Genomic DNA, 72,089 nt, shown 5'->3' on the forward strand with positions numbered 1-72,089 from the left:
TCTGAGGTTTATAACGCTTGGCTCTGATACCATTTCTGTAACACCCCCAGATCCGGGGTCGGGGATCCGGGTCGTCACGAGTTCCATTTCCCTTAATAACACCCAATCTTAATAATTACTCAACTACTCTGTACTGTGACCCCACAATAAACACACACACCACATGTTATAGTCTCAGAGATGAACATCCAAAAATAACCACAAGTCATTTTATTCCACAATTATCTGCCAATACACCTTAAAAGGTTTTCTGAATAAATTTACATTTCTTTGCCATTATTACAATTCATAAATATAAATAAATCTGGTACATCAAAAGTTGAAAGCCTAGCCTATTGGTAGTTCCTACCTCAGCTACGGCGGCATCAATGCTTCTAGAAAACTGCGGAACGTCTCCTAATCGCTCGTGAATCGGGAGCTTGGTTCTGTTCATCTTTTCTATCTGTTGTTGTGTGATGAAAGAAGAAAGCAAGGGTGAGCAGCAAGCCCACCAAAATAATATGTATAATGATTAATAGTATATGAGCCTACTCATAATACTCATGAAAGTCTTGGTCAAAAGAAATGAACCAAGTTTGATATCTTAATACGATGAAGTCGCAAAATATTCAGTATATATACATATATACTTTTCAAAATATTGGAAGTCCTCTTCCAGGCATAATATACACAAAGTCCCAGTGTATAACTGTATATAAAAAAATATCGTTGCAAGGTGATCTCATATATCTAACCTTGTCTCAACGTTTTTCTGAAAATCTTTGTCATACATAAGACAATTATTAATTAGATATAAGTTTAAAAGATGAGGTTACAAAATACCCCAATATACTTATATCTTTCCCAATACTACTTGAACTACCACCGTTCAAGTTATAATCAGTTTCAAAAGTTCATCACATAGATGAGACTACAAGACAAGATTTGAATAGATTCAATCTTTGAAATATTATTGAATGAAAAAGTTATGAGATACTTTATTTAGTCCCGATATACATATATCCACATATATATATCTCTTTAAACATTTCCTGGAACCTCTGTTATGTAAAGTATGAACAGAGTTTGAAACATCCAATGAATTTTGGAAAGGAAAAGAATTTTGGCATAAACCAGATATCTTGCTGATCAGGCAAAGATACCAATAAGTAACCTTTTCTACTGTAGATGGATGAATTCCTCACCGGTCATCACCCTGGCCGCATTAGGACCTCGCGCTAGACCGTTACCCGGCCCCTCACGCGTTGATGGACTGCCACCCAGCCACTTACACAATAATAGACCGTACCCCGGCCTGTCGCTTATGCCGACTCAATTAGATGGGCTTACTTCCCGAACGTTGGGCAAGTAATCAATTCATTTACCAAAACTGCAACCTCGTTGCGAATATAAAATACACCACAGAGCCGGATTCCCCAGGTTTTGAGCGAGTATTTAAATCCCCTTAAAAGGAAGATCTTAAATATAAAAAAAGAGTTTTGGGATCCACTCTGACTTTTAAAAATTATTTTGAAGACTCGAAAACACTTTAAAGAGTGTTTGGAGTAAAGCTGATTTAATGAAGTAAATCAGTCCCCAGAATATTTAGAAAATGACCGAATATTATTATTTAAATAATATTCCCATAAAGAATAGTCTTTATAAAAATAATTGAAGTAGAAGTATTAAAATTTATACTTGAAACGAGTATTAAATTACCAAAGATATACTTATATGAAAGTATTATCTTTATTTGAATAATCAAAAATAAGTTTGATTATTAACACCTTATTCTTTAATAAAATAAAGAATATATTTCAGTAAATAATCGGAGTCATAGATCCTCAAATGAATATTCAAATAATATTCAATAAATAATATAAAAGAGTCATAAGCCCTCGAATGAATATTCAAATAATATTCAGATAAATAAATAAAAGGAGTCATAAGTCCCCGAATGAATATTCAAAATAATATTCATTAATAAAATAAAGTGAATCATACATCCTCAATTGAATATTCATATAATATTCATTTAATATAAAGGAGTCATACGCCTTCGAATAATATTCGAAATAATATTCAATAATAAAATAAAGTTAAAGTTATCGAATAAACCTTATTCGATTTATAGTTTTGAAAACTATGACCATATATATATATAAATATATATATATATACCCATATCCATATATATACAAAATCTACTCGGGATCCTCGACTCCCGGTTTTAGAAAATATTTTCACCTTTGGGTCCCTATACTAAGGGTATATGCAAGTTACCGCTATCCTCTAGCATAGGTATTATCAACTGAACCAACAGATATATATTTCAAGAATATGAAACAGGCATGCATATATACCATATCACCTGCTACAATATATCGTAAGAATTTGCTAAATAACCAACATGCATCTATCGCAAGATAATGCATATACAAGTGTATACATCACAACAACAGTATAACGGATAGAATACTTGCCTGAGCGACTGGGGGTTACGAATGGCTCGGGATGAGTCTGGTAACCTATAAGCAACAAGTAAGTTGGAATTAAACCAAAGTCACTTGTAAATCTATACTTTAACTAACTTAGACTCTAACGCTTGTTTTGCGCTCACCGATTCGCTTAAGTCACTCGGGTACCCTCGGCTCCACCATTTTTAATAATTTAATCTTTACGAGTTTTAAAGCGATTCCTTCGCGAATGTCTTACCAACTGCCTAACACACTTACCATAAATGTTTCATACATTAATTAACCCTTTTTGGTCTTTAACCTACATTTCAAAGTAAGGCGAGGGAAAAAGTTTCGTTCGCGAAACACTGTTACTTGAAACGGTCGTTTCTCCTAAACCGTGCATCGGAATCGAACGAACTACATATCAAAACGAAGCTCGTAACATGAGCTATCTAATCATGGCAGTGGTCATAATCTATCAGGGGGTTCTCGGGTCCTAATGCTATGCACAAAAACAGTCCAAAGAAAATCGGACGTTACGACGGCTATGTTTACGCGATTTCCAAATTTTAAACCATACAAAACCAACCACAAACCAACCTCAAATCCAACATACAACCAACATCCATCCTTATCACATCATAACAACCCCAACCAATTCAATTTAATCATTCATACTTATGCTTAAACTTAACTTTAATCATACTTAAGTTCCTTTAAATCAAAACCACAACAATTACCATTCCATTTCACTACCATTCCAAATCCCAAACTCTAAATCATAACAACAAGCTACAATATCAACCCACTAATCAAAATCATCTTATAATATATAGGAATCTAGGGTTTGGAGATGGTATACCTTCCTTGAAGTGGTGGGTGGAGCTAGGAAGCCTTAAGAAGCTTTGAGAAGTCTTAAGAATGCTTGGATCTTCAAGAAAAACAAGAAAAAGTTCAAGTTAAAAACTTGAAAACACTATTCATTGTCTTCTTCTTTGATTAAATGAAGAAGATTGAGAAAGAATTAATGGCTTAAACTCATGATATAGTCCTAACTAAGCATGAAGATGATTAGGGAATTATCTTACCAATCTAGGAAGCTTGGATCTTGAGTTTTGAATTGTTCTTGCCTTATGAATAGTAAAAAGCCGAGAGCTTCAAGAACAAAGCCTTGGTTGCTTTTTGATTTTTGATGAAAATGATTTTTGTTTGGCTTGGTTGCTTGGTTTTTGTGCTTGCTTTAGTCAATTACCTTCTTGCCCTTGAATTTGTGTGGTTACAAAGCCACCATACCTCCTTCCTTCCCATGTCATGCTTATGTCACCTTGCACATGTCATAATGCTCCCACTTGTCCATACCTTGTGGTTTGATGATGTCACAATCCCTGGCTTCTTGTACAAGCTTGTCTCTTGGTCACTTATTTGTTTTACGGTTTGCTTATCTTTCGTTCTCGTTTATCGTTTGAGGGATCATACCCGGGATCTTATTACTTAGGTTCCCTTAACCTTTCTCAATATATTGTATTCCTTCTATGATCCCCTCCTATAATCCTTTAATTTAAATCCTTTTTATCCTGTTACCTTATACTCAATTCTCTCCGTATCTTGTGAATTTCCGGGAAAAATCAAAGTGTTCGGAATTGGATTCTGACGATCTTTACATACACTTATATACCACATAGAGTACTAATAATATCCCATAAGATCAATAACAGAACCCCTACATAGCGTGGCATGAAAAGTTTTCTCGTTCAGCAAAAACACTATTCATAAGGGTTTCAAAATTTCTCAAAAATTGGGGTTATTACAGTCTCCCCTCCTTAAAAGGATTCCGTCCCGGAATCAGATAGAAAGTGAATAGGGATACTCTCTTAGCATTTCACTTTCTAACTCTTGAGTAAATTTTCCCACATTGTGGTTCTACCATCAAACTCTTACTAGTTTGATAACCCTTCTCCTAAGCACTCGTTCCTTTTTACTCTATACCCTTCCTGGTTGCTCCATATAGGTTACGTCTGGTTGCATGTCTATGCGCTCATATGCCCCTATTTGTCTGGCATCCGAATTACACTTCCTTAACATTGATACGTGGAACACGTTATGAACTTGCTACAGGTTCGGGGGTAGGGCTAGCTCCTATGCTAACTTCCCAAACGTCTTAATATATCCAAGGGTCCAACAAATTGTAGACTTAGCTTTCCTTTCTTTCCGAACCTCATCAATCATTTCCAAGGGATACCTATATCATTACTAGGTCCCCTATTTCATACTCTTTATCCTTTCGTGTCAAATCAACATACTTATCATGTCCATCTTGGGCTACTACCAGCCGTCCTCTGATTAGATCTATCATATCCTTGGTCCTTTGGACTACTGCGGGTCCGAGCATCTTGCGCTCTACAACTTCATCCTAACATAAGGGAGATCGACATTGTCTTCCCTCAAGGATCTCATAAGGCGACATCTCGATAATGACATATGATCTATTGTCGTAAGATAACTCAATCCGAATTAAGTGATCATTCAAAATTCTTTCAAGTCTATTGCACCGGCTCTCATCATAGCTTCTAGCATTATATCTTTTGCTTCTCACTACCCATCCTTTTCCAGTTCGTAGTCGCTACTGCCTTCCGTTCCTAATATTATACTGGTTATACTTTTGCTCGTTAGCGTTCTATAACCTTTTAATAACCACGTCAACCTTAGTATCACGAATGTGTTCCCATTCCGCATACTACCACCACTTTATTACTCCTTTTTTACTAAGGGCATCAGCCACCACATTGGCTTTCCCCGAATGATAAAGAATCTCATAATCGTAATCCTTGATTATCTCTAACCACCTCATTTGGCGCATGTTGAGCTCTTTCTGCGTGAAAATGCACTAGAGCACTTATGGCTTGTGTAAATCTCGTACTTCTCTCCATACAATTAGTGCCTCCAATATTTAGGGCAAAACTATTGCCACGAGCCCAAGCTCATGGGTGGGGATATCAAATTTTATATTCCCTTAATTGTCTTGATGCGTACGCGATTACCTTGTTGTGATGTATAAGAAGCACCCTAATTCCTTATGCGAAGCGTCACTACACATCACAAAATCTCCTTTTCCATCCGGCAACGCCAGCATAAGGGCCATTACCAACCTCTGCTTCAGTTCTTGAAAGCTGTTCTCGCATTTCTCTGTCCATTCGAACTTCTCAGTCTTACGAGTAAGCCGCGTTAAAGGGGCTACTATCTTTACAACTTGAACGAACCTCCGGTAGTGACCGGCCAATCCTACCTCTGGTAGTCGACCAAACCATGGTCATCAATTCATCAGTGGTCCTTTGTCCAATCCTGTCAGGATCCTCCATGGGATCCTCCTCAACAACTATCCCTTCTAGGACAACATCCTCAACCGCTAAATCCTCAATATCAACATCATCCGGTCCTGCATTTGGACACTCTATCGGATCCACAATCCGATCTCCAATTAGTAATAAAATATCATCGCGATGTTGCTCCTCAACCTCAGGGTTCGGAGTCCCGCTACCATATACGATAACGAACTACGCTCCTATCACGATATTTATAAGGGTTCCCATAAGGGTTTAACTGTCAGTACTACGTTAGGTAGCCCGACTATGAACTTGGCAAGAGTTCTTATTATCTTAGTGAACTTATTATCTTAACGTCACATCATCTCTGAGGTTTATAACGCTTGGCTCTGATACCATTTCTGTAACACCCCCAGATCCGGGGTCGGGGATCCGGGTCGTCACGAGTTCCATTTCCCTTAATAACACCCAATCTTAATAATTACTCAACTACTCTGTACTGTGACCCCACAATAAACACACACACCACATGTTATAGTCTCAGAGATGAACATCCAAAAATAACCACAAGTCATTTTATTCCACAATTATCTGCCAATACACCTTAAAAGGTTTTCTGAATAAATTTATATTTCTTTGCCATTATTACAATTCATAAATATAAATAAATCTGGTACATCAAAAGTTGAAAGCCTAGCCTATTGGTAGTTCCTACCTCAGCTACGGCGGCATCAATGCTTCTAGAAAACTGCCGAACGTCTCCTAATCGCTCGTGAATCGGGAGCTTGGTTCTGTTCATCTTTTCTATCTGTTGTTGTGTGATGAAAGAAGAAAGCAAGGGTGAGCAGCAAGCCCACCAAAATAATATGTATAATGATTAATAGTATATGAGCCTACTCATAATACTCATGAAAGTCTTGGTCAAAAGAAATGAACCAAGTTTGATATCTTAATGCGATGAAGTCGCAAAATATTCAGTATATATACATATATACTTTTCAAAATATTGGAAGTCCTCTTCCAGGCATAATATACACAAAGTCCCAGTGTATAACTGTATATAAAAAAAATATCGTTGCAAGGTGATCTCATATATCTAACCTTGTCTCAACGTTTTTCTGAAAATCTTTGTCATACATAAGACAATTATTAATTAGATATAAGTTTAAAAGATGAGGTTACCAAATACCCCAATATACTTATATCTTTCCCAATACTACTTGAACTACCACCGTTCAAGTTATAATCAGTTTCAAAAGTTCATCACATAGATGAGACTACAAGACAAGATTTGAATAGATTCAATCTTTGAAATATTATTGAATGAAAAAGTTATGAGATACTTTATTTAGTCCTGATATACATATATCCACATATATATATCTCTTTAAACATTTCCTGGAACCTCTGTTATGTAAAGTATGAACAGAGTTTGAAACATCCAATGAATTTTGGAAAGGAAAAGAATTTTGGCATAAACCAGATATCTTGCTGATCAGGCAAAGATACCAATAAGTAACCTTTTCTACTGTAGATGGATGAATTCCTCACCGGTCATCACCCTGGCCGCATTAGGACCTCGCGCTAGACCGTTACCCGGCCCCTCACGCGTTGATGGACTGCCACCCAGCCACTTACACAATAATAGGCCGTACCCCGGCCTGTCGCTTATGCCGACTCAATTAGATGGGCTTACTTCCCGAACGTTGGGCAAGTAATCAATTCATTTACCAAAACTGCAACCTCGTTGCGAATATAAAATACACCACAGAGCCGGATTCCCCAGGTTTTGAGCGAGTATTTAAATCCCCTTAAAAGGAAGATCTTAAATATAAAAAAAGAGTTTTGGGATCCACTCTGACTTTTAAAAATCATTTTGAAGACTCGAAAACACTTTAAAGAGTGTTTGGAGTAAAGCTGATTTAATGAAGTAAATCAGTCCCCAGAATATTTAGAAAATGACCGAATATTATTATTTAAATAATATTCCCATAAAGAATAGTCTTTATAAAAATAATTGAAGTAGAAGTATTAAAATTTATACTTGAAACGAGTATTAAATAACCAAAGATATACTTATATGAAAGTATTATCTTTATTTGAATAATCAAAAATAAGTTTGATTATTAACACCTTATTCTTTAATAAAATAAAGAATATATTTCAGCAAATAATCGGAGTCATAGATCCTCAAATGAATATTCAAATAATATTCAATAAATAATATAAAAGAGTCATAAGCCCTCGAATGAATATTCAAATAATATTCAGATAAATAAATAAAAGGAGTCATAAGTCCCCGAATGAATATTCAAAATAATATTCATTAATAAAATAAAGTGAGTCATACATCCTCAATTGAATATTCATATAATATTCATTTAATATAAAGGAGTCATACGCCTTCGAATAATATTCCAAATAATATTCAATAATAAAATAAAGTTAAAGTTATCGAATAAACCTTATTCGATTTATAGTTTTGAAAACTATGACCATATATATATATAAATATATATATATACCCATATCCATATATATACAAAATCTACTCGGGATCCTCGACTCCCGGTTTTAGAAATTATTTTCACCTTTGGGTCCCTATACTAAGGGTATATGCAAGTTACCGCTATCCTCTAGCATAGGTATTATCAACTAAACCAACAGATATATATTTCAAGAATATGAAACAGGCATGCATATATACCATATCACCTGCTACAATATATCGCAAGAATTTGCTAAATAACCAACATGCATCTATCGCAAGATAATGCATATACAAGTGTATACATCACAACAACAGTATAACGGATAGAATACTTGCCTGAGCGACTGGGGTTACGAATGGCTCGGGATGAGTCTGGTAACCTATAAGCAACAAGTAAGTTGGAATTAAACCAAAGTCACTTGTAAATCTATACTTTAACTAACTTAGACTCTAACGCTTGTTTTGCGCTCACCGATTCGCTTAAGTCACTCGGGTACCCTCGGCTCCACCATTTTTAATAATTTAACCTTTACGAGTTTTAAAGCGATTCCTTCGCGAATGTCTTACGAACTGCCTAACACACTTACCATAAATGTTTCATACATTAATTAACCCTTTTTGGTCTTTAACCTACATTTCAAAGTAAGGCGAGGGAAAAAGTTTCGTTCGCGAAACGCCGTTACTTGAAACGGTCGTTTCTCCTAAACCGTGCATCGGAATCGAACGAACTACATATCAAAACGAAGCTCGTAACATGAGCTATCTAATCATGGCAGTGGTCATAATCTAGCAGGGGGTTCTCGGGTACTAATGCTATGCACAAAAACAGTCCAAAGAAAATCGGACGTTACGACGGCTATGTTTACGCGATTTCCAAATTTTAAACCATACAAAACCAACCACAAACCAACCTCAAATCCAACATACAACCAACATCCATCCTTATCACATCATAACAACCCCAACCAATTCAATTTAATCATTCATACTTATGCTTAAACTTAACTTTAATCATACTTAAGTTCCTTTAAATCAAAACCACAACAATTACCATTCCATTTCACTACCATTCCAAATCCCAAACTCTAAATCATAACAACAAGCTACAATATCAACCCACTAATCAAAATCATCTTATAATATATAGGAATCTAGGGTTTGGAGATGGTATACCTTCCTTGAAGTGGTGGGTGGAGCTAGGAAGCCTTAAGAAGCTTTGAGAAGTCTTAAGAATGCTTGGATCTTCAAGAAAAACAAGAAAAAGTTCAAGTTAAAAACTTGAAAACACTATTCATTGTCTTCTTCTTTGATTAAATGAAGAAGATTGAGAAAGAATTAATGGCTTAAACTCATGATATAGTCCTAACTAAGCATGAAGATGATTAGGGAATTATCTTACCAATCTAGGAAGCTTGGATCTTGAGTTTTGAATTGTTCTTGCCTTATGAATAGTAAAAAGCCGAGAGCTTCAAGAACAAAGCCTTGGTTGCTTTTTGATTTTTGATGAAAATGATTTTTGTTTGGCTTGGTTGCTTGGTTTTTGTGCTTGCTTTAGTCAATTACCTTCTTGCCCTTGAATTTGTGTGGTTACAAAGCCACCACACCTCCTTCCTTCCCATGTCATGCTTATGTCACCTTGCACATGTCATAATGCTCCCACTTGTCCATACCTTGTGGTTTGATGATGTCACAATCCCTGGCTTCTTGTACAAGCTTGTCTCTTGGTCACTTATTTGTTTTACGGTTTGCTTATCTTTCGTTCTCGTTTATCGTTTGAGGGATCATACCCGGGATCTTATTACTTAGGTTCCCTTAACCTTTCTCAATATATTGTATTCCTTCTATGATCCCCTCCTATAATCCTTTAATTTAAATCCTTTTTATCCTGTTACCTTATACTCAATTCTCTCCGTATCTTGTGAATTTCCGGGAAAAATCAAAGTGTTCGGAATTGGATTCTGACGATCTTTACATACACTTATATACCACATAGAGTACTAATAATATCCCATAAGATCAATAACAGAACCCCTACATAGCGTGGCATGAAAAGTTTTCTCGTTCAGCAAAAACACTATTCATAAGGGTTTCAAAATTTCTCAAAAATTGGGGTTATTACAGTGCATACAAGAAAAGAAAATTAAGATAAATGTCTATATAGTAGCTTTCTATCTCAGGAAGAACCTAAAAAGGTAGAAGAAGCTCTGTTGGATCCTAATTGGGTTTTAGCTATGCAGGAGAAGCTAAACCAATTTGAAAGGAATAGAGTTTGGAAGCTGGTACCCAAGCCTAAAGGAAAGTATTCTATTGACACAAAGTGGGTATTCAGAATTAAGATGGATGAAAATGGCATAGTAGTCAGAAATAAAGCTAGATTGCTTGCTAAGGGTTATTGTCAACAAGAAGGAATTGATTTAGATGAAACTTTTGCTCCTGTTGCAAGACTTGAAGCCATCAGAATTTTCTTAGCCTATGCAACCCATGCCAATTTCAAAGTCTATCAAATGGATGTCAAAAATGCCTTTATGAATGGAGATTTGGAGGAGGAAGTCTATGTCAGTCAGCCTCCTAGTTTTGAAGACTCAAATTTTCCAGAGTATGTCTACTATCTTTTGAAAGCACTTTATGGATTGAAGCAAGCATCTAGAGCCTGGTATGATACTTTGTCAAAGTTTCTCTTATAAAATCACTTCATTAGAGGTACTGTTGACAAAACCTTATTCTTTAGAAATGTGAATGGCTCTAGTATACTTGTTCAAATATATGTAGATGATATTATATTTGGCTCCATAGATGAAAAAAATTGCAAAAAAAATTCCAAATTGATGCAAAATAAATATAAATGAGCATGATGGGAGAATTAACTTACTTTCTTGGTTTACAAGTTAAGCAAGTTAGTGATGAAATATTCATTAGTCAAACCAAATATATTTATGATCTTTTGAAGAAGTTTGACCTAATGGATTGTACATCTGTAAAAACTCCCATGGCTACTACAACTAAACTTGAATTAAACACTATTGAAATGTCTTTGGATATTTCAAGCTATAGACGCATAGTTTGCTCACTTTTATATTTAGCAGCCAGTAGGCCAAATATAATGTTTGCTACCTGTATTTGTGCTAGATTTCAAGCTGATCCTAGAGAATCTCATTTAGTTGCTATTAAGAGAATTTCCAGATATCTCAAAGGAACACCAAAACTTGGCATTTGGTATCCTAGAGATTCTGGTTTTGATCTAACTAGTTATTAGATGCAGATTATGCATGTCATAAAATTGATAGAAAAAACACAAAACGAACCTGTCAATTTCTAGGAAACAAGCTAGTATCCTGGTTTAGTAAAAGCAAAATTCAGTTTCCACTTCTACAGCTGAAGCTGAATATATTGCTGTTGGTAGTCATTATGCATATATTTTATGGATGAAAAATCAATTGTTGGACTATGGTCTACAGGTGAATAAGATTCCTATTTTCTGTGATAACACAAGTTCCATTGCCATCACTGAGAATCCAGTACAACATTCAAGGACCAAGCACATAAACATCAAGTACCATTTCATTAGAGAGCATGTTATGAATAATACTATGGAAATTCATTTTGTTCCAAGTGAAAAACAACTTGCAGATATCTTTACCAAGCCACTTGATGAATCCACCTTCACTATGTTGGTAAGTGAGTTAGGTATGCTTAATTACTCTTAATCTATTTTGATGTCTAAGAAAATTGAAATGCATCCAGAGTAAAAGTTGATAAGATAAAATTTTGACTAAGTTAGAATTTGTATCTTGATGGATGTTCATTATCCGTTAAAAATGAATATTCGTTGAATTATATCATCCGTCGAAGTATCAATTATTACTCTGGATACTTTTACTATTATCCATCGAATTACACTCAATCATAGCCGTTGATCTTGAGCATTATCCGTCGAATTTACTTACATCCTGTATGTATATTTCAACGGATAATTTTAGAATTTTGACAGTTTTGTTTATTTTTAAACGGCTATTTTGGGCTAATTTGGTTGGTTACTTTATTTCACTTTTTAATTTTTGACAGTTTATTTATGAGATAGTATAAAAGCCAATTTTATTTATACTCTTTTCTTTTATTATTCTAGCTAATTTTGTCTCTGAGAATCTCTCAATTGAGAACCCAACAAACAAGTTAGCTTGTTGATAAGTGGCATTTTATACCACTTAGAACGTCTTATAATAGCTTAAATTGGTGTCTTGAAATCAAGTATTTTGTGTATTTGATGTGTTTTTCTAGTGTTTGTGCATTTCAGGGTATTAGTTGCATTTCGGGAGAGGATTCATCAATAATAAGCCTTGGCATGTGTTTAGCATTGCAAGTGGGAAGATAGGAGCAGATTCTAGCGAAGAAACGGAGCGAAACAGAGCATTTTCCAGTAGGGAGCTGAGCGCCCGCTCAGGAAGCTGAGCGCCCGCTCAGGAAGCTGAGCGCCCGCTCAGGAAGCTGAGCGCCCGCTCAGGAATGCTGAGCGGCCGCGCAGGGTCGTATTTTCAGATTAATTATTTTAGACTCCTATTTCTGTTTGGCTTCCAACTTCTGAGTTATCTAGGTTTTATGGGACTCCTATATAAGTAGATTTCAGAGACGTTTCACAAAGGTTGGATCGTTGTATTAATCAAGGAGCGAAGGAGATAAGGAAGAAGACCATTTTAGCACACCACAACGAAGAGGAAGCATATTTTCTTGTGATTATTTATTTCATTGTAACGTTGGATGCTAGTTTTCTTTACTTTGAACTTATTTACTCTTGTGACGTACTCTGGTTTAATACAAATAGTTTTAGTTATTATTCTCGTGTGTTATTATTATATTTTCTTATGAACCCATGATGACGATGAGTGCTATCATGGGCTAATCGTGATCATGGGGTCGTAACGGATTTACTATGGAGTTCTTTAGTTAGTTATTTAATACCTTACTGTGTGATGATTGTATGATATCTAGTATTGGTTGTGCGTATTCGTCTTATGTGCGTCGCGAACATATAAGATAGGGTGTTAATCTCTTGTGAAGCGACGGTGGATCATGAGATTTAGAACTTGCCATGCTAGCATAGGTTCATGTACGAGTATGCATGATTAGTGGGTAACTCTAACCGTTTTATTCGCCTTGTGTAATCAAAAGGAATAACTTGTGCTCAAATCGTTATGTTGTCAATATCTGTAGACATATAGGGACTCAACATAATTGATGCCTATTCAACTTCTATCTTAATTGTGGATGTTTGGTAGAATGGTATTAGTACAATGAAAGTTGGCTTTTATCAGTTTGGTGTTATTCGATTAATATCATCACTGTTGCATGCTAAGGGTAATAAAAATAGCTATTGAAGGAAGTAGTAATGAAGTTGGGATCTCATGAGTGTTTTAATATTGTTAATTTAAGTGTTAATTAAGTGCGTAATTCTAGTAGTTAATTGTTGTTAATAATTAGTTAATCAAACTAAGTGTTATTGTTTTAACATTGAGAAGTAATCGTACATTGGTGAGTGAGTTTAATTGAACATAATTAGTCTGAGTCTCTGTGGGAACGAACTAGAAAGTATTCTATATTACTTGCGAACGCGTATACTTGCGTGTGTTATTAGCACGTGTTTTCGCCCTAACAATTTTTGGCGCCGCTGCTGGGGACTCGGCGTATTTGTTTAGTTTATGTACTTACTATCATTGGTCATTAAGACTCAGTGATTAAGACGTGTTACTTATTGTTTCCGGTTGTGTTTCAGGTACTTTAGCGAGCATTTATGCAAACTCGTTCTCGTACTCGCAAGAGGACTTTAGATACAGCTGAGGAGACAGACGAAGTTCTTGATATTCCGGAGAAGATAGATTTTGAAGATTCGGATTCAGGAAGTGAGCAAAAAGAACCATTAATCATGGGTGATTGTATTGTTCCGGCAGATCCAGCTCTTATGGACTTTTCTCGGCCTAAAATTGATGACATTCAGTCAAGCATTCTTCATCCGGCTATTCAGGCTAACACCTTTGAAATCAAGCCGGGTACTATTCAGATGGTGCAGAATTCTGTTTCTTTAGGAGGTGTTACGACTGAAGACCCCAACATGCACATAAGGAATTTTGTCGAGATCTGCAGTACTTTCAAATATAATGGTGTGACTGATGAGGCTATCAAGCTGAGGCTTTTCCCATTCTCTCTGAGGGATAAAGCTAAGGACTGGTTACATTCTGAACCAGCTGGGTCCATCACTACTTGGCAAGATCTTGCGCAAAAGTTTCTGGTGAAGTTTTATCCAATGGCGAAGACCGCAGCTATGAGGAGTGCTCTTACTCAGTTTGCGCAGTAACCTACAGAATCTATGTGTGAAGCTTGGGAGCGCTACAAGGAGATGTTGAGAAAGTGTCCACATCATGGAATGCCTAATTGGATGGTAATCACTGGTTTCTATAATGGTTTGGGGGCCCAATCTTGGCCCATGCTCGATGCAGCAGCTGGAGGCGCCTTGTGGGCCAAAAGCTATACTGAGGCTTATAATCTTATTGAGACTATGGCTGTAAATGAGCATCAAAACCCAACTCAAAGGATGATGCCTGGAAAGGTAGCAGGTATTCTGGAAGTCGATGCAGCTACAGCTATTGCAGCGCAGCTCCAAGCGCTGTCTATGAAGGTCAATTCTCTAGCTACCTATGGAGTCAATCAGATAGCTATGGTCTGTGAGCTTTGTGCAGGTTCGCATGCTACGGATCAGTGTTCTCTTGTTAACGAATCTGTTCAGTATGTGAACAATTATCCACGACAACAGCAGCCTGTGCCAGCTACTTATCATCCTAACAACAGACATCATCCAAATTTCAGCTGGAGTAATAATCAAAATGCTATTCAAAAACCATATCAGCAAGGTGTAAGTAAGCAGTTCAATCCACCTGGATTCCAGCAACCACAGCATTATGCTCAAAGGCAATCTTATCCTCAACAAGGAGGTGCAGCTCCACCCTCTAGTGCTGATTTTGAGGAACTTAAGCTGTTATGCAAAAGTCAGGCGGTTTCTATCAAGACCTTGGAAAATCAAATCGGTCAAATAGCCAATGCAATGCTCAATCGTCAACCTGGCACACTTCCCAGTGACACTGAAGTACCAGGCAGGAAGGAAGCTAAAGAGCAAATTAAGGCTATTACCTTAAAGTCTGGAAAAGTTGCTGATGCTGAAAAAGCATAATAAGGAGAAGCTGAAGTTGGTGACGAAGAAGCAAAGAAAAAGGAGAAAGCGGGAAAACCAAGGAAGACTACTGTTGAATACACTCTACCTGAGGGTAATACAGGGGAGAAACAGCTCTATCCTCCACCACCTTTCTCTAAGAGATTGCAGCAACAAAAGCTGGATAAGCAGTTCGGTAAGTTTCTGGAGTTGTTCAAGAAACTTCACATCAATATAGCTTTCGCTGAGGCTCTGGAGCAAATGCCTAGTTATGTGAGATTCATGAAGAGTATTCTTTCAAGGAAGGTGAAACTGGATGACCTTGAGACCATTTCTCTAACGGAAGAATGCACTGCAGTGTTGCAACAAAAGTTACCTCCAAAGCCTAAAGATGCAGGTAGCTTCACCATTCCTTGCACCATTGGCAAGTTGTCTTTTGACAAGTGCCTTTATGATTTGGGAGCAAGCATCAATCTGATGTCATTGTCGATCTTTAAAAAGTTGAATTTGCCTGATCCAAAGCCCACCTACATGTCTCTACAATTGGCTGATCGTTCTATTACTTACCCAAGAGGCATAGTGGAGGATGTGCTAGTAAAGGTGGACAAGCTCTTCTTTCCTGCAGACTTTGTTATTCTGGATTTTGAGGAAGATAAGAAGATTCCCATAATCTTGGGGAGACCTTTCTTGGCTACCGGCCGTACATTGATAGATGTGCAGAAAGGTGAACTTACTATGCGAGTGCAGGATCAGGATGTGACATTCAATGTATTCAAAGCAACGAAATTCCCTACAGAAGATGAGGAGTGCTTAAAAGTGGATTTGAATTATTCTGCGGTTACTTCAGAACTTGATCATATGCTAATGACTGATGCATTAGAGAAGGCCTTAGTGGGGGATTTTGACAATGATGATGAAGATGGCAATGAGCAACTACAATATCTTAATGCTTCTCCCTGGAGGCGAAAACTAGACATGCCGTTTGAATCTCTTGGTACTTCTGACCTCAAAAATGCTGAAGGAAAGCTCAAACCATCGATTGAGGAAGCACCTACCTTGGAGCTTAAGCCATTACCTGAACACTTGAGGTATGCTTTTTTAGGTGATGCATCTACTTTACCTGTTATTATTGTATCTGACCTTTCAGGTAGTGAGGAGGACAAGCTCTTAAAGATTTTGAGAGAATTCAAATCGGCTATCGGATGGACTATAGCAGACATCAAAGGGATCAGCCCTTCATATTGCATGCATAAGATTCTGCTAGAAGAGGGTAGTAAGCCGACTGTTGAGCAACAGCGTAGACTTAATCCTATCATGAAAGAAGTGGTGAAGAAAGAAATTCTGAAGTGGCTGGATGCATGAATCATTTATCCTATTTCTGATAGTTCTTATGTGAGCCCCGTGCAATGTGTACCTAAGAAAGGAGGTATCACTGTGGTAGCAAATGAGAAGAACGAGCTCATCCCCACTCGAACAGTCACATGATGGAGAGTATGCATGGATTATAGAAAGTTGAACAAGACCACAAGGAAGGATCACTTCCCGCTTCCATTTATTGATCAGATGCTTGATAGGTTAGCCGGTCATGAGTATTATTATCTTCTGGTTGGCTATTCAGGGTATAATCAGATTTGTATTGCACCAGAGGATCAAGAAAAGACTACCTTCACTTGTCCATTTGGCACGTTTGCTTTTCGCAGAGTTTTGTTTAGATTATGTGGTGCACCGGCCACTTTTCAGAGATGTATGATTGCTATATTCTCTGACATGATTGGAAATAATATCGAGGTGTTCATGGACGACTTCTCCATCTTTGGACATTCGTATGATGAATGTTTGAATAATCTTCGTGCAGTACTCAAAAGGTGTATGGAAACTAATTTGGTGCTAAATTGGGAAAAGTGTCATTTTATGGTGCGTGAAGGCATTATTCTTGGGCATAAGGTCTCTAGAAAGGGTCTTGAGGTGGACAAAGCCAAGGTGGGAGTCATTGAAAATCTTCCACCACCTATTTCTGTGAAAGGAATCCGTAGTTTTCTTGGTCATGCGGGTTTTTATCGGCGTTTTATCAAGGACTTTTCGAAGATATCTAAGCCGTTGTGTAACTTGCTTGAGAAGGATGTGCCCTTTAAATTTGATGATGACTGTTTAACGGCATTCGAGACTCTTAAGAAGAGTTTGATAACTGCACCAGTTATTACAGCACCTGATTGGACAGAGCCTTTTGAGATGATGTGTGATGTAAGTGATTATGCGGTGGGTGCAGTTCTTGGCCAGCGCAAGAATAATCTCTTTCATTTGGTCTACTATGCTAGCAAGACTTTAAACGGGGCCCAAATGAACTACACCACTATTGAGAAAGAGCTTTTAGCTATAGTTTTTGGTTTTGAAAAATTTCGATCTTATTTGCTTGGGACAAAGGTGACACTATTCACTGATCATGCGGCTATTCGTTATTTGGTTCCCAAGAAGGATTCGAAGCTGAGACTCATTCATTGGGTGCTCTTACTACAGGAATTTGAGTTAGAGATCAAGGATCGAAAAGGTACTGAGAATCAAGTAGCTGACCATCTCTCTAGATTGGAGAATCCCGAGTCTACTTCACATGATAAGACATTGATCAACGAATCTTTTCCGGATGAGCAGTTGTTCGCAGTTCAGGAGGAAAAGCCATGGTTCGCAGATATTGTGAATTATCTTGTCAGCAATATAATGCCTCCTAATTTGACCACAGCTCAAAAGAAGAAGTTTCTGCATGAGGTGAAGTGGTATATGTGGGATGAACCATATTTGTTTAGACAGGGAGCTGACCAGATCATCAGGAGATGTATCCCATTCTGTGAGACGGAGGGGATATTACGAGACTGCCACTCCACAATTTATGGTGGACACTATGGTGGTGAAAAGACGGCAGCTCGTATTCTGCAAGCAGGTTTTTTCTGGCCTACTTTGTTTAAGGATGCTCATCAGTTCGTTTTAAGGTGTGATCGTTGCCAAAGAGTGGGAAATCTTACGAGAAAGGATGAGATGCCATTAAATGTGATGCTTGAAGTCGAGGTCTTTGATGTTTGGGGAATCGATTTCATGGGGCCTTTTGTCTCATCCTGCAATAATCAGTACATCTTGCTAGCAGTGGATTATGTCTCAAAATGGGTAGAAGTCAAAGCTCTACCGACAAATGATGCAAAGGCAGTGTTGAATTTTCTTCATAAGCAGATTTTCACAAGGTTTGGAACACCATGAGTAATCATAAGTGATGAAGGGTCGTATTTCTGCAACCGTAAGTTTACTTCTATGATGCAGCGCTACAATGTGAATCATCGAGTTGCTACTTCCTATCATCCTTAAATAAATGGTCAAGTGGAAGTGTCTAACAGAGAGATAAAGCGCATTTTAGAGAAGGTTGGTTGTCCGTCAAGGAAGGATTGGTCTTCAAAGCTCGATGAAGCTGATTGGGCTTACAGAACAGCATATAAGACTCCACTTGGGATGTCCCCGTTTCAACTTGTGTATGGTAAGGGATGTCATTTACCTGCGGAGCTTGAGCATAAGGCCTATTGGGCATTGAAAAACTTGAACCTGGATCTAGATGCAGCTGGAAAGAAGCGAATGCTTCAGCTTAATGAACTTGATGAATTTCGACTCCAAGCGTACGAAAACAACAAAATGTACAAGGAAAAGGTGAAAAAGTGGCATGACAGGAAGCTACATCCTAAGTTATTCGTGTCGGGGCAGCAAGTTCTTTTATTCAACTCTCGTCTCTGACTTTTTCCTGGGAAGTTGAAATGAAGGTGGTCGGGACCTTTTATTGTCAAAACTGTGTTTCCACATGGAGTGGTAGAGATTTTTGAGAATAATCCGGACCAAGCATTCAAGGTTAATGGTCAGCGTTTGAAGCACTACTATGGGGACACGGCAAACCGGGAAGTGGTTAGTGCCGTTTTATTGTCAACTTAAGTAAGGTACGCAACGTCAAGCTAATGACGAGAAAGAAGCGCTTCGTGGGAGGCAACCCATGGTTTGTTGTTACAGGAACCCTTAGAAGTTATTAACCTATCCAAAACCACAAAAAAATCAGAAAAATAGGGCAAGGAAAAAAAAATCCAGAAGACCCCTGAGCGCCCGCTCAGCTTTGTTGAGCGACCACTCAGGGCCCGATTGGAAGAAATTTTTTTTAAGTCCTATAAAAATCCAAAAATAATCTGAAAAATAAAAAAACAAAATAACAGCCCATTACCCACGATTTATTTTCCCATTATCCCATGTTTTTTACCCTCAAACCCACTCCTAATCAAATTTTACCCTAATCCCTATCCTATATATACATACACTTATTCCATATACTCCCCATACACTTTTAAACCTTAAACTCTCTCCCAAACACAAACACACAAATCTTAAACACTGTTACTCAATTTCGATGGCACCCAAGAGATCCAGGACTATCGATAGCAGCAGCACTGTCCCTACTGCTGATTCTTCGAGGGGTACTGCTGCGAGGCCTTGTTTGAATGATAGTGCTGCTGAGGAGGAGTATACTAGGCTTCTGGGTAAGCTGATTTTGAAGGAGAGGGGGTTCTTACCATCGGGGAGGGATGGTGAGTTGTCGCCTATGATTGCTGAGAAGGGTTGGATTGCTTTTTGCGAATCTTCTGAAGCAGTGCCGATGAGCGTGGTTCGCGAGTTCTATGCGAATGTGAAGGCTGAGAAGAATTGGTATTCTGTGGTCCGGGGGACGACGGTTGATTATCACCCTGCGGTGATTCGCCATGTGATTGGGCAGCGATAGAGGAAGCCCATGGAGGAGAATTGGAATGAGAAGACTGCTGAGGATTTTGACTTGGATTTGATTTGTGCCACTCTCTATAGGTCGGGCACAGTTTGGACCTTCAAGACAGGGACTAACGAGTATCGTCACTTTCCGGCGATTGCGATGAACAGGTATGCCCGTGCATGGAATGCTTTTATTTGTGCTAATATTTTGCCTACTTCGCAAGCACATGATGTCACAGTTGAGAGAGCACAGTTGTTATGAGGAATTTTGAATGAGGAGTACTATATAAACCTTTGTGAGTTCATCTACCAAGGAATTCTGAAGTTTCTGAGGGGAGCTAAGCAGATGAACATCCCTTATGCATCCACGGTTAACAAGCTTTGCCGAGCGGTGAGAGTTCAGTGGTCGTGTCATGAGCAGTTGCAGTTGCCGGCCGCTTCTATTGATTCCGGGACTCTGCATGCGATGCAGGAGTGGACTGGTGGTGAGCCCGAGGAGCATGGGCTGGGTTATCGTCTTCCAGGAGGACGTCCAGCACGAGGTGCTACCATGACGAGGCCAAGGCGAGATGAGGTTGGTTCTTCTAGAGCTCAGGAGGGTGCTGGGATGGCTGATGCCTAGTATAGGAGGCTGTTGAGGAGGATGGACGCTATGTACGAGACGCAGAGCAGGTTTGCTCAGGAGCTCTCCCTTGCACTTGGGACTTCTTTTCGAGGCCTTGGAGCTGACATCCAGTGGCCAGTTTTTGGTGAGGACTCTGCATATCCGCCTCCTGATACACCACCCTCTGAGGGTGATGATGATGATGATCTCTACGAGTAGGTATACATGTGTTCCTTTCTACTACCTTCACTGGGGACAGTGATGATTTTAAGTTTTGGGGTCGTAGTTAAGGAATATTTTATGTATGTGTCATATAGTTGCATATTCATGATAGTTTAGTTCATATAATTGCATATTTTTTGTCATATAGTTTGTTTTTTTATATAGCTTTATTTATCATGTCATGTAGCTCATGCATATACCATGATCCCTTTTGCGCTGATTTACCAATTGATTTGTGATGTTGATGCGAGTGTAGTGATAGCGTTAAAGTGATGTTGAGTCGTGTAGGTTGATATGCATGCTAGAAACACTTGTAATTTCACTAAGTCTTAGAGAATGCTTAAGGACTAGGTTGTTGTTATGGTTCGATGGTTTTCGAGGTTAATCTATTGATTATGCATAGAATTTAATAATAGGTTCTTAGTGATAAAAGGCATGAAAAGAAAAAAAAATGGAGTGAAAAATGGAATTCATTGCTATTTGTGGTTAGGCGTCAAATGGCTAGTAGCCGGCTCGTATTTTTATGCGAGTAGTCTAGGGTTGAGCAAGAGGGAGCGAAATGCACTTGCTCGGAAAATTAGAATAAAATATATAGAAAAAAAATAGAAAAAAAAGAAAAAAAGAAAAGAATAAAAAATAAAGAGTTGATGCATAATTGATCACGAGTGGGCTCTTTAGTATTCGAGTTATTAAGTTCTTAGGGGACTTTGTGCCTAGTGACCTAAGGCTTTTATAGTCTGGGATCCGCCGCTCGCTACATGGATGCCATTGTATAAGTCTTTTATGGACCTCACTCAATGCACGGTCAAATAAGCATTTGTTGTTATAAATAAAAGCATGATTCCATAATAAGCTCCAAGATTCTTGAAGTATTATAAGTCACTTTGTCACTTTGAGTTATGATAATTGATCTAGTTTCGAAGCATATCTGTTAAGCATCTGCACACACCACATTTCTGGTTGTATGTTAGTTTGTATGATTCGATTGATCTTTATTCGCCTAATTGCATTTGTTGAGATGTCATAAGTTGGTTGGTTTGGTCGTAGTAAGGGGGATCGCTGTATTTCATATAGATTGCATTCATGCATGTTTTTATTTTGTTTTTGAGTCTGTGACGCTTGAGGACAAGCATCGATTTAAGTTTGGGAGTGTGATAAGTGGCATTTTATACCACTTAGAACGTCTTATAATAGCTTAAATTGGTGTCTTGAAATCAAGTATTTTGTGTATTTGATGCGTTTTTCTAGTGTTTGTGCATTTCAGGGTATTAGTTGCATTTCGGGAGAGGATTCATCAATAATAAGCCTTGGCATGTGTTTAGCATTGCAAGTGGGAAGATAGGAGCAGATTGCAGCGAAGAAACAGAGCGAAACAGAGCATTTTCCAGTAGGGAGCTGAGCGCCCGCTCAGCTCTGCTGAGCGACCGCTCAGGAAGCTGAGCGCCCGCTCAGGAATGCTGAGCGGCCGCGCAAGGTCATATTTTCAGATTAATTATTTTAGACTCCTATTTCTGTTTAGCTTCCAACTTCTGAGTTATCTGGGTTTTATGGGACTCCTATATAAGTAGATTTCAGAGTCGTTTCACAAAGGTTGGATCGTTGTATTAATCAAGGAGCGAAGAAGATAAGGAAGAAGACCGTTTTCGCACACCATAACGAAGAGGAAGCATATTTTCTTGTGATTCTTTATTTCGTTGTAATGTTGGATGCTAGTTTTCTTTACTTTGAACCTATTTACTCTTGTGACGTACTCTGGTTTAATATAAGTAGTTTTAGTTATTATTCTCGTGTGTTATAATCATGTTTTCTTATGAACCCATGATGACGATGAGTGCTATCATGGGCTAATCATGATCATGGGGTCATAACGGATTTACTATGGAGTTCTTTAGTTAGTTGTTTAATACCTTATTGTGTGATGATTGTATGATATCTAGTATTGGTTGTGCGTATTCGTCTTATTGGTTGTATGATATGCATGATTAGTAGGTAACTCTAATTGTTTTATTGACCCTGTGTAATCAAAAGGAATAACTTGTGCTTAAATCGTTATGTTGTCAATTTCTGTAGACATATAGGGACTCAACATAATTGATGCCTATTCAACTTTTATCTTAATTGTGGATGTTTGGTAGAATGGTATTAGTACAATGAAAGTTGGCTTTTATCAGTTTTGTGTTATTCGATTAATATCATCATTGTTGCATGCTAAGGGTAATAAAAATAGCTATTGAAGGAAGTAGTAATGAAGTTGGGATCTCATGAGTGTTTTAATATTGTTAATTTAAGTGTTAATTAAGTGTGTAATTCTAGTAGTTAATTGTAGTTAATAATTAGTTAATCAAACCTAAGTGTTATTGTTTTAACATTGAGAAGTAATCATACATTGGTGAGTGAGTTTAATTGAATATAATCAGTCTGAGTCTCTGTGGGAACAAACTAGAAAGTATTCTATATTACTTGCGAACGCGTATACTTGCGTGTGTTATTAGCGCGTGTTTTTGCCCTAACACTTGTTGGGTCCAAGAGAGGAATATTATTGATGATTTAAACAGGGCAAATCATCACAAGGATGTTACTCTTGTGTACATGCCAATCATGGAACTGCCACAAGTAAGTGAGGTAACCATTTTTGTCCCTACTACTTCCCATCCTATTACTTCTTTGTAAATAACTATGGTCATGGCACTTTTGACAGTGACCAAATAGGTGCCTACCCAAGCCACAAAAACAAAGGTTTCCAAATCCAAGTCAAAGAAAGACCCCTCTAGTATCTCTCAAAAGAAACTAGTTGTAAAATCCACACAAATCCCAGAGGGGAGTGTGAAGGGAAGTGAGGCTGGTGAGGGACATGCTGAACATCAAAGAAGCCCTAAGAATAAGGATGGAGAAGTGAGTGTATCCCAGCCTAGCCACACTGCAGTTTCCCAACAAACTGCAGTACTTAAAAGGATATTAGCTCATTGCTAGTTGCATCCTCCCAAAGGGATGTGACTATTGAACATAGCTCTCAGCCAAGAGCACAGGCCAAGAGGGTTAGGGACACAATCTCACTCAGACTTATATTAGAAAGAAGAAATCAAAAACCCTTGGGGATACACAGGGTGCACACACTGTGCCAACTACAGTCAAAAACTCAGTTCAGGCACCATCTCAAAGTCAGGTTGATGTGGCTCTAATAAATTTGGAGTCACAACCAAAATCTTTAATTATAGAAGCACCTAACACACCAAACTCACCCACAAATTCTCTGGATGTTGATATGATTCATATATCAATTCCTGATTCTCCATCTCTAACCCTCATGGAGAAGCCAAAATCTACAGCAAGTGAGCATCATCTTTTAGATGATTTGTTGGCTCACTTGCCATTTTTTCTGATTCTACCGAGAATACTGTGCAAAATCTCAAATCAATCACCACAGATTCTACAATAGTTTATACTCCAAACTCTGTCATTTTTACTATTTCGATAAATATTGTTCATCCGTCAACTAGTAATTGTATCTCGACGGATGTGCTTAACAGCAGTTATCCATTGCCACTTCCAACTACTACTTCGACGGATGTTCCTCATCCATTGAGTATCACTGCACAACCTCAAATTTCAACTAATGTTATAAGTGCAGATGATTTAGTGGTTGCACAATCACTCTTAGGATTGAGGGAAGGGAGTGAACAGAGTGAGAGGCTGAGTTTCTCTCAGGAAAAAAGAGAGGAAAAAAGTGAAAATTTCCAAGTTATTTCTTCCAGCTTGGCAATAGTGAGTGAGTGGAGTCCCGCCTTAGTAGGTAAAGGTGAGGGTATGAGGGTGGGAAGCCAAGGGGAGCCCTTGATGCAAAAACAGAGAGAAAATGAGAGAAACACAGGTACATGAGATATAAGGATGGAAACCATTGCTAGTGAGTCAATGAATGTCAGTGATGTAGAAAAGGAGAGACTGTTTCAGCAATAATATCAAGCTGTAATAGATTCTATCTCTTTGGATGTTGAGACATTTACTCATCCTGATCCAACATATCAAATTATGGCTGGACAAGGTAATGAGGAGGCTGAGATGACATTGAACTTGGTGCACACTATTGCTTCAATGCAAAGGGAAAAGGATGCTATAACTTCCATGCCCTCCACATATGGTAATGACTTTGAATTTGCTGAAGACTCATTTGGGGATGATAGTGAGGATGATGAGGATGAAGGCATGAGCATAGGGGGAGATGCAGAAACTCCATCATGAATGCTGCACAAGGAATTCTCTTATCCACATCTCTAATCCACAATATTCAAGCTTATCCATAACACCCAAACAACAAATCAAGCATCCACTAGTGCTAGCACCAAACGACTACTTTCAGCTCACCTGGAATCTCTCAAATTGCATAAAATTCAGGCTCTTCAACAAAGTCAAAATGTAGATGCCATCAACCAGGAAATTGGTGAGATTAAACAAGACTTTGTAGCAAGGTTGGATGATAGGCTTCTAGGCACCACAATGACAGAAATAGCTCAAAATCAGAAAAGGAAGCTGATCTGAACAGGAAAGTTGAGGTCATGGATTCAAGACTAACAAATATGGAGCAATTAGTGGCCAAGATACTTGCACATTATGGAAACTCAAACTAGCCTGCTACAACAGTTGGTGGTTGCACAAACCTCAACTTCCACTCAACTTGATGCTAAGAAAAAGGGAGAGAAAGACTCTTTCATTCCAGTTAGCCAGGGGGAGTCAACAAGTGAGGGGGAGAAAGTGCTCAACATTTAAGTTAGCAAAGTGAGTGTGCCAACAATTGTTTTCACTAAACCACCAACTCTTGACAACATTGATGTAATTAATCTAGCAGCAGCTAAGTTAGAGTCAAATGACAAGTTGAAAAAGCTTGATATAGCAGCAGTAGAGCAAGAGCTAGATGCAACATGGAGGAAGTTTGATGAAAACATCAAGAAGAAGTTTGGTCCAATTGCGAAGAAAGACAAGGTCTTCTCTCACTTCTCTAAATTGAGATAAATTTCATCTAATGAAATGAGCCTAGGGAACATGCAAAGGGGTCAACCCTCATCAATCAAGCCTCTAAAGGCCATCATGAAATTTCAGCTAAAAAGGAATTATCCAAAGAATTCAGACAAAAATCCACTGGACCTATCCTATGAAACCCCTAGGCCAGATGAAAAGAAGCTGCTTGCAAGGTCTATTGCTTTATCTAAAGATCCCAGAGATACAGTGTCAAAGAACAAAATTGCTAAAATCTACAGGAATGGTGAATTAATCTGTGTGGTGGCTGGACATTCACATTTTACAGAAGCTAAGAAAGAAGAAAATGTGAGGCTTAAACAACAAAAAAAACAAGATGCTTTAGAAGCCAAGAACCTAGCCAAGAAGCCTGCAACCACAGAAGTTACATTGCCTGTTGTGATAACTGAAAATATAAATGAAGGAAAGAAAGAAGAACCAAAGTAGACAATGAGGAAATTTTGATACAAATTCCACTCAAACAGGAAGCTATACTTTGACGAATATAAGGAAGACTACATGTCAACCCCATCTACAACTCCAATCCAGTCAGCCATACCTACTGTGAAGGAGGATGAATTCAAGGTTGATCCTAACATCACCTTTCATGGTGAACCTGTTGTTCCTAAGGATGAACCTATAGATTGGGACAGCTTGCCTCTTCCTAATCTAAACATTCTAATCTTTTCCAAACCAAGAAAAACAAAGAAAAGAGCAGTCAAAATAGTCAAGCCTGTTAAACTTTAATCCAAGTCTTTGACCAAACCCAAACCTACTGTCAACAAGGGAGATCAATTCTTCAGATGTGACATCAAAGAATTTTCAGACATAAATCTCTATCTGGATGAACTAGAAGAAGTTAGAGCTATTGATGTATACAAGCACCTTCCAGAGAGATTAGTCTTCAGGTATAAGGGTGGAAAAGAGATAACATGGCCCCTTCACAAAATTCTCAATGAAGGTTATTCAACTTTGGTGACTGTCTTCTCCTCAATCAAGAAAAACTTTGGATTCAACATAGTTGCCAAGAAAATGGTACTAAACGAGATTGTGGAGATAAGAAATAGCTGGAGAGGACCAAATGCACTCCCAAGAGTATTGTCAATCCCTTTTACTGGAGATAGGGTGCATTTGAGGCCATACTGGATTATGGAGTTCAAGGATAAAAAATTCATTAGAAGATTCTTCAAATTGGAAGATCAGCTAAAGATTGCAAGCAATGAAACTCTAAAGGAGATGCAAGAAAAGCTAGATCAGACAAATGAGGATGAATCAGAATTTTACAGAAAACTCCAATATCAGATTGAAGAGAATGATGAGAAGCTGGGAACGAAGTCAAGGCAATCAATGAAATGATCTAAATTTGCTCAGTCTAAAGGAGCACCTTGAAAATGATCTATAAGACACTCTATAAATTTTTCTTAGTGAGAATTTTCAATAAACTACAACACTTGTAAATTTTATCTACTTTATTTCATTCTGTATTCATAGAGTATTTTGTTATCATCAAGTTTTTCTTAATTTATGGCTACAATTCCATTAGACATAAATTGAGGGAGATTGTTAGGAATATGTTGTGTACTTGATGATAACTTGAACAAAACACTAAGTAGATTTTATTTTAGTGAAATTATAGCTTTCAACAGATGATCATTTCGACATCCGTTGAAAGAGTAGCTTTTATAACAATAAGATTAGTAGCACATTTATGCATACTTAAATGGCTTAGTGAACTAGATGTTGTAGAATGTTTAAGTCATGTTGACTACTAGATTGATATGCAAGATAGGTTGGTTAATTGAAAATATTAGATGCCTTGTAATCTTGTATAAATGAAATGGAGTTAACTGCCAAGAAGAAAGTTTCAACGGATGATTCACAAAGCCTCAACGGATGATCAACTTAAGTCTCGACGGATGATTAAACAAAGTTTCAACAGATGATGAAACAAAGTTTCAACGGATGATCAATCTGAGTATCAACGGATGATCAATCTGAGTATCAACGGATGATCAAATTCAAAAGAGCAGTTGATAGTGACTTGACAGTCACATGCGTTGATTGTATGCAAATGGAATGTGGCATCCTGTTTGTAGGGTTTGGAGAACAAAGAAGCATTTCCATTTCCATGCTAAATTGAAGATATTCAAAGATGCTGGAAAGATAAGTGAAGCAACATGAAATTAGACTAGAAATATTTTGTCTTTTTATCATGTATCTTGGTGATATATAAACCAAGAGCAGCAAGTTGAATAGTATCCAAGTTAGTAAGCAATTATCAGAGAAATAGATAAGGCAAAATCTGTAAAGAATTTATCTGTTCTTGTAGTTCAACTTGTAAGCAGTTGTGTACATTTTGTAACACAGAATTCTGTACTTAATATATATCTCTAGAGGAAAAGTTCAATCCACCAGAAAGTTTTTAAATACTTGTATTTAAATGCTTTATGTTTTGATTTCTATTTTACTTTCATTTTGCACAATTGCAAAATCAAACACAGTTATTTATTTGTAGAATAACTATTTTTGAAATCTAAAAAGAATCCAGAATTCCATTCAACCCCCCTTCTGTAATTCTTGTTTAGATTGTTTGGGAATAACAAGGATGCCTTGCCAAATTTAATCAGTGCGAGTGTCCCCCTAGAAAAAAATTCTAGATCCTCCCATGGCCTTAACGTGTTTCCATATGAGACTTTGCCCAAACAGTATTCTCAAATTTGAATATGATGCATGGTCCGAAAGCCGGTGATCTTCCCAGATGTCTTTTACCATCACAATAACTAGAAAAACCAGGCTTGCTAACCAGTGGTTTCTCATCAAATTAACCAACCGTTCTTAGTAATGGGACTGTAATCCGCCTTTCTTACTATTACATTTGCGGAGGAGAATTTTGACTGTTATGTCATAGCATGATGAGCTCGAGCTTTTTAATAGTGTAGAAACATTTAGAACTTTGCGATATATAATTTTTTTTCATAAAAATTGTGAAAAAAGAAATAATTTAAAAGCCAAGGAAGATATTGCCTCATTTGAGAATCCCTGGAAGTGGAAGTACAGGAAACGTGTTGATTGCAACCAGTAAGATAATGTAAATCATCTGTTATGCCCGCTTTTGGTCATGGGCCCTAAACATGTCCCCATGGGTGCATTGAAGAACTGGGCTCACACATGCGAGCTGGGCTCGTGACGTGCGAGCTGGGCTCACACATGAAAGGTGGGCTCTCACATGTGAGCTGGGCTCTCACATGTGAGCTGGGTTCTCACATGTGAGTTGGGCTCTCACATGTGAGCTGGGCTCACACATGTGAGCGGGGCTCACACATGTGAGCTGGGCTCGCAACGTACGAACGGGGCTTAGGTGCCCATATGCGAGCTGGGCCCATGGGCCCACATCTTGTGGAAAATAAAGGAAAAATCTTATTTATTGATTGAGAGGAAGGGGGTGCGGGCCGAGGCGATCAGGTTGGCCCGCATTTGAGGACTTTATTTGTAATATGGAAAGTGACTCATAGATGACTGAGTTGCTCATAAATTTCAGGGCCGACACGGGGTATTCCTGCAATCACAGGAAGAAATACGGAGATACCGCGAGATTGTAGGAAGCGTGTGAAGTCAGTCGAGATTTACGTGACTAATTGGCTGAAGGCCTGACTTTATCATGGGCTTGGGCTGCACGGGTCGAAGAACCCTAACCCTAGCCTATGTGACTTGTTCCCCAAGAACTACCTGGGATTGATCCCTATAAAAAGGGTACGTAGGCACTGGTATGAGACATGAGTCGACACTTGATATAGAATAATAAAAACCATATTCTTTCTTGAGGAGTCAATATACAATCTCAACCACCACCATATACAACCTTCTTCCGCCTTCAAACACCATCCTTGATCCTTATTCCAACCATCAACCTCCACAACACTATTATAAGAAATTCTCCCTATAACATCATTGTTGGTGAGACTGCGTAACTGTATTGACAGCTACGTGATAACTCAACACAAGAACAACACTAGAACATGACATGTTAATAATACTACGTCAATACAAGAAATCAGGAAGAAATGAAGACAAGGAAAATACAAAGACTCAAATGATTAGAAGAAAGCTTGAAGTCTGTTTACAGGTCACTGAAAGAAGCTCATTAATATGTTCATGCCTCAGTGAAGAATAAAAGTTAAAGACTTTCAAGGTTTCATAAATGATGAAGATTCAATGTATAAGTGATATCAGAAGATTTCAGTGTATTTGCATTGATTTAAGATAGACAGTGTTCGAAACATATAAATATGAAGAATTGAAGACAGGGTATAGAAAGAGGTTAAAGAAGACAGCTGCAGACTTGAAGTTATACTCACTGACAGGAGTTCATTTATATGTTCAAGCGTCGGTGAAGAACAGTGAATGAAGTATTCAATATTATAATAGCAATGAAGACGTTGTCTAAAGTACCAGAAAGGATTCCAGTGAAAGTACACTTGTTTATTGACAGTCAGTGTTCGAAGCGATAAAGTTGTTGCAAGTTTAACAATGTAATCAAGGCCATAACACGAAGACCTGAATCGGAGTTAGTCGTCTGTGAACCAGACCAGATGCACTAGGCGTCAACAGCTCGTGAAAGGAATCTGGATATTATTTTTAGAAGAATTGTTAAGTTGAGGAATGTACTTGAATTGAACGTTTATCTGCTAAAGTACGAGAAGAGCTGTGCGGGGTATACAACTAAGCGGCTCGAGGGATTGCTGAAACTCAAAGTTTAATTGTTAAATTAAATAAATTTATTTAATGGACTTTAATATAATTTATTTAATAAACTTAAAATGATTTATTTTATAAACTTTAAATAAGTTTATTTTAAATATATAAATTAATTTATTTATATAAGTTATATTTAAGTTTATTTTATAAATTAATTTAGTTACAATTTAAACTTAAATAAAAGAAAAACAAAAAAAACAAAAAGAAAACAAAAAGAAAACAAAACAAAAAGAAAAAAAAAGGAAAAACAAAAGGAAAAACAAAAAAGAAAAAGAAATAAAGAAAAAAAAAATAAAAAAAAAATAAAACAAAACTGGCCAACGTTTGGTCGCACGTTAGTAATTGATATAAATAAGTAAAGAAGTTTACTTGTTTCTGTTTTGTTAGTCGCAGGTTAGGAAATCTTGTTTGTTTTTATTTTTTTTAGTTTATATTTAGTGGCAGGTTAGCCTCCTGTAGTCGCTAGTTGTTTTTTTAGTCGCAGGTTGGCGGAAAATAAACTAGTCGCCAGTTAGTTTTTGTTAGTAGCAGGCAGTGTTACAGATTTCAGAAATCGGAATTATTCGGTTGAGGTACCGATTTACGATTTATCGGACGATTTTTAAAAAATCGGATGATTAATCGGCGATTTATCTGGAATCGGTCAAATCGGACAAATATTTTTGACCGATTTTTGAGCGATTTATCGGCGATTTTTGAAAAATCGCCCGATTTTTATAACAGAGGTAGCAGGTTACAAGAATATTTCCGGTTAGCTCACTCATCAGCCACACATTATTGATATAAAGTCTACACATAGAAGAGAATCACTTTGGCAATTGTATTGTTGTGTTCATCTTCTTCTCTCCTAAAAGAGCTGAAAATTGCAGCAAAGAATTTAAAGAGAAGCTCAAGCTTTTTATTTATCCGTTTAACTTCTCACCGGAGTAACGTTATAATTCCAGGTTTAACTCTTGTATATTCTTAGGGGCATTATAAACGTTACCCGGTAATTAAATCCTAGTACAAACAAAAACCAGATCATTGCATATGATTTGATTTGTAAATTTTTGTAAAAACCAGGAACTTTGTTGTTCTTAGATTGTAACCGGTTAATTTATTTACCGGAGTGTTGCAACTCCCTTAGCGGATTTATATACGAATATATATTTCTCCGAATATTTTGTGTTCCTTATTTTATATTCTCAAACACTATTCCTCTCAAGAATACGAAATCACTAACCTAGCACTAAATTTTATATCTGCAAAAGATTCGAATTTTTTTTTTTAATTTAGTGATCATCGTATTTACCCCTCTTCTACGATAATTCGGGAGCTAACAATTGGTATCAGAACTGACTGATTGATATACTAATTAGGATCCTTAAAAATAATTTATTTTATTAATTTTTCATTTACATAAATTTATTTTGTAAATTTGATTTAGAAAATTTATTTTATAAATTTAATTTAAAAAAGTTTATTTTATGACCTTAATTTAAATAAATTTATTTTATAAATTTAACTAGGTTAATTTACTACTTAAATTTTAGTGAATAAAAGTTTTTAATTTAAATTTTTTTCCGGTTGATTTTCCAGTAATTATTAGCTGCATATTAGTTGTTCCTGAGTGGCGTACATATTGTAGTGTTAGTTCATTTTGGCACCTATGTATTACCATCTACTTTGCGAGAGCTTCAGGATGGCAGGGACAAAACATGGCAGCTAGCAAATATACTGGCAGCTAATTATAACTCACGCGCAGATGACGACCACGCGCAGAATCATTCACGCGTGGATTGCACTCTACCCTCCTGGATGCTTTTGTTTTTTGATTCCAATGAATAGATAAGAAACTTGTACTACTTTTTGTTTAGACAAAAACAGAAGACAAAGAATTAGAAATTCAAGTCGCGAATGTGAGTAGCAGGTTGTGAGTTGATCAAAAACAAGCAATGGCAGCCAGGCGAAATTATGAACGTGCTGATTAAAACAAGTTTCAACCTGCCACATATAAAACTAAGTCGCAAGTTAGTGGTTCAGAATTTGTGCTAACAAAAGACTGGGTCGCAGGTTAGTTATTAGTCGCCAGATGCTACTTGTTAAATTTTGAAGCCCCATTCTTTTCATTTTTGATTTATTTATTTTTCCTTAAAATTCTTAAATTTAAATTTTTCTTAGATAATAATTTACGTTTTATTTAATTTTTAAGAAAATTCGTGTAACGACTGGGAATTTCGCGAATTAATTATGCGAATAAAGTGTTATTATGTGAATTATGTGAGAATGGAAATATTTAAATAAATATTCTATTCCAGTTTGACGTGTCTGCTGGTATAAAGAGAATGATTGTGGAGCGTAGTTGAAAACACTCAGCGGCGGGCCGTCAGTCAGGACGTGACCCGTTACGCGAAAAATGAATATTAGTAAAAAGGAAAATTTTATGATTTAATATATTTCATTACGATACGTGATATGTGACTCTATGTTAAGGTGCATGATTATTTGATTATATGCTTGTATGATATTATTTGAAATTTTAGAAAATAAGAAGTGCATTTATTATTATTTATATAAGTTATAAATGCATTTTTATTCTTTAAAAAAATAGTTTTTACAATTATTTTTATTTATAAATTTCGAATTTGATTTTATTAAATTCCTAAAATTCTAAGCTATTTTATGATGTCACTCTTGTAATTTATAGATTTATGGTTTTATTTATAAAATGTATTCGTCGTAATTAATTAAATTAATAATTATTAGATTACCTAATTGCCCTTGCATGCATTTCAACTCACAATAAAAGAGAAGGGTAGTTGTGTCATTAACCACCCCACTATCTCATTTCAACTTAGCCAAATTACCACTCTAGCCTTGCATGCATTTTGTGCTAGTAGTAGGAAAAGGATAGTTTGGTAAATTCCAAAATCCACTAACTTTGCACATGGGATAATCAATTTAAAAGCTTGTCATTTCATTCACCACTTCACTCATCTCATTTCTTTTCCACTCTTTCCCCTCTCTCCTTCCTCTTTCTCGGCTCTCTCCCTCTCTTCTTTTCTCTCTCACACGAACTCTCTCTCTCTCTCTCTCTCTCTCTCTCTCTCTCTCTCTCTCTCTCTCTTTCTCTATCCTACATACAACACCAAAATATACTTATAATTCAAAGATCTTGCCATTAATCTTTATCATTTTCAATTCTCAATCCATATACTGTTTGTATCTAAGCGTTTAAGGAAGTTTTTGCATCAACATCTCTTGGTTATATCTAAGAAAATACAATTTCTTAATGTATGACCTTAAGAGAGAGTATAGTACATAAGTTATGTGATTTTCTTGGTTTGTTGTGGAGATTGTTTCGACTTTTGCTATTAAAAAGATGGGTTTTGATTTTGATTCAAAGTTTACAAAGGGTTTTGGTTCAAATATTTGGTTTTTGGTTCGAATGAATGAGTTTTAGAAAAGGGTTTTAATGTTCGATTGGTTTTGATGATATATATATATATAAACCTTTGTTTTTAAGCTGGTTTCCTTGCATGCATGTAAAGTCCTAAATGTAATCAAGTTATATTTTGTTTGGTTTGAAAAGAAGATGGGTTAAATGATTACATCATCGGTTTAATTAAGTTGGATTTTTGATTTAGAGTATATCTTGTTGAGTTGATTGATTGCATGTTGATTCTATAAGTTGTTTTATTGTTAATTGGGGTATTGTTTGATTTGGAAATAGAATGTGGTTTATATTGGATATGTGAATAGATAAGTATGAATAAGTTAAGTTTTGATTATTAAAAGCATGGATTTCATTCGGTTTTCAAAGGGATAAATGATTGGATTTATGCATGTTAAGATTTTGTTCAAAAATAATGTTTTGGTTCAGTTTTTAATTTAAAAGAAATGATTTCAAGAAGTGTTCTTGTTTGTAATGAATTAAAATAGGTTTAAATTGTAAATGGAACCTTGCATGTCGATATTTGATAAATTGTTTGTGTTTTATTAAAAAGTCAAATGGTATATGGTATTACAAAGGGTTGATTCAAGTTGTTTGGTCAATTTGATTTTAGAGTCTAATTATACGGTTTTGTAAGATTTATTTGGTGTTTAAAAGATGTGTGGTTAGTTGCATGTTAAGTTAAGTGGTTGCATGTTTATTTCTTGGATTGGTACCATTTATTTTGGTTCGAATTTTATAGTTAAAAATGAAGGAATAGTTGTTTGGTTGTCGAGTTATTTAGATCGTGATTATTTTGTTAAGATATAGATTTAAGTATAAAGTATATACTCACCATGTGTTATATGAGTACTCTATGATTAGGCTTGAATATACGAGTTAAGTATATAAGTATATACTACTAAGTGCTATATGAAAATTCTGTGATTATACTCGTGTATATAAGTTAAGCTTTAATGCGAGTTGGGATAATCGTTAGATGTTCAAGGAACGTCGAGTGCGAATAAGTATCTAACCAGGGATTATGTTTTGGATTGTATATTCAGATTGCGGAGGCATTCAGGATTGTAGATTCAAATAGTGGAGGCATTCATGCTAGAAAAGGAAAAGGAAACTTAGGTGGCAGTAGTTCATTTCAATTTCAGTAAAGCATTTAAGGCAAGTAACTCTGCCTTGTCTTATGAATTGATATTGCTAATGCCATGATAAAGTAGTGATTCTTTTTTTATACTCGTGATACACGTGTTATTGATTTTTGAGAAACCCTAATATTGATTCTTGTAATAACTTGTTCTTGAATCATGCTCGACCGTTTACAACCATTTGACTGATTCATACCCGATTACATTGCCTATTTCCTTTGTCACCCTAAGATCTCATAAACCCTAAGAGAACCTTTATGAATTCCCTTGTGAAATATCTTGAGTAACCTGAATTTTTCATTAACATGAATTCTCTGCAATAGACCCTTAATATATCAAATGAATCCTAAACCCCTCATAAATTTGAATGATTTCTTTTGGGAACCCTAATCTTAATAACATTCCCTCATTTTAGATAACCTGTCACTTGAACCTTGACAATGCATACACTTGTTATCTTGTCCTTGATCAAGAACCCTTTAAATTAAAATGAATTGATTAAAAAGGAATTGGATGGTATTTTTCTAATAAGACTGAGGCGCTAGTCACTGTGATGATTTTTAAACCTCAATAGCGGGGAGCCTGATAGTTTTATATGGCCAATGTGTTCCGAGGATCCTCAAAGGTTGTGAATCACTTGTCATGTGGTTTGGAGCTTTGATGTAGGCTGATCACCCCTCATTGCTCATAGCGTCGTGCAGATTTCCAATTCCATTTACTTATTAAATACTTGGGCTTTTATTTGAGATTTCATATTGTTGATTTAATTCTGATATTGTTATCAGTCATATAATTGATTCCAAGATTTGAATAGATTCTTGTTTTCCACTTGAAAGATCCTTTGAGATCCGATTAATGATTTCTGATGAATGTCGGCTTCCACCCTATCTTAAGCCTTGATTCCTGAAAGCCCAAACCTTTCCTCATAACCCTTTCATAGCCCAAAGACAGAAATATGTCACCTAGAGATTTAAAAGTAGAATGCCTCAGATTATGCTATTGGTATTGTCATTGCTTTATAGAACTGTTGTATAGTTACTTGCTGAGCTTTTGTGCTCATTTATATTTGCTTTGCTCTAACCATGGCAGTTAAATAAGAGATGACCAGACTTAGGTGTTCAACTCGCATGAGTATTCCTGGAAGTCCCTATCGTGTCATAGGTTTCCAGATGCCAAAGCAAGTAGCAGTGTGTGTGAGCAAACATAGTTGGAAGGATTCTTTAAGTTGGTTTAGTTACAGTGGGTTATCTGTCGATTCTATTTCGGAATCGAATAAATTGAATTCATTAATATTTTGGGTTGTAAATTATTTATTTTGGTTGGTAGTTGCAATCTTGTCTCAAATTTAATCCTGTTTAGATCCTATTAGTATTTAATCGGGGTTTATTATATCTGTTGATATTATTAGTTTACTGGTGTGTGAGTCCTCATTTTCTAACCCCGAGATTGAGGTCGTCACAATTCAAAATTCTTAAAAATTAGATTTTACGTAAATATTTATTTTTTGATTAAATTATTTTTTAAAAAATTTAAAACTTTTGAAAATTTAAATTTTTCTTAAATATTAAATTAAGGGTACTCAAAGGTATTGGTAGGCTCGAGATTCCTCTGGACTTTTAAAGATGATTTTAATCTTTCGAAGAAAACGAAGATCATGTGGTATTCAGTCAGAAAATTCCCGAATATGGAAATTGAAGATTATTATTTTCTTATTCCATTGAAAATGATTTCAAGAGCTACAGAAGAAAATTATGGATACCATTGGGTTTTCAGATGTAGGAAAGGAATGAAATTTCTATGGGAATAATTTTTCTCGAAGATTTTAAGACAACTCAATTGATTCCAGATTATACAGTCACAAAGTGATTTGTACCAATGCTAAATTTATTTGGTAATCAATGAGATCATATAGGTAGGAATTGTTGAGGTCAAAGAGAATAGTGGGGACATACAGACATCCCAGTTATATGCATTAAAGTTGGAACCTCGGGACAGAACAAAAGAGTTACTGATAGCTGAATCAGAGGAAGCTCAGCTAGAAGTACTTGGACTGGACGTCAGGGCAGTGTTTCACTTGTCAGGGAAGTTTAGTCGCATCAGATTCACAAGGAGTACATAAGCTATATCCAAGGATCAAGCCTATATATTCTGAAGCAGAGACTTTTACAGATTCAGTTCAAGAGGTGATTACAAGACTGAGATTGGGACAAAAACAAGATTTGATAGCTACAGTTGTGACAAGATATATGTGTCAAGTAACTATCAGGGGTTTTGCTACAACAGAACAAGAAGCTTGACAAACAAGGATGAGTAGGGATTCAGTTGAAGAGTTAAGACAGAGGTGGAATGTTTTCTTAGGGAAGCAGCCAGTCAAAACTTATAGTGCACGAGAAAGAGTTGGGATGGATCAGATGACGAGAATCATGAATATCTTGCTTTCATAGCAATCTTTGAAGATGGTCCAACTCACATATCTGAGGTTTTAATTTCTTGAACCACTGCAATATTTTGCTCTCAATATTCAATGCATGTTAAGATCTCAGTGTTTAAATGTTTAACACTCACACAAGCATGATAGCATCACACATAGATAATGTTGAACTAATTCACTAGAATATTTTTCTAGTAACTAGGATTGATGTTTAAGTTGTGCATGCTACTTTAGATGATCTTAAATATGTGTTTGAATATTTGTTGAACATGATTAATTGCTTTAATGAGATATATGTTTTCCAGCATTTAAGACCTTTGTTTATGCTTATCTTCTGCATCCTAATACAATGTGATTTATTCATTTGATCTGAATTGTTTGTTAAGATGTATTAGTTTATAATTGGATTGAGATAGCTAGGTGAGATACATCAACAGGATTGGACTAGATAGAATTAGTGATTTATTTATTAATTCTGTTTGTTCCATATCATTCTTGTCCTGCTTAATTCTTATGCATAATGTTTCTGAATGAATGCCATGAACTCCTAGTTCAATGCTTATTTTCATGCCATAAATGTATCTCGTAGTACTTGCATTAATTATAGAAGAAGCATGTTTAGGATTTCAATAGGGCAAAGACTGTTAATCCTCCTTATGTAAGGTTGGAACCATTTTTCCCCTAGCCTAGAGATAATTTTGTCATAGGTATTAAAATGGAGAAAATGGCCAGTCAAAGATAAGAATTAGCATGATAAGGTGGCAGCTGTTGTTATCTCTATTTATGGTAAAATCTCTAATCCAATTGGACCCAAACTGAAAAGTTGGGTACGAAGAAATGTTAATCCATTTGTGAGTGCAAAACATAATGGATTAATTGATATATAAGTATTCTTGGTAATTGATACCCAAGGAATATGATCAAAGAAAGAGCCTCACAATCAAATGTGATTGACAAAAGCTATTCCGTCAATTATCTTTGGAGATGACAGCAAAGGTTTTCACTACGGGACAAGCTATACAGAAAAAGGAATGTCATCATGGATTCAACAATTGCTATCACTTATAACATTAATCATTGGAGTCACTGATAACAGTTGAAGCATCTTTTTTGCTGAAGAATCAAGACATAAATCCTCTTATCAGACAATTCTACATTAAAGGATAACATGTCAATTCAACGAAGGATTAGTGTCTCATCTGAAGCAGGAAGGTTGAGAAGCTTGCTCTTGTTAAGAGTAAGGAAAAGATATGCTCGTGGCTAGACTGGAATCCCAGGAATGGTGAAGTCAATGGTTTCTACTATAAAGCTTCATCTTACAAAATTTTAGCTATGGCATTAGAATCTCTCACCCTTGAACATCACACAAGGAACTCTTTTGTAAAAAGGGGTTAGTGAGAGGACTACCTCATCTGGAATTCAGAAGACGATAAATGTGAGGCATATCAGAAAGAGAAGTCAAAGACAACATCACATCAAAGTAAAGATATACCTTAGTGATGGTGGTTGACTACTCTTATTAAACAAAATTATTGTTCATGCATTCTCAAGACAAGACATCACAGATGGTGATTGATCATATTAGAAGATCAAGCAGGAAACAACTGTAAAAGAAATGATCATATGAACAGATAATAGGACTGAATTCAAGAAGCAGTTCTGATTAATATCTATAACATCAGGATTATTCTAAGACACATTCATCACTAGGAACTCAGTGTCCGAATGAAGTGGTACAAAGAAAGAACCGGAATTTGATTAAAGCTACAAGGGAAATATCAAGCTAATAAAGACTTCCTAAATACCAAAGGGCTGAAGCAGTCAACACAGTTTATAACAAGTAAGATCAAGCCTCGATCAGGATGTATACATGAAGACCACTAATGAGTAATGGCCAACAGAAGCAAACACTGGATAACCTAAAAGTGTTTGGAGAGAATGTTCTACGGAAGCAAATAATAAAATGTTTTTAGTTGTTTGAATATCTTGGCATTTGCAACTAAGACATGTAAGGATATTCTTCATGGCTATTCAGTGGAGTTTACAACCTACAGGGCATTTATGGTTTATCAATAGAAGATGATTGAAAGTCTAAATGCATAGTTCAACAACTCCATGCTCTAAGCTGTTACAGGAGAAATTAATGGTATTGATAATTCATATCCAAGCAGCGGAATAGCAGTGTATAAAACAACTCATTATTTCAATGAAGCCAGTCAGCAAGGGTAAGGATTTTCAGGAAATCCCAGCAGCAGCTTAGAGGGAGCAAAAGAAGGATCAACTAGTCAGACACAACACCACATTGAAAATCAATAGGACACTACAAGAACATATATGCTGAGACAAAGGGTTTGATTTTAATATTATTCCCAGAGTCTAGTTCTTAAGTGATCCAGATGGTGGAGTAATGATTAGCAGGGCTACTGAGTATGGATGATTATTTTTCTAGTTTTCTATCTGAAGAAGAAACTGAGAAAGTTACAGAAGCTCTGATAGATCCGGATTAATTGGGAGATTGCGAAGCAAGATGAGCTCAATCAGTCAGCAAGCAGATTGTAGGGAAGCTGGTATCCAAACCAAATGACAATTTTGTAATTGGTACAAGGATAACCAGAAGTCAAAACTGGATGACTATGGCATTGTTACGAGAGACAAGGCCAAACTGGATGCCAGGTCATTATCTGGAAGCAGTATCTTACAGAAAGTACCAGTGACAATTGTAATAACCCCAATTTTTGGAAATTTTTAAAACCCTTATGAATAGTGTTTTTGCTGAATGAGAAAACTTTTCATGCCACACTATGTAGGGGTTCTGTTATGGATATTCTAAGATCGTATTAGTATTCCATAAAGTAAATAAGTGTATGTAAAGATCGTCAGAATCCAATTCTGAACACTTTGATTTTTCCCGGAAATCCAATAGATACGGAAAGAATTGAGTATAAGGTAACAGGATAAAAAGGATTTAAATTAAAGGATTATAAGAGAGGATCATAAAAGGAATACAATATATTGAGAAAGGTTAAGGGAACCTAAGTAATAAGATCCCGGGTATGATCCCTCAAACGATAAATGAAAACAAAAGTTAAGCGAACCGTATAACAGATCAGCGGTCATTAGGCAAACAATTAGGAGGTTAATCAAGAAGGTTAGGGATGATGAGGTCATCCAACCAATAAGGAGAGGACAAAGGGGGGAGGATGACATCAGGAGCATGACATAAGCATGATATAAAGGGAAGGAGATGTGGTTAGTTTATAACCACACAAAATCAAGGTTAAATTGGTCATTAACCAAAAACAAAACAAAAGAACAACCAAGATAAGCCAAACAAATCAAAAAACACAAAATCATTTCATTCTTATCATCTTGCTCTCGGCTTTTCACCTTTTTCAAAGGAAGAAAAATCAAAAATCAAGTTCCAAGCATTGTTAAATCACAAGGTAATTATCTAAGCTTCCTTGTACATAGATATGGATATGCTATAAGTTTAAGCTCCTAATTCCTTCACAATCTCTTGCAATAAATCAAGGAAGAAGATGGTGAATAGTAACCTTCAAGAAATAACTTTAGTTTTCTTGAATTTTTATGAAAGATTAAGGTTATACAAGCAAGGATCAAGGTTCTTTAGGCATTCAAAGCTCTTGTGTTGTGTTAAAAAGCTTCAAGGAAGGTATAATCTCTTAACCAAGCTTTGTTATTGAATGTTAAGAGCATAATATGAGTATTATAGTTCATGAGAGGCTTGATGGTTGTGTATGTAGAGATTAGTGGGTTTTGGGATGTTTTTGGAGTTGTAAATCTTGGTTGTTGATTAATGAACTTAAGTGTAGTTTAAATTCATGATAAAGAATAGTATAAATTGTTAATGTTAAGTTGTGGGGGCTGTTATGATAAAGTATGGATGGAGTTTGGATTGAGTTGTGATTGTGGGTTGATTGTGAGATGATTTGGAGTTGTTTAAAATTGGGTAATCGCGTAAACATAGCCGTCGTAATGCCCGATTTACCGTAGACTGTTTTTGTTCTTAAGATCAGAACCCTTGAACCCCCTGCTAGATTATGACCACTGCCATGTTTAGATAGCTCATGTTACGGGCTTCATTTTGATATGTAGTTCGTTCGATTCCGATGCACGGTTTAGGAGAAACGACCGTTTCAAGTAACGGCGTTTCGCGAACGAAACTTTTTCCCTCGCCTTACTTTGAAATGTAGGTTAAAGACCAAAAAGGGTTAATTAATGTATGAAACATTTATGGTAAGTGTGTTAGGCAGTTGGTAAGACACTCGCGAAGGAATCGCTTTAAAACTCGTAAAGGTTAAATTATTAAAAATGGTGGAGCCGAGGGTACCCGAGTGACTTAAGCGAATCAGTGAGCGCAAAACAAGCGTTAGAGTCTAAGTTAGTTAAAGTATAGATTTACAAGTGACTTTGGTTTAATTCCAACTTACTTGTTGTTTATAGGTTACCAGACTCGTCCCGAGCCATTCGTAACCCCAGTCGCTCAGGCAAGTTTTCTACCCGTTATAACTGTTGTTGTGATGAATATATGTATATGCATTATCTTGTGATAAATGCATGTTGGTTAATTAGAAATTTTTGCGATATATTGGAGCATGCTGATATGGTATATATATGCATGCCTGTTTCATATTCTTGAAATTTATATCTGTTGGTTCAGTTGATAATACCTATGCTAGAGAATAGCGGTAACTTGCATATACCCTTAGTATAGGGACCCAAAGGTGAAAATATTTTCTAAAAACCGGGAGTCGAGGATCCCGAGTAATCTTGTATATATGGATATGGATATATATATATATAAATATTTATATATATATATATATGGTTATAGTTTTCCAAACTATTAATCGAATAAGGTTTATTCGATAACTTTAACTTTATTTATTTATTTGAATATTATTTTGAATATTATTCGAGGGCTTATGACTCTTTTATATTATTATTGAATATTATTTGAATATTCATTCGAGGGCTTATGACTCTTTTATATATTATTATTGAATATTATTTGAATATTCATTCGAGGGCTTATGACTCTTTTATATATTATTATTGAATATTATTTGAATATTCATTCGAGGGCTTATGACTCTTTTATATATTATTATTGAATATTATTTGAATATTCATTCGAGGGCTTATGACTCTTTTATATATTATTATTGAATATTATTTGAATATTCATTCGAGGGCTTATGACTCAGTTTATATTATTTAATGAATATTATTTGAATATTCATTTGAGGATCTATGACTCCGATTATTTGCTGAATTATATTCTTTATTTTATTAAAGAATAAGGTGTTAATAATCAAACTTATTTTCGATTATTCAAATAAAGATAATACTTTCATATAAGTATATCTTTGGTTATTTAATACTCGTTTCAAGTATAAGTTTTAATACTTCTACTTCAATTATTTTTATAAAGATTATTCTTTATGGGAATATTATTTAAATAATAATATTCGGTCATTTTCTAAATATTCTGGGGACTGATTTACTTCATTAAATCAGCTTTACTCCAAACACTCTTTAAAGTGTTTTCGAGTCTTCAAAATGATTTTTAAAAGTCAGAGTGGATCCCAAAACTCTTTTTTTATATTTAAGATCTTCCTTTTAAGGGGATTTAAATACTCGCTCAAAACCTGGGGAATCCGGCTCTGTGGTGTATTTTATATTCGCAACGAGGTTGCTGTTTTGAGAAAACAATTTGATTACTTGCCCAATGTTCGGGAAGTAAGTCCATTTGATTGAGTCGGCATAAGCGACAGGCCGGGGTACGGTCTATTATTGTGTAAGTGGCTGGGTGGCAGTCCATCAACGCGTGAGGGGCCGGGTAACGGTCTAGCGCGAGGTCCTAATGCGGCCAGGGTGATGACCGGTGAGGAATTCATCCATCTACAGTAGAAAAGGTTACTTATTGGTATCTTTGCCTGATCAGCAAGATATCTGGTTTATGCCAAAATTCTTTTCCTTTCCAAAATTCATTGGATGTTTCAAACTCTGTTCGTACTTTACATAACAGAGGTTCCAGGAAATGTTTAAAGAGATATATATGGGGATATATGTATATCGGGACTAAATAAAGTATCTCATAACTTTTTCATTCAATAATATTTCAAAGATTGAATCTATTCAAATCTGGTCTTGTAGTCTCATCTATGTGATGAAATTTTGAAACTGATTATAACTTGAACGGTGGTAGTTCAAGTAGTATTTGGGAAAGATATAAGTATATTGGGGTATCTTGTAACTTCATCTTTTAAACTTATATCTAATTAATAATTGTCTTATGAATGACAAAGATTTTCAGAAAAACGTTGAGACAAGGTTAGATATATGAGATCACCTTGCAACGATATTTTTTTATATATACAGTTATACACTGGGATTTTGTGTATATTATGCATGGAAGAGGACTTCCAATATTTTGAAAAGTATATATGTATATATATACACTGAATATTTTGCGACTTCATCGCATTAAGATATCAAACTTGGTTCATTTCTTTTGACCAAGACTTTCATGAGTACTATGAGAAGGCTCATATACTAGTAAGTATATACTAGTAATTATCTTACACTCGATAAAGATTCTAGTAAGTATCCATTTAGATACTTATATTATTGTTATCACTATATATTATCTTGCGAGCTGTAAGGCTCACTCTTGCTTTATTTCTTCATCACACAACAACAGTTAGGAAAGATGGCCAGACTCCAGCAGACCCAGTGCAAGCGCGTGGGAAGCGTCCCGCGTCTTCCCGATGATGTTGTGGCTGCTATAGCTGCAGAGGTAGATCTATTGGTAGATCAGGCACTCTATTTTTGAGAATCAATTATGTATAATTATAACTTGTGGCAGAAAATGGCAATTAACTGTAAATTATCAAGTAATCATTTTGGGTTGTAATAATTTTAAATTGTGGATTCAAAGACTTGTACTTATTTCAATTTCATCTCTGAGACTATAACGGGTTGTGGTGTGTGTTAGTATGGGGTCACAGCATGAGGTTATTTATTATTAATTAAGTGGAGTGTTATTGTGGAAAGAAAGACCGTGACAACCCGGATCCCCAACCCCGGATCTGGGGGTGTTACAGAAATGGTATCAGAGCTAAGCGTTATAAACCTCAGAGATGATGGGACGTTAAGATAATAAGTTAACTAAGATAATAAGAACTCTTGCCAAGTTCATAGTCGGGCTACCTAACGTAGCACCGACAGTTAAAACCCTTATGGGAACCCTTATAAATATCGTGATAGAAGCGTAGTTCGTTATCGTAGATGGTAGCGGGACTCCGAACCCTGAGGTTGAGGAGCAACAGCGCGATGATGTTTTATTACTGACTGGAGATCAGATTGTGGATCCAATAGAGCGTCCTAATGCAGGACCGGATGATGTTGATATTGAGAATGTAGCGGTTGAGGAGGTTGTCCTAGAAGGGATAGTTGTTGAGGAGGATCCCAAGGAGGATCCTGACAAGATTGGATAAAGGACCACTGATGAATTGATGACCATGGTTAGGTCGACTACCAGAGGTAGGATTGGTCGGTCACTACCGGAGGTTCGTTCAAGTTGTAAAGATAGTAGCCCCTTTAACGCGGCTTACTCGTAAGACTGAGAAGTTCGAATAGGCAGAGAAATGCGATAACAGCTTTTAAGAAATGAAGCAAAGGTTGGTGACGGCCCCTATGTTGGCGTTGCCGGATGGAAAAAGGAGATTTTGTGATTTGTAAGTGACGCTTCGCATAAGGAATTAGGGTGCTTCTTATATAGGCGTCAAGACAATTAAGGGAATATAAAATTCGATATCTCCACCCATGAGCTTGGGCTCGTGGCAATAGGTTTGCCCTAAATATTGGAGGCACTACTTGTATGGATAGAAGTGCGAGATTTACACAAACCATAGGAGCTCTAGTACATTTTGCGTAGAAAGAGCTCAACATACGCCAGAGGAGGCGGTTAGAGCTAATCAAGAATTATGATTGGGAGATTCTTTATCATTCGGGGAAAGCCAATATGGTGGCTGATGCCCTTAGTAAAAAAGGAGAGACTCAAGATGATAATGTCTTTGGGAGAGTTGATAAGAGATTTTGAGAAAATGGAAATAGTAGTGAAGGTAACCGGAGCCGATACCGAAAAGTTGTTTGAGATTGCTATACAGCCCGAATTATTGGAAAGGAACATATTGTGCCAGAAAAAGTGATGAATGAAGGCAGAGAGCCAACAAATAGATATGAGATTAATACCGAGAGAGATGATAAGGGAATAATGAGGTATTCCTATAGAATTTGGGTTCCAAATGTTTAAGAGCTTAAAGATGAAATCTTAGATGAAAGCTAGTTTGAGGAATAAGAGTTAGGGCAAACCCTGAACGTGATAGTCAGGGAGGTCACCATCAAGATAGAAGGAACCCATAACATAATGAAGTGGAAAATGAGAATTTAAAATGTATAAGATAACCCCAAGTATGGGAGAAGGATGAAACATTTCATACTAAGGAAACAGAAAGTCGAGTAAGGAAAGGAGACCCGAGACGGCACTCCTATACGGCAATTCATGGACCTGTCTAAAAAGGACTTAGACTATTATCCCCAACCACCACCCTGAGGAAATAATGCGGTGAGAAATTCTTTCAGGACCTTTAAGTCGCTAAGCTCTCAGAGTTCCAAGGAACAGGTTGACCCAGTCGAGGCAAGAGCCTGGCTAAAGGAAATATAGGAATTATTTGAGATTCTAAATGATTGACGAATCACAAAAGACTATTTTTATCACTTACCCTCCTAAGAGAGAGACCACCCGCTGGTGAAAGACCAAGGAAGGCACGGAGCAAGAGATTATAATAAACTGATTTAAGTTCAGTCAATTGTTTTCAGGAAAGTACTTCCCAAGGTTATGGAGATAGTGTAAAAGCTTTAGAGCCAGAACAAAGGCAGACGAGTATGATGAATTATGAATCTAAGTTGTAAAAGTTGTCAAGATTCGTTCTAAGGACACGAATCCAGAATGACGGGATGTTTGAAATCAATGCTTATGTTGTGTTGGTTCATGAAATAATGATAAGAGAAAAGGGAAATAAAAAGGAACTGAAGTGGAAAGGGATATAAAGGCAAAAGAGTTTGAGGTATGATAAGGGAGTCGGGTATGAGGAAACCCTAAAGACTCATAGCAATAGAAATAGAAAAGTATGTAATCGTCAGGATGATGATGATCCACCATGAGTTAAAATTGATGGTTGAAGGCATAAGAGATACATATATTGTACCCCCTTTAAGTTGGGAGGATTCGAGGAAACCTTGAGATAATTCGAAGGATAAATAATGAGACGCGGATAGACTAAGGAGACAAGGAAGTAAGAAATTAGGAAAATTGGATAAAGGAAGTGACCTTCAAGAATGTGAAGTGTAAGACCGGTGGCTTGATACCCAGAAAGGGAGACGCCAGGTATGAGAGATATCCCAACATTGAGATGACTGTTGAGATAAACAACAAAAGTAAATAAGGAATTATTAAGAAGAAGTTCACGTTGAACACGACCAATATCTTCCAGAACATCCTTGTTATCGTTACCAAATTAGGCAAGACAAGCGGATAACCGTTGTTATCTTTTGGAGGCCATATTGATTGACCCCATTTTGAATACAGATGTTATTGTGAAATTAGACATGTACTATCGAGGTGGGAATGATTGAGTAAGACACCCTTATCAGGGATATATGACTTGATTTATCCATGGAAGGATGCAGGTACCTTTTAAAGGTGGAATTAAGGATAGAACATCGGTAACTTAAAATGAATCCTAGGGGAATGCATAAAGGTTGGCATTTCACCCTTAATAGGGATAGTGTGAGTTTTGACAGTATGAATTGGAAATGATTAAGGTAATAACAACCTTTAAGAATCAGTGGAGAAATTTTTCAGAAGTATATAGACAATGATTCTGGTATTATTAAATGGTATCTTGATATGCCCTGTATCTAGGGAATACAGGAGGAACGAATCAAGGATAACCTTAGAGGTTTTGCAAGGAGAAAGGAAATATTCGAAATTCTCAAGAATAAAAATGTTGATAAAGGAAATATGACATAATTATAATGATGCCAAGTGGGGCACGTGTTAAACCACGAGAAAGTATGGATCGAACCAGTAATGGTCGAAATTGTTCAGGGCAATTAGGACTTAAGATAAAAAAAAATGTTCTAAGTACGATTGAGAGTCAGTCTTGACAGTGATTAGCCTCTAAAGATTGAGGCAATAACTTATGGAAAAATGGTGATAATTTTTTTATTTTTACTCATCAGACTTTAAAGAAAACATCTTCACATAAGCTGTGATTGAAATGAGATAGAAAATTATTTGGAGGTGGTTAAAATGACATTGACTGTAAGGAAATTTTACTATCAGGAAAGGCCAAAGAGGTGGCCGACACTTTAAAGGTAAAAAGATAATTATCGGCGCTCGTGCCAGGAGAATACAATGATAATGGTTAAAGCCGTGAAGATTGTATTATGATTTGAAAGATTGACATTCCTTCTGATGACTGTGCAATACCCAACCGTAATAGTAGTTGGTAAAGGTTTAATTTGTGTAATCGCCATGAACGGGCTATCTATCTTAGAAGGTCCTATCTTGAGATAAGCCAGGACCATGTTTCAAAAAGGACCAAACAAACCTTTGAGTTAAGTCTTCTATTGAAGGCATATGATTAAGAATGGTATTAACCTGCTATCGGTGCTTTGATTGAAACTCTTCTGTAATTTTATATGCTTCATGTCATGTATGTATGTCAGGATCAGGAGTGTACTCCATGAATCATGAATGGTGATTATGTTACCTCCTTAGAAGGATTTGATACGACATGTATGGACTCCGTATGGTTAGCTATTAAGACTTCATGGAAAATGAATGACGACAGTAGGTCAGTGGTGGACCATAGTAAGGCAGCAATGATTCTGCGAGTATTGAGCTGATTACAACCGTGAGAGTTGTATTGGAATGGATGTTGAGATTGAGTACCACTAATCGGGTCGTGGTAGTGTATAAGTTATCATTGATAGACTAATTAAGTAGAGTATCTACCTAGTGAATATTTATTCTTTCTTATCAATAGAGAGTCGTATTATTATACGAAGAAGGTTGCGGTATAGAAATGGGTTCTAGTAACGATGAGGTCTAGAATGAGATCCCAGATTCGATTTTCGATGTCGAGGGAGTTTCAAAGGTGATTGTGTATAAGCTCGAGGAAGAGCATGGGTCCATAGAATGATGAACGGAATAGAAATATTTAGGCATGGGAAATACGATGCTATAATACTTGATGTTGATATAAATACTCATATGTTTCGTTCTCCTATGACAAACCTCTATAGTTCAGAGGTAGATTCCAAGCCAGATATTTTATGGCAATATTTTTACATATATACAATTCTCTTCAGTTCGTTCTTTTCTCTTCTTTTCATTTCATGTAAGCTGAGAAGAACAACCCTTTCAGAAGGGGAGGTATTGCCGAATGACTATCTATCTTTGTGATAGAAGCCTAGTAGGATACCACATGTTGTTTAATTGCTTGTCAAGTACTAAAGGCTGGCCACCTTCTGTACTAACTATGCGATATAACAAGTGTTCATGATCATAGTGATCTCTCAACAAATTCCTTTACTTCTATATGATTGATCAAATTTTAGAAAATAGAAACAACTGAAAAAGGAGTAATAAAGTGGTGGTAGTATGCGGAATGGGAACACATTCGTGATACTAAGGTTGACGTGGTTATTAAAAGGTTATAGAACGCTAACAAGCAAAAGTATAACCAGTATAATATTAGGAACGGAAGGTAGTAGCGATTACGAACTGGAAAAGAATGGGTATTGAAAAGCAAAAGCTCTAATGCTAAAAGCTATAATGAGAGTCTGTGCAATAGACTTGAGAGAAATTGGAATGATCACTTAACACGGATTGAGTTTTCTTACGATAATAGATCCTATGTCAGTATTGAGGTATCGCCTTATGAGATCCTTGAGGGAAGACAATGTCGATCTCCCTTATGTTAGGATGGAGTTGTAGAGCGCAAGATGCTCGGACCCGCAGTAGTCCAAAGGACCAAGGATATGATAGATCTAATCAGAGGACGGCTGGTAGTAGCCCAAGATGGACATGATAAGTATGTTGATTTGACACGAAAGGATAAAGGGTATGAAATAGGGGACCTAGTAATGTTATAGGTATCCCTTGGAAAGGATTGATGAGGTTCGGAAAGAAAGGAAAGCTAAGTCTACAATTTGTTGGACCCTTGGATATATTAAGACGTTTGGGAAGTTAGCATATGAGCTAGCCCTAACCCCGAACATGTAGCAGGTCGTAACGTGTTTCACGTATCAGTGTTAAGGAAGTGTAATTCAGATGCCAGATAAATAGAGGCATATGAGCGCATAGGCATGCGACCAAACATAACCTATAGGGAGCAACCAGAAAGGGTTATATATCGAAAAGGAACGAGTGCTTAGGAGAAGGGTTATCAAACTAGTAAGAGTTTGATGGTAGAACCACAATGTGGGAAAATTTACTCGAGAGTTAGAAAGTGCAATGCTAAGAGAGTATCCCTATTCATTTTCTATTTGATTCCGGGACGGAATCCTTTTAAGGAGGGGAGACTGTAATAACCCCAATTTTTGGAAATTTTTGAAACCCTTATGAATAGTGTTTTTGCTGAATGAGAAAACTTTTCATGCCACACTATGTAGGGGTTCTGTTATGGATATTCTAAAAATCGTATTAGTATTCCATAAAGTAAATAAGTGTATGTAAAGATCGTCAGAATCCAATTCTGAACACTTTGATTTTTCCCGGAAATCCAATAGATACGGAAAGAATTGAGTATAAGGTAACAGGATAAAAAGGATTTAAATTAAAGGATTATAAGAGAGGATCATAAAAGGAATACAATATATTGAGAAAGGTTAAGGGAACCTAAGTAATAAGATCCCGGGTATGATCCCTCAAACGATAAACGAAAACAAAAGTTAAGCGAACCGTATAACAGATCAGCGGTCATTAGGCAAACAATTAGGAGGTTAATCAAGAAGGTTAGGGATGATGAGGTCATCCAACCAATAAGGAGAGGACAAAGGGGGGAGGATGACATCAGGAGCATGACATTAGCATGACATAAAGGGAAGGAGATGTGGTTAGTTTATAACCACACAAAATCAAGGTTAAATTGGTCATTAACCGAAAACAAAACAAAAGAACAACCAAGCTAAGCCAAACAAATCAAAAAACACAAAATCATTTCATTCTTATCATCTTGCTCTCGGCTTTTCACCTTTTTCAAAGGAAGAAAAATCAAAAATCAAGTTCCAAGCATTGTTAAATCACAAGGTAATTATCTAAGCTTCCTTGTACATAGATATGGATATGCTATAAGTTTAAGCTCCTAATTCCTTCACAATCTCTTGCAATAAATCAAGGAAGAAGATGGTGAATAGTAACCTTCAAGAAATAACTTTAGTTTTCTTGAATTTTTATGAAAGATTAAGGTTATACAAGCAAGGATCAAGGTTCTTTAGGCATTCAAAGCTCTTGTGTTGTGTTAAAAAGCTTCAAGGAAGGTATAATCTCTTAACCAAGCTTTGTTATTGAATGTTAAGAGCATAATATGAGTATTATAGTTCATGAGAGGCTTGATGGTTGTGTATGTAGAGATTAGTGGGTTTTGGGATGTTTTTGGAGTTGTAAATCTTGGTTGTTGATTAATGAACTTAAGTGTAGTTTAAATTCATGATAAAGAATAGTATAAATTGTTAATGTTAAGTTGTGGGGGCTGTTATGATAAAGTATGGATGGAGTTTGGATTGAGTTGTGATTGTGGGTTGATTGTGAGATGATTTGGAGTTGTTTAAAATTGGGTAATCGCGTAAACATAGCCGTCGTAATGCCCGATTTACCGTAGATTGTTTTTGTTCTTAAGATCAGAACCCTTGAACCCCCTGCTAGATTATGACCACTGCCATGTTTAGATAGCTCATGTTACGGGCTTCGTTTTGATATGTAGTTCGTTCGATTCCGATGCACGGTTTAGGAGAAACGACCGTTTCAAGTAACGGCGTTTCGCGAACGAAACTTTTTCCCTCGCCTTACTTTGAAATGTAGGTTAAAGACCAAAAAGGGTTAATTAATGTATGAAACATTTATGGTAAGTGTGTTAGGCAGTTGGTAAGACACTCGCGAAGGAATCGCTTTAAAACTCGTAAAGGTTAAATTATTAAAAATGGTGGAGCCCAGGGTACCCGAGTGACTTAAGCGAATCAGTGAGCGCAAAACAAGCGTTAGAGTCTAAGTTAGTTAAAGTATAGATTTACAAGTGACTTTGGTTTAATTCCAACTTACTTGTTGTTTATAGGTTACCAGACTCGTCCCGAGCCATTCGTAACCCCAGTCGCTCAGGCAAGTTTTCTACCCGTTATAACTGTTGTTGTGATGAATATATGTATATGCATTATCTTGTGATAGATGCATGTTGGTTAATTAGCAATTTTTGCGATATATTGGAGCATGCTGATATGGTATATATATGCATGCCTGTTTCATATTCTTGAAATTTATATCTGTTGGTTCAGTTGATAATACCTATGCTAGAGAATAGCGGTAACTTGCATATACCCTTAGTATAGGGACCCAAAGGTGAAAATATTTTCTAAAAACCGGGAGTCGAGGATCCCGAGTAATCTTGTATATATGGATATGGATATATATATATATATTTATATATATATATATATGGTTATAGTTTTCCAAACTATTAATCGAATAAGGTTTATTCGATAACTTTAACTTTATTTATTTATTTGAATATTATTTTGAATATTATTCGAGGGCTTATGACTCTTTTATATTATTATTGAATATTATTTGAATATTCATTCGAGGGCTTATGACTCTTTTATATATTATTATTGAATATTATTTGAATATTCATTCGAGGGCTTATGACTCTTTTATATATTATTATTGAATATTATTTGAATATTCATTCGAGGGCTTATGACTCTTTTATATATTATTATTGAATATTATTTGAATATTCATTCGAGGGCTTATGACTCTTTTATATATTATTATTGAATATTATTTGAATATTCATTCGAGGGCTTATGACTCAGTTTATATTATTTAATGAATATTATTTGAATATTCATTTGAGGATCTATGACTCCGATTATTTGCTGAATTATATTCTTTATTTTATTAAAGAATAAGGTGTTAATAATCAAACTTATTTTCGATTATTCAAATAAAGATAATACTTTCATATAAGTATATCTTTGGTTATTTAATACTCGTTTCAAGTATAAGTTTTAATACTTCTACTTCAATTATTTTTATAAAGATTATTCTTTATGGGAATATTATTTAAATAATAATATTCGGTCATTTTCTAAATATTCTGGGGACTGATTTACATCATTAAATCAGCTTTACTCCAAACACTCTTTAAAGTGTTTTCGAGTCTTCAAAATGATTTTTAAAAGTCAGAGTGGATCCCAAAACTCTTTTTTTATATTTAAGATCTTCCTTTTAAGGGGATTTAAATACTCGCTCAAAACCTGGGGAATCCGGCTCTGTGGTGTATTTTATATTCGCAACGAGGTTGCTGTTTTGAGAAAACAATTTGATTACTTGCCCAATGTTCGGGAAGTAAGTCCATTTGATTGAGTCGGCATAAGCGACAGGCCGGGGTACGGTCTATTATTGTGTAAGTGGCTGGGTGGCAGTCCATCAACGCGTGAGGGGCCGGGTAACGGTCTAGCGCGAGGTCCTAATGCGGCCAGGGTGATTGTAAGAACCCTGATTTTTTGTAATATTTTAAAACTTCTGTGAATAGTAACTTGAGCTGATTAAGTAATACGTATGGGGATCATCATAAAATGAATAGTGGAATTTTGAGAATCCGAGATCATATTCTTGTTTATCGAGGAAAATAAGTGAATGTAAAAGCCGACGAAATTCGAAGATTTACGATTATACTACATTTTTTTCGTATCCGTAAAGAATGGCGTAGAACCGGGAATACTACATGAAATAAATAATATATCAAGGTGTTTCTATGATCAAGAGAAGGAATGGAATTGGTTATAGTATTATAAGCGATAAAAGAAATCGCTACGAAACAAGTCGTTATACGTGGAATCTATCGGAATGGAACGACGATTGCGTTTACGATAAATAAAGGAATGAGAAATTAAATCCCATGCAAGTTGGCCATGCATAACCAAGTCCTAACTAGTAGTTAGGAGTGTAACTAGATGATTAGAAGTTAACTAGAATAGTTAGTGGAATAGTGTTGAATAGTGATGGGAGACAAACAAGTACACAAGCCATACTTCTCCCTTTTCTCACTTCATCACACAATCAAACCAACCTATACCTTTGCCAAATTATTGTCAAATCTGCTGCATACATCCCATATATTCATTATACACTCCCACACTTCATCCACAAAAGAAAACAACCCTCTTTTCCCTCACTTAAAGCTCTCCCATTTTACATTCCAGCAGTTCGGATTTTCTGAGCAAGGGAGAAAGAAAAATTCATAACTCAAAATGTACGCATTCAAATGTCATGAAATTTTTACCATAGCTTCTATATATCTTGGGTAAGATTCGTACCAAATTTCAGCCTCAAATTAGTTTTTTTCAATTTTATAAAAATGTTTGAATGAGGTGCTGAAAAGTAACTCCAAAATTCTAACTTGTTTCTTGGTTTTGTTTCTTAAGGATCTAGCCCTTCTAAGTGTTTTTCAAGCAAACCAAGCCCTAATCACCTTAGTACTAACCCTCCTAGTGCTCAATAAGGTATAACTTCCAACTCTTTAAAGTTTTAAGGGTGGGTTTAAGAGTTATTTATGATGTAGTGTCAAGATCCAAGAGTTTGTGTATGTGTAAGGTTGTTTTACTCATATTCTTGCTAAGTACTTGAGTTTTTGAGTTATGATTCTTTTATTTGATGATAGATAAAGTATATAAGGTGTATGTGGGTGGATCTTGAGAAGTAAGAAGTGTTGTGTTGGTCATAAGTAGTGATTGTGTCAAGAACAAGTAGTAGAAATGGAATATGGAGCCTATTGCACTTGGTCTGCCTTCTGCAGTGTATTCGGCCATGTAAATGTTTGAAATTTGTGAGTCACTGGCCATGACTGGGTAGATCTTGATTTGTAGTTTCTGTACATGTGTGGATCATCACGAGGGGATTTACGGTTTAAAAATTATGATCGTTTTAGTGTAGAGCGTTCATACGAAAAGCCAACTGCGCATAGGCCACTTGCTTAATAATTTTGAAAGGCTAAAAATGATTTCGAAAATTTGGAAAAATCATGATAATTAAATAATGCAGCAAGGAAGACTGTCCAAAAAGAATTTTAAGAAAATATTAATTTTTCGATTTTATAAAAATGTTTTAGTAAAGCGAATCGATAATCGCGTACTAACTAAGATCGTTGGTTATTGATTTTAGATCGCCAACAAAAGCCCCGAGACCATACCACTCCTAGCACTCGAGGCAAGTTTACGAAACCCTAACACAAATTATCCATGCTATATATACTTTTGTGATATTGATGCCATGATTTATAATTCGAAAATATATGCTTGTCTGTGATATCAATACATTCCAATTATGTGATTATTTACGGAGACGAACTTCGTTTTATACGAGTATGAGAAATTGAAACGTAATTTTAATATAATACAAGATAGTGGGAGTCGGAGATAGTTTTAAATCAATTTAATCCCGGAACGAGCCGGACGCGGAAAATTTCGATTTCAATAAATAAAGTACTTTCGCGTAACATACATATCAAACGAGCGATTGAGATTTGATTTATAACTAAAAGAGGTAATCGAATACTCACTCAAGGGATATCCTACTTGACTATTTATTTATAAGTAATACCTAAAGAGTTACTAAAATATCCGGAAAATACTTAAAGTAATATTGAAAAGTTTTTAAATCAATTCACTCTATCTAAAATGTATGTAACCATTCGAAGGATAATTATAAGATGTCGAATCCCGTCTTAAGTATTTAATTAAGATTTTTATCAATTCATTGAACCTTATTAAGAAACATTTTGTACTTAAGGTTTTATCAATTCATTGGACCCTTCATAAAAATATTATGAGACCGTAAATATTTAATATTACGTACCTCAAAAAAAAATCATTTAAAAATAGACATAGTTCCCAAGGATACTTTCTAAATTATTCAAAATTTCTCGGAAGAGATCAATCATCTGAAACTTATCAAAACCTTAGGGAACTTAGTCTAGAAGCATGAAGGTTTTGCTTCCTCGCTCAATGAAAAACAAGTGAACAATATATGTAAAACTCTACTACGGTTAAGGGTAGAAAACGATTTTTAAATTCAAAACTCCGACAACTCCCAAGAATCAATTGTAATAAAAGTGACCGATAAATTACCTTGTTTAAAGGTCAACTGAGAACGATCTATTCCTTCGATAAAGGATTTTATCTAAATGATATAATTGTTTTGGGACTGGAATGTGGCTTACCCGGCACGGAGAGGTATCGGGTAGTGACCAAGCGCGGAGTGGCGCAGTATACAGTTATGTGGTCTCTGTGACCATTGACTTTCGGACTTGCACGGAAATGGGCAACCATCGTGTAATGTCTTGATAAGCCCAAAGGCGGCTAGGTTTGTATTCCTTCTACTAGTAGAGAAAATTTCGTATTCGGCTGATCACCGGTACGTGGTTTATTCCAGTATAGTCCCTTCCTCCACTTTGGATAAATTGTTGTGAAACCTACAACAGAAGGCCGATAAGGCTGAGTTTTAAATAAGGATGTTGATGTTCATATATCACATCCATATGAGAATCTTGGTTCAAGCATCATATTGAGATTTTGAGATAAAATGAGTACGAGTATAAGCCGATTAAACTGATACAGTTAAAGTTGAGTTTTTCATAAAATTGACAAGCATATAAACTTTTAGAAACCTTGGTTATACAATGCCTAATGGTTGTTTTTCCCTAAATGATTATATTGAGATAATGGATATCTATATCTTGCTGAGCATTAGTGCTCACTCTTGCTTTTATAAATATCATATCACAACAGATTACCAGCATGGCCCGAACCAGGATGACTGCCCGCAAACGGGTAGGGGACGCCCGTGAGTACCGTAGACTGTTCGTCCGCCAGCCACCTCAGGTAGACGAATAGAGATAGTTTCCTTTTGAGTACTTGAACCAAGACTATTTGTGACCCGAGTCAGTCTCATGTAGAGCTGTTCTCGGCATTCACTCTTTTGAGATAATTTCCTTTGGTCTGTAATAACTTAAATACTTTAACGTTAATTTAGTAATGTTTCTGAGCATATAACCTGTGTGTGTGTGAGTTTGGTTAAAAGGTCGAGTAATGATGTGAAAAGAGGATTAATTATTTATTAGTCAATATTAAGTGATCGTAACGACCCGAATTCCCGACCTTGAATTTGGGGGTGTTACAGAAATGGTATCAGAGCCCTAGGTTATAAGTCTCAGAAATGTTAGGTGAATCAACTGAATCAATGAACTAGAACTCACATAGAGTTCGTAGTCGGGCTACGAGGGTAGCACTGATATTAAGAACCCTTAGGGGTGATTTAAGTATCCAAGGATAGTAATACGTGTGTTAAATGACTTGTAGGTACCCGATGTGTTAGACCCTGAGGCTGTAGAGGCGTACGAGAGAGAGCATGATGAGGCCCTTTTAGCTGAGATCGAGGTAGCAGACCCTGCCCCCACTGTGGGCTTAGAGGTATTCGAGTACCCGGAGACTGACCCTGAGGAGGACTCAGAGGAGGACCCCACTGAGCCAGACACTGAGATAGCCCCTCCTGAGGATATTCCATACGGCAGCACGGAGGTTTCGTCTCCAGAGATGATGAGGGTGGATGTGCATCAGAGGTCGATAGAGCGTTTGTTAGATCGGATCTCAGCAGCCCAGGCTCGAGTCGCTGAGCTCGAGAGCGAGACGGGAGTAGCAGATTTGATGGATAGGATGATAGCTCTGCAGGCTAGAGTCACTGCACTGACTGAGGAGTTAGAGGCGGAGCTAGGGGCATCCACCCCAGTGAGGACACCCACCTCATCCCCTGTACCAGTTAGTCCCGCACGGACTGAGACCGACGACGGCATGGACCCTATTCTTGACGGTGTGGCAGCGACTCCTGCAAATTCCCCACTTCCACCACCCCTACCAGTCATATCCCTAGCAGTTCACGACTGGGTGGTAGGTCGCTATGCTGCTGATCTGACAGCGGCTGAGGCCCGTATTACCGAGCTGAGGGACCAGCTTTCCATCGAGCGGCACATGAGGATAGAGGCCCGAGCCAGGCGAGGATACCCCAGCGCCCGACGCGTGCGCAGGACCATTCGCCGCATAGAGCAGAGGACCATCGGTAGGATTCACCGCTTATCCCCCCAGCGTGACTTGGTGAGTAGGCGCGAGGTTATTAGGGTTGTGGTTCGCGCTATGAGGCGGATTCGTGATGTTACTCATGGCTAGTGGACACTGTTAGTAGTTGGTTGTTGTTCCTCAGTGGTGGTACTTAGTTGTTTTGTGATAGTTGTTCTGGGTTGTTGTCTTTGATAGTGCCACCAGCTAAGGATTATTGTATTAAGGCAAATTGTACTTTTATTATTCAGTATGTTGTACCTAGACCCGGCGTATGGCCAAATTATGTATAATTATCATGTTGTTTAATTGCGATTTCTAGATTGTGGTTTAATCTTCTTTCATACCTGCATAATTACATACTGTCATAACAAATCAGGAAGCATGAGAATTGGCAAGTGGAAACAACCTAAATAAGTTTATGTAACAGGAAAATGCCGCCAAGGAGAATAGTAACAAGAACTCGCCCGGCTGCATCTGGCGGCCAGGGTAGTAATAATGAGCAAGGGCATCGAGCACAGACCCCACCATTAAGATTTAACAAAGAACGAAATGAGTATGATGATGAGGACTATGAGGAGTCAGAGGCTGAAGATACTCAGGGGATGGAAATGCCAGTGAACCCTATGGAGCAGTTTGTAGAACTTCTGAGGCAAAACCTGCAGCAGCAACGACCACCCCAGCAACCCCAGCAGGCCATGGCTAATGCATTTAAATCTTTCAAGTCGGTCAAGCCCCCAGAGTTTCACGGTGTTACTGACCCAGTTCAGGCCAGGGCTTGGCTAAAAGAGGTAGAAAAGACCTTTGAGCGAATCGGCACTGAAGAAGCCCACAAGACTAATTTTGCCACTTATCTCTTAAAGGGTGAGGCTAACTATTGGTGGGAAGCCAAGAAAAATATGGAGCCCCAAGGGATTGTTACTTGGGAAAGATTCACTGAGTTATTTTTAAAGAAGTATGTCCCGAAGTTTATGGAGGTTCAGATGCAGCGAAAGTTCCTAGAGCTGAAACAAGAAAATATGAGCGTAGCGGAATATGAAGCTAAGTTCACAGAATTGTCGAGGTTTGTGCCACAACTGGTGGGTACCGAAGAGCAAAAGGCTGAGAGATTTCAACAGGGATTGAAACAGTGGATTCAGAATAAGCTGGCAATTCTGGAGATAACTGACTATGCCACCCTAGTGCAGAAGGCCACGATAGCTGAAGCAGGGAGTGAAATGAGCCAGAAAATGAAGCAAACTAAGAAGCGAAAGTTTGATGGTCAAAGCCGGAGTGTGGGAGGGGGAAGCTTCCCTAGTAAGTTTGTCAGGGGGACGGCCTCCCAACCCAACCGCAGTACAGGATTCGGGGGATCAGGGGGCGTGAGTGTGGCCCGGAGCGGGAACCAGACGGGAATGTCTTATCATAGCCAACCACGACCCCCTCTGCCAGAATGCAAGAGCTGTGGTAAGAAGCATTCTGGGCAATGTATGCAGAAACCAGTGACATGCTTTAAATGTGGTAAGGTGGGGCACTATGCCACAGCTTGTAACCAGGAAGCGGCTAAGTGTTTCCAGTGCGGAAAGACAGGACACATGAGGAAGGACTGCCCTGCGGCGGCCCCAGCTAGCTCAAGGGGTAGTGTAGCTGCATCTAACAGAGTGCCGACTGCCAGAACCTTTAATATGACTGTGAAAGATGCCGTGAGGAACACCAATGTTATAGCAGGTACGCTCCTCCTAAACTCCAATTCCGCCAATGTGCTATTTGATTCTGGAGCTACTAAGTCTTTCGTGTCTAAGGAATTTGCTGAAAAATTGAACTTAAAAGTGGAACCTTTGAAAGAATCTTTGCAAGTGGAAATAGCTAATCAAGAGATTATCCCTGTAAATCAAGTTTATGCTAACTGCAACCTAGAATTAGGTGGAGTAAGATACCCAGTAGATTTAATTCCCTTTCGACTAGGGGAGTTTGATGTGATATTAGGAATGGATTGGCTATCTAGAAACCATGCCCAGATTGATTGTGAGGGGAAGAAAGTAAAATTGAAAACACCTAGTGGTAAGAGTGTAATAATTAAGGGGCAACGGCAAACCAAGAAGTTTCTAACTATGGTGCAGACCAAAAGACTTTTAAGGCAAGGATGTGAGGCCTACTTGGCTCACGTGGTGGATACCAAACGAGAAACCCCTGAGATCCACACCATACCCGTAGTTAACGAGTTTGAGGATGTATTTCCCAAGGATCTTCCCGGACTACCTCCGGATCGGGAGATAGAATTTGCCATTGATTTAGCTCCCGGCACGGCACCAGTATCAAAGGCCCCGTATCGTTTGGCCCCCGTCGAGATGAAAGAGTTGGCTGATCAACTGCAAGATCTATTGGATAAAGGAATGATTAGACCAAGTGTGTCCCCGTGGGGTGCACCCGTATTATTTGTGAAGAAGAAGGACGGCAGCATGAGACTGTGCATCGATTATCGAGAGCTGAACAAGCTGACCATTAAGAACAAGTACCCATTGCCAAGAATAGATGACCTCTTTGACCAACTAAAGGATGCCACATGTTTTTCCAAGATTGACCTTAGGACAGGTTATCATCAACTTAAGATCAAACCGGAAGATATACCTAAGACTGCATTTCGTACTAGGTACGGACATTATGAGTTCCTGGTTATGTCATTTGGTTTGACTAACGCGCCCGCGGCTTTCATGGATCTGATGAACAGAGTCTTTAAGAAGTATCTGGACGAATGCGTGATAGTCTTCATCGATGATATTCTAATTTACTCTAGGTCGGAGGAGGAACATGCGGAACACCTCAGGATAGTATTGGAAATCTTACGAAAAGAAAAATTGTATGCCAAATTCTCAAAGTGTGAATTTTGGTTGAAAGAAATTCAGTTTTTGGGTCATGTGATTAGTAAGGAAGGAATTCTCGTAGACCCCGCAAAGATAGAAGCTGTCGCTAATTGGGAACAACCAACCACGCCCACCGAGGTCAGAAGCTTTATTGGACTGGCCGGGTATTATCGAAGGTTTGTAAAGGATTTCGCCAAGATAGCAGGCCCGTTGACTAGACTTACTCGGAAAACAGAAAAGTTTGTTTGGACGGAGAAATGTGAGGAGAGCTTCCAAGAATTGAAGAAAAGGTTGGTATCGGCCCCAGTGCTGGCCCTACCAGACGATAAAGGGAACTTTGTGATTTATAGTGATGCGTCCCATAAGGGTTTGGGATGTGTGCTGATGCAGCACGGTAAGGTGATTGCCTATGCATCCAGGCAATTAAAGGAATATGAAGTGAGGTACCCCACCCATGACTTAGAATTAGCCGCCATAGTGTTTGCCCTTAAGATGTGGAGACATTACCTATACGGAGAAAAGTGTGAAATTTATACTGACCACAAGAGTCTTAAATATATCTTCACCCAGAAGGAGCTAAACATGAGGCAGAGAAGGTGGTTAGAATTGATTAAGGACTACGACTGCGAAATTCTTTATCACCCGGGGAAGGCCAATGTGGTGGCCGATGCCCTTAGTCGTAAGGAAAGATTGAAAAGGATCACCACGTCAGAGGATTTGATCAGAGAATTTGACAAGTTAGAGATTGAGGTCAAGGTTGCTGAGCCAGGGACCGAAGGTTTGTATGAGATGGTTATGCGACCGGAGCTACTGGAAAAGATTAGGCGATGCCAAGAAATAGTGTTGAGGGAGAACAAGGAACTGGTAAGCGGAGAGGAGGCCAAGTGTGACCCAGACGAGAAAGGAATCAGGAGGCATGCCTACAGGATATGGGTCCCTAACGTCCAAGAACTAAAGGATGAAATTTTACGGGAAGGACACAGCTCTAGATATACGGTCCACCCAGGAAGCACTAAAATGTACCAAGATTTAAAAGAGTACTACTGGTGGCCTAACATGAAGAAGGATGTAGCGGAGTGGGTCAGTAAGTGTATGACCTGTCAGAGAGTAAAGGCAGAACACCAGCGACCAAGCGGACTCTTGCAACCCTTAGAAATTCCGATGTGGAAATGGGAGCAGATAGCTATGGATTTTGTGGTAGGATTACCCCGAACTAAGACTAACCATGATGCAATATGGGTAATTATAGACCGACTAACCAAGTCAGCGCACTTTCTCCCAATCAAGGAAACCTACACAGTGGATAGATTAGCGGAGCTATACATTAAAGAAATTGTGGTAAGGCATGGAGTGCCAGTAGCTATCGTATCTGACCGAGATCCTCGATTCAACTCCAGATTTTGGAGGAGCTTTCAGGAATGCCTAGGAACCAAACTAAACATGAGCACCGCTTACCATCCGCAAACAGATGGACAAAGTGAGCGAACCATCCAGACATTGGAGGACATGTTGAGAATGTGTGTAATTGATTTTAAGGGTTCTTGGGATGAACACCTGTCTTTGATAGAGTTTGCTTACAACAATAGTCATCATGCGAGTATCGGAATGCCCCCATACGAGGCGTTGTATGGCCGAAGGTGCCGTTCGCCCTTGTATTGGGATGAAGTAGGTGAGAGAAAGTTACTAGGTCCCGACTTGGTGCAAAAGACAAGGGACATAGTTCAATTAGTCAGAGGACGCATAGCAGCAGCCCAAGACCGACAGCGTAAATACGCCGATCTGGCACGAAAGGACAGAGAGTATGAAGTGGGTGACCAGGTGTTTCTGAAAGTGTCACCATGGAAAGGATTGATGAGATTTGGGAAGAAGGGGAAGCTGAGCCCCCGTTATATTGGACCTTTCGAGATTCTAAGACGGATAGGACCCGTGGCATACGAGTTAGCTTTACCTCCAAATCTTCAGCAGGTCCATAATGTTTTTCATGTATCAATGTTGAGGAAGTATAATGCGGATGCCAAACATATAGTGGAGCATGAGCAAGTAGACCTTCAACCAGATATGTCCTATGTTGAGCAGCCAGTCGAAATCATTGACCGAAAAGAGCAAGTACTCCGGAACAAGAGTGTCAATCTAGTCAGAGTCTTATGGAGGCATCACAACGTCGAGGAGTCGACTTGGGAATTAGAGAGTCACATGCAAGAAAAGTACCCCCATCTATTTGTGGATTGATTCCGGGACGGAATCCTTTTAAGGGGGGGAGACTGTAAGAACCCTGATTTTTTGTAATATTTTAAAACTTCTGTGAATAGTAACTTGAGCTGATTAAGTAATACGTATGGGGATCATCATAAAATGAATAGTGGAATTTTGAGAATCCGAGATCATATTCTTGTTTATCGAGGAAAATAAGTGAATGTAAAAGCCGACGAAATTCGAAGATTTACGATTATACTACATTTTTTTCGTATCCGTAAAGAATGGCGTAGAACCGGGAATACTACATGAAATAAATAATATATCAAGGTGTTTCTATGATCAAGAGAAGGAATGGAATTGGTTATAGTATTATAAGCGATAAAAGAAATCGCTACGAAACAAGTCGTTATACGTGGAATCTATCGGAATGGAACGACGATTGCGTTTACGATAAATAAAGGAATGAGAAATTAAATCCCATGCAAGTTGGCCATGCATAACCAAGTCCTAACTAGTAGTTAGGAGTGTAACTAGATGATTAGAAGTTAACTAGAATAGTTAGTGGAATAGTGTTGAATAGTGATGGGAGACAAACAAGTACACAAGCCATACTTCTCCCTTTTCTCACTTCATCACACAATCAAACCAACCTATACCTTTGCCAAATTATTGTCAAATCTGCTGCATACATCCCATATATTCATTATACACTCCCACACTTCATCCACAAAAGAAAACAACCCTCTTTTCCCTCACTTAAAGCTCTCCCATTTTACATTCCAGCAGTTCGGATTTTCTGAGCAAGGGAGAAAGAAAAATTCATAACTCAAAATGTACGCATTCAAATGTCATGAAATTTTTACCATAGCTTCTATATATCTTGGGTAAGATTCGTACCAAATTTCAGCCTCAAATTAGTTTTTTTCAATTTTATAAAAATGTTTGAATGAGGTGCTGAAAAGTAACTCCAAAATTCTAACTTGTTTCTTGGTTTTGTTTCTTAAGGATCTAGCCCTTCTAAGTGTTTTTCAAGCAAACCAAGCCCTAATCACCTTAGTACTAACCCTCCTAGTGCTCAATAAGGTATAACTTCCAACTCTTTAAAGTTTTAAGGGTGGGTTTAAGAGTTATTTATGATGTAGTGTCAAGATCCAAGAGTTTGTGTATGTGTAAGGTTGTTTTACTCATATTCTTGCTAAGTACTTGAGTTTTTGAGTTATGATTCTTTTATTTGATGATAGATAAAGTATATAAGGTGTATGTGGGTGGATCTTGAGAAGTAAGAAGTGTTGTGTTGGTCATAAGTAGTGATTGTGTCAAGAACAAGTAGTAGAAATGGAATATGGAGCCTATTGCACTTGGTCTGCCTTCTGCAGTGTATTCGGCCATGTAAATGTTTGAAATTTGTGAGTCACTGGCCATGACTGGGTAGATCTTGATTTGTAGTTTCTGTACATGTGTGGATCATCACGAGGGGATTTACGGTTTAAAAATTATGATCGTTTTAGTGTAGAGCGTTCATACGAAAAGCCAACTGCGCATAGGCCACTTGCTTAATAATTTTGAAAGGCTAAAAATGATTTCGAAAATTTGGAAAAATCATGATAATTAAATAATGCAGCAAGGAAGACTGTCCAAAAAGAATTTTAAGAAAATATTAATTTTTCGATTTTATAAAAATGTTTTAGTAAAGCGAATCGATAATCGCGTACTAACTAAGATCGTTGGTTATTGATTTTAGATCGCCAACAAAAGCCCCGAGACCATACCACTCCTAGCACTCGAGGCAAGTTTACGAAACCCTAACACAAATTATCCATGCTATATATACTTTTGTGATATTGATGCCATGATTTATAATTCGAAAATATATGCTTGTCTGTGATATCAATACATTCCAATTATGTGATTATTTACGGAGACGAACTTCGTTTTATACGAGTATGAGAAATTGAAACGTAATTTTAATATAATACAAGATAGTGGGAGTCGGAGATAGTTTTAAATCAATTTAATCCCGGAACGAGCCGGACGCGGAAAATTTCGATTTCAATAAATAAAGTACTTTCGCGTAACATACATATCAAACGAGCGATTGAGATTTGATTTATAACTAAAAGAGGTAATCGAATACTCACTCAAGGGATATCCTACTTGACTATTTATTTATAAGTAATACCTAAAGAGTTACTAAAATATCCGGAAAATACTTAAAGTAATATTGAAAAGTTTTTAAATCAATTCACTCTATCTAAAATGTATGTAACCATTCGAAGGATAATTATAAGATGTCGAATCCCGTCTTAAGTATTTAATTAAGATTTTTATCAATTCATTGAACCTTATTAAGAAACATTTTGTACTTAAGGTTTTATCAATTCATTGGACCCTTCATAAAAATATTATGAGACCGTAAATATTTAATATTACGTACCTCAAAAAAAAATCATTTAAAAATAGACATAGTTCCCAAGGATACTTTCTAAATTATTCAAAATTTCTCGGAAGAGATCAATCATCTGAAACTTATCAAAACCTTAGGGAACTTAGTCTAGAAGCATGAAGGTTTTGCTTCCTCGCTCAATGAAAAACAAGTGAACAATATATGTAAAACTCTACTACGGTTAAGGGTAGAAAACGATTTTTAAATTCAAAACTCCGACAACTCCCAAGAATCAATTGTAATAAAAGTGACCGATAAATTACCTTGTTTAAAGGTCAACTGAGAACGATCTATTCCTTCGATAAAGGATTTTATCTAAATGATATAATTGTTTTGGGACTGGAATGTGGCTTACCCGGCACGGAGAGGTATCGGGTAGTGACCAAGCGCGGAGTGGCGCAGTATACAGTTATGTGGTCTCTGTGACCATTGACTTTCGGACTTGCACGGAAATGGGCAACCATCGTGTAATGTCTTGATAAGCCCAAAGGCGGCTAGGTTTGTATTCCTTCTACTAGTAGAGAAAATTTCGTATTCGGCTGATCACCGGTACGTGGTTTATTCCAGTATAGTCCCTTCCTCCACTTTGGATAAATTGTTGTGAAACCTACAACAGAAGGCCGATAAGGCTGAGTTTTAAATAAGGATGTTGATGTTCATATATCACATCCATATGAGAATCTTGGTTCAAGCATCATATTGAGATTTTGAGATAAAATGAGTACGAGTATAAGCCGATTAAACTGATACAGTTAAAGTTGAGTTTTTCATAAAATTGACAAGCATATAAACTTTTAGAAACCTTGGTTATACAATGCCTAATGGTTGTTTTTCCCTAAATGATTATATTGAGATAATGGATATCTATATCTTGCTGAGCATTAGTGCTCACTCTTGCTTTTATAAATATCATATCACAACAGATTACCAGCATGGCCCGAACCAGGATGACTGCCCGCAAACGGGTAGGGGACGCCCGTGAGTACCGTAGACTGTTCGTCCGCCAGCCACCTCAGGTAGACGAATAGAGATAGTTTCCTTTTGAGTACTTGAACCAAGACTATTTGTGACCCGAGTCAGTCTCATGTAGAGCTGTTCTCGGCATTCACTCTTTTGAGATAATTTCCTTTGGTCTGTAATAACTTAAATACTTTAACGTTAATTTAGTAATGTTTCTGAGCATATAACCTGTGTGTGTGTGAGTTTGGTTAAAAGGTCGAGTAATGATGTGAAAAGAGGATTAATTATTTATTAGTCAATATTAAGTGATCGTAACGACCCGAATTCCCGACCTTGAATTTGGGGGTGTTACAGTGATGACCGGTGAGGAATTCATCCATCTACAGTAGAAAAGGTTACTTATTGGTATCTTTGCCTGATCAGCAAGATATCTGGTTTATGCCAAAATTCTTTTCCTTTCCAAAATTCATTGGATGTTTCAAACTCTGTTCATACTTTACATAACAGAGGTTCCAGGAAATGTTTAAAGAGATATATATATGGGGATATATGTATATCGGGACTAAATAAAGTATCTCATAACTTTTTCATTCAATAATATTTCAAAGATTGAATCTATTCAAATCTGGTCTTGTAGTCTCATCTATGTGATGAAATTTTGAAACTGATTATAACTTGAACGGTGGTAGTTCAAGTAGTATTTGGGAAAGATATAAGTATATTGGGGTATCTTGTAACTTCATCTTTTAAACTTATATCTAATTAATAATTGTCTTATGAATGACAAAGATTTTCAGAAAAACGTTGAGACAAGGTTAGATATATGAGATCACCTTGCAACGATATTTTTTTATATATACAGTTATACACTGGGATTTTGTGTATATTATGCATGGAAGAGGACTTCCAATATTTTGAAAAGTATATATTTATATATATACACTGAATATTTTGCGACTTCATCGCATTAAGATATCAAACTTGGTTCATTTCTTTTGACCAAGACTTTCATGAGTACTATGAGAAGGCTCATATACTAGTAAGTATATACTAGTAATTATCTTACACTCGATAAAGATTCTAGTAAGTATCCATTTAGATACTTATATTATTGTTATCACTATATATTATCTTGCGAGCTGTAAGGCTCACTCTTGCTTTATTTCTTCATCACACAACAACAGTTAGGAAAGATGGCCAGACTCCAGCAGACCCAGTGCAAGCGCGTGGGAAGCGTCCCGCGTCTTCCCGATGATGTTGTGGCTGCTATAGCTGCAGAGGTAGATCTATTGGTAGATCAGGCATTCTATTTTTGAGAATCAATTATGTATAATTATAACTTGTGGCAGATAATGGCAATTAACTGTAAATTATCAAGTAATCATTTTGGGTTGTAATAATTTTAAATTGTGGATTCAAAGACTTGTACTTATTTCAATTTCATCTCTGAGACTATAACGGGTTGTGGTGTGTGTTAGTATGGGGTCACAGCATGAGGTTATTCATTATTAATTAAGTGGAGTGTTATTGTGGAAAGAAAGACCGTGACAACCCGGATCCCCGACCCCGGATCTGGGGGTGTTACAACAATACTTGAGGATATTATGACATATCAGGCACCTGATGCACATTCACACTTGGAATTGGACTCTAGTAGATGTGTATAAGTGTACTCCTGGTTGGGGAGTCAAAAGAGGAAGTCAATGCAAAACAGTTCATGGACTTTGCAGTAGCAGATCAATTGGACTCTGTATATCTCTTCTTCACAAGCTCACTTTAGGATGGTATGAACTGGTATCTTACTCAAGAAATAGTCAAGGACATAATATGGCACTCTAACTGAAGTTATAGTTAAATTTGAACTGGTAGAGTCGTCATATTAATAACTCTCTTTATCACTAGGCACATATATAGTGTTATATATGTGTAGTGATATAATATTCTCAAGATGCCAATGTGCAAGGTTCCAAGTGGATCCTAGAGAATCCAATCGTATAGCTATTAACAAGATTATTAGATATCTTAAGGGACTATCAACTCTTGGAGTAAAGTACCCTAAAGATATTATACTTAACATGTTTGGCTATATAGATATAGATTATGCAGGTTGTAAGAAAGACAAGAGAAACATCTCTAAAGCTGTTAACTTAAGTGATAGGAGAAGCATCTCGGGAAGCTGTCAACTTTGTGGAAGAAGATTGATTTCTTGTTATGATAAGAAACAACCTCAAATCCAATAACTCTGTGGAACACTCTATGACAAAGCACCTTCACACCAGGTATCATTTATTTAGAGAACATATCTTTTAGTCAAAGAGTCACTTGCAGAAACACTTATTAAATCACTTATTCAAATTAATTTTTCAAGACTGGTTTGTAAGTGTGGGATAACATTCATTGCAAATTAGATGGAAATCCCATCTGTAAGGAATTTTTTATATAAGTTCACAAGTATTAAATCTTTAATATTTAAAGGACTTGTGAATTTATCAGTAATCCGGTACCTCGTACTTGGTGCTACTATCTTGATTATCATGATTACAATGTCAATAAACATTTGTGGTAGTTAAGTATTATAGCATTAAGTTTGAATTTTATATTAATAGATTTAAATTATGACTGTAGACAATTCCATTCCATATAAGTCTCATAATTTAAATTATTTTAAAATAATATGTAGCACATTTATTTTTATCTTGTACGAATAATTGTGGTACTTTTAGTATTAATGATATTATTTAGAATTTTTGTTCTAAGTAATCAATGCTTATTTCTTAAATCACTAATATTAAAAGTTGAAGTATTTTCTAAGTTATGTGTATAAAACTCTCAATATTTTATATGCTTAGAAAGTATTTCTAAAATTATAAATATTTAAGTACTTATTTCTTTAGTATTTATTTTAGGTAGTTTGGATTATGAAAATTGAAGCAATTCAATGATTTTATTTGCTCCATATTTCAAACTAACTTAAATAAATAAGCAGCATGATTGATTTTAACTAAATCTGTCAACAATTGATATCTAGTATATTGATTGTAACTTATGTGTTATAAGTTATTTATGAGATTTTGGTTTTAGTGAATTTAACAATGTTTACATCTCAAGAATTCACTGAAATCAGAATCATGATTGTAGCATGATTAGTTATATTCCAAATCTTGGCTTATATCAGTTAATGATATTTAGTTAAGATTTTAAGAAAACTAATTGTAAAGTATTAGTATTTGTGATATTACTTAGAACTCCTCTAAGTAATCAATGTTAATCCTCAGTCACTTATATTAATATACAAAGTGTGGAAATCTGTCTTAAAGTACAACCATGGTAAAAGTAACCATACGTTGTCCACTTAAAATAATTTTTATACTTATTTGCAAATTCCTAAACACTTTGATAATAGATGCAATACTCAGTGGATTAAAGTATATGGAACATAGAATGTTTTTCTAAGATTGCAAACAAGACAATATTGGTGAATGTTGCTTTATTTATCGAACCAGTATTGTTTGAGATATTAAAGTTGTTAGGAGTTAACTATTGTATAATATATGAAGTTGAATGCTAATGTCTATTTAATAGATAATTGGTATTTAATTCATTGATATCTTATTCTAATATATTTGAATTATGATGTTAGACAATTCCAAGTCAAATCAGTTTCATGATTTAAATTATATTAAAATAATGTGCAACATAATTATTGGTATCTAAAGTACTTGACAAGTATCGATCAATGATATATTGTTAATATTTTGTTGCAGATAATTGTGATATTTTAAGTTATAGTGAATTTATATGCTTTGCTATATCTGAAAGATTCGCTATAACTTGAAATTAGCATCATAGTCATTCTTATTAAGATTATTTATCAACAAACAATGTTGTTGGTAATAATTTTATAAAGATAGATTATGGAGCTTTTGACATGAATGAGAATTGCTTAGACTTTACCCTAAGTGATCAATGCTTTTACCAAAACTCATTCATATTAAAAGACAAAATCTTTCTTTCTCTTCTTAAAACTGTTAGGTCATCAGTCTGTGTCTTATCAAATCATTTATCTTTTTAGGCATAAAAGCATACTTGTGCACTCGAACAGTTTTAGGACAAAATCAAACTTCTTTCTACTTTAGTGATTGCTTATTTCATTAAAATCTTTTGAAATCACTATTGTAATATCATTTCTCTCAAAAGATTAAATGCATAATTTTCATTCATTATAGATCTTAAGTGTATTTTATCTCTATATTTCCATATGCTCTGTGATGTAGGTTCAACCTCCAATGGCATTCTATCATTTGATAGTTATGAGGTTGAAACCCACAACTTCTATCCCAGACTGTAAAGACAAACACAGAAACAGAACCAACCAACACTCTTTTACCCCTAAAATAAAGTATGAATGAGCGTGAGGGAGAAAGTGCCTTAGTGCACCACATAAGGAAGGATCTGAAGTCAACCCAGCATCTCTGTCTCCCACAAAGATGAGTAGTATTTAAAGCAAGGCAACTGCTAGCCCCCATACATCTTCTCAAAAAGATGTAATGGCCGAAAAGGCACAAAACAGTTACTAGATTCATCCTCTCAACATGGTGCATCTATTGAAATTCTCCTATCGACCAGGGTATCCGATGTAGTGTCACCACCTCAAACATAAACAATTCTTGATGCACAAGGAAAGGTTACACACATAAAGGATGAGTTGACGAGGACAAGACTTTAGACCATTTTAAGGTCAAATTCGATTGTTCAAGGTTTTTTACCGGACCAATTGCCTTTACAAGTGTTAGGAGAAGATACTGATCCAATAGCCATGTTATTCCCTAACAATACAACAAGAATCACAGAAGGGGGGTTGAATGTAATTCTGGCTTCTTTTTCAATAATTTAAAACAGTTTTTACTTCATAATATATATGTGTTTGATTTGCAGAGTGCGGAATAAATGATTTATATGAACCAAACACAGAGTAATAAAAACACAAGTTTTTAAAACTTTCTGGTGGATTTGAAAGTATCCACCAGATATATATATATATATATATATATATATATATATATATCAAATGAGAACCCTGTGAAGCTCGAATGGCTCACATCTGCTTACAAGTAGAACAACTAAACTTACAGAGAAATGCTACAGAATACAGCTTGAAAATGTTTCTCTGAAAATGTGTGTGCTTAGTTAGTTGCTTGCTTACTACTCTACTAGCTACACTTGGTTTATATATCACCAAGTTTACATGACAATAAGACAAGATAATAAAACAAAACATATCTAGTCTAACTCCATGCTACTTCACTATTTTATTCCAGCATTTTTGAATATCTTCATATTAGTATGGAAATGATAATA

The 72,089-nt window shown here is 36.7% G+C and overlaps 1 protein-coding gene and 1 non-coding gene across 2 annotated transcripts; one reads left to right on the forward strand and one right to left on the reverse strand.

Moving 5' to 3' along the window:
* Nucleotides 1-14,556: 14,556 nt before the first annotated feature.
* Nucleotides 14,557-14,663, reverse strand: LOC141705321 (small nucleolar RNA R71). Its single transcript, XR_012568297.1, has one exon. It is a non-coding gene; the product is annotated as a small nucleolar RNA R71 (small nucleolar RNA).
* Nucleotides 14,664-56,968: 42,305 nt separating this feature from the next.
* Nucleotides 56,969-58,558, forward strand: LOC141705320 (uncharacterized). The gene is made up of 2 exons (XM_074508330.1): nt 56,969-57,065; nt 57,543-58,558. The coding sequence occupies exons 1-2, from the start codon at nt 56,982-56,984 to the stop codon at nt 58,401-58,403; spliced, it is 945 nt and encodes a 314-aa protein (XP_074364431.1). The 5' UTR covers nt 56,969-56,981; the 3' UTR covers nt 58,404-58,558.
* The last annotated feature ends 13,531 nt before the right edge of the window (nt 58,559-72,089 follow it).

This window comes from Apium graveolens, unplaced genomic scaffold (assembly GCF_009905375.1).
Source record: "Apium graveolens cultivar Ventura unplaced genomic scaffold, ASM990537v1 ctg8774, whole genome shotgun sequence".
NCBI lineage: Eukaryota > Viridiplantae > Streptophyta > Magnoliopsida > Apiales > Apiaceae > Apium > Apium graveolens.

Coding starts and splice junctions, on each gene's coding strand:
- LOC141705320 (XM_074508330.1), top strand. CDS start 56,982: ATGGCCCGAACCAGGATGACTGCCCGCAAACGGGTAGGGGACGCCCGT. Junction 57,066..57,542: donor TCGTCCGCCAGCCACCTCAG/GTAGACGAATAG, acceptor AATGACTTGTAG/GTACCCGATGTGTTAGACCC.